This window comes from Rhipicephalus microplus, chromosome 8 (genome assembly GCF_043290135.1).
Source record: "Rhipicephalus microplus isolate Deutch F79 chromosome 8, USDA_Rmic, whole genome shotgun sequence".
Taxonomy (NCBI): domain Eukaryota; kingdom Metazoa; phylum Arthropoda; class Arachnida; order Ixodida; family Ixodidae; genus Rhipicephalus; species Rhipicephalus microplus.
In genome coordinates, this window is record NC_134707.1 from 115,361,776 (window position 1) to 115,433,864 (window position 72,089).

Genomic DNA, 72,089 nt, shown 5'->3' on the forward strand with positions numbered 1-72,089 from the left:
GTCTCCGCTCATAGTTCTCGTATTATATAAGGGAGGGGGTAATATAGAAAGTTATTCGTATGAGATACCCTAATGAAATCGAAAACTTCAAACACAGTTGGCCTTACCCCAACACGAGTCTCCGCTCATAGTTCTCATATTACAAAAGGAAGGGGGGTAACATAGAAAGTTATTCGTAGGAGATACCCTAATGAAATTGAAAACTTCAAACACAGGTGGCCTTACCCCAACACGAGTCTCCACTCATAGTTCTCATATTACAAAAGGGAGGGGGGTAACATAGAAAGTTATTCGTAGGAGATACGCTAATGAAATCGAAAACTTCAAACACAGTTGGCCTTACCCCAACACGAGTCTCCACTCATAGTTCTCATATTACAAAATGGAGGGGGGTAACATAGAAAGTTATTCGTACGAGATACCCTAAAGAAATCGAAAACATCAAACACAGTTGGCCTTACTCCAACACGAGTTTCCACCCCAACACGAGCTTCCACTCATAGTTCTCAAATTACAAAAGGAAGGGGGGTAACATAGAAAGTTATTGGTAGGAGATACCCTAATGGAATCGAAAACTTCAAACACAGTTGGCCTTACCCCAACACGAGTTTCCACCCCAACACGAGCTTCCACTCATAGTTCTCATATTACAAAAGGAAGGGGGGTAACATAGAAAGTTATTGGTAGGAGATACCCTAATGGAATCGAAAACTTCAAACACGGGTTGCCTTACCCCAACACGAGTCTCCACTCATAGTTCTCATATTACAAAAGGGAGGGGGGTAACATAGAAAGTTATTCGTAGGAGATACCCTAATAAAATCGAAAACTTCAAGCAGGGTTGGCCTTACCCCAACACGAGTTTCCACCCCAACACGAGTTTCCACTCATAGTTCTCATATTACAAAAGGAAGGGGGTTAACATAGAAAGTTATTCGTAGGAGATACCCTAATGAAATCAAAAACTTCAAACACAGGTGGCCTTACCCCAACACGAGTCTCCGCTCTTAGTTCTCGTATTACATAAGGGAGGGAGCAACGTAGAAAGTTATTCGTAGGAGATACCCTAATGAAATCGAAAACTTCAAACACAGTTGGCCTTACCCCAACACGAGTCTCCGCTCATAGTTCTCGTATTACATAAGGGAGGGGGTAACATAGAAAGTTATTCGTAGGAGATACCCTAATTAAATCGAAAACTTCAAACACAGGTGGCCTTACCCCATCACGAGTTTCCACCCCAACACGAGTTTCCACTCATAGTTCCCATATTACGAATGGAAGGGGGGTAACATAGAAAGTTATTCGTAGGAGATACGCTAATGAAATCGAAAACTTCAAACATAGTTGGCCTTACCCCAACACGAGTTTCCACCCCAACACGAGTTTCCACTCATAGTTCTCATATTACAAAAGGGAGGGGGGTAATATAGAAAGTTATTCGTAGGAGATACCCTAATGAAATCGAAAACTTCAAACACAGGTGGCCTTAACCGAACACGAGTCCCGACTCATAGTTCTCATATTACAAATGGGAGGGGGGTAACATAGAAAGTAATTTGTAGGAGATACCCTAATGAAATCGAAAACTTCAAACAAAGATGGCCTTACCCCAACACGAGTTTCCACCCCAACACGAGTTTCCACTTATAGTTCTCATATTACAAAAGGAAGGGGGGTAACATAGAAAGTCATTCGTAGGAGATACCCTAATGAAATCGAAAACTTCAAACACAGATGGCCTTACCCCAACACGAGTCTCCACTCATAGATCTCATATTACAAAAGGGAGGGGGGTAACATAGAAAGTTATTTGTAGGAGATACTCTAATGAAATCGAAAACTTCAAACACAGTTGTGCTTACCCCAACACGAGTTTTCACTCATAGTTCTCATATTACAAAAGGAAGGGGGGTAACATAGAAAGTTATTCGTAGGAGATACCCTAATGAAATCGAAAACTTCAAACACAGGTGGCCTTACCCCAACACGAGTCTCCACTCATAGTTCTCGTATTACATAAGGGAGGGGGTAACATAGAAAGTTATTCGTAGGATATACCCTAATGAAATCGAAAACTTCAAACACAGTTGGCCTTACCCCAACACGAGTCTCCACTCATTGTTCTCATATTACAAAAGGGAGGGGGGTAACATAGAAAGTTATTCGTAGGAGATACCCTAATGAAATCGAAAACTTCAAACACAGTTGGCCTTACCCCAACACGAGTTTCTACTCATAGTTCTCATATTACAAATGGAAGGGGGGTAACATAGAATGTTATTCATAGGAGATACCCTAATGAAATCGAAAACTTCAAACACAGTTGGCCTTACCCCAACAAGAGTTTCCACCCCAACACGAGTTTCCACTCATAGTTCTCATATTACAAAAGGAAGTGGGGTAACATAGAAAGTTATTCGTAGGAGATACCCTAATGAAATCGAAAACTTCAAACACAGGTGGCCTTACCCCAACACGAGTCTCCACTCATAGTTCTCATATTACAAATGGGAGGGGGGTAACATAGAAAGTTATTCGTAGTAGATACCCTAATGAAATCGAAAACTTCAAACACAGTTGGCCTTACCCCAACACGAGTTTCCACCCCAACACGAGTTTCTACTCATAGTTCTCATATTACAAATGGAAGGGGGGTAACATAGAAAGTTATTCGTAGGAGATACCCTAATGAAATCGAAAACTTCAAACACAGTTGGCCTTACCCAACACGAGTTTCCACTCATAGTTCTCATATTACAAAAGGAAGGGGGGTAACATAGAAAGTTATTCATAGGAGATACCCTAAAAAAATCAAAAACTTCAAACACAGGTGGCCTTACCCCAACACGAGTCTCCACTCATCGTTCTCATATTACAAATGGGAGGGGGGTAACATAGAAAGTTACTCGTATGAGATACCCTAATGAAATCAAAAACTTCAAACACAGGTGGCCTAACCCCAACACGAGTCTCCGCTCATAGTTCTCGTATTACAAAAGGGAGGGGGGTAACATAGAAAGTTATTCGTAGGAAATACCCTAATGAAATCGAAAACTTCAAACACAGTTGGCCTTACCCCAACAGGAGTTTCCACCCCAAGACAAGTTTCTACTCATAGTTCTCATATTACAAAAGGAAGGGGAGTAACATAGAAAGTTATTCGTAGGAGATACCCTAATGAAATCTAAAACTTCAAACACAGGTGGCTTTACCCCAACACGAGTCTCCAATCATAGTTCTCATATTACATAAGGGAGGGGGGTAACATAGAAAGTTATTCGTAGGAGATACCCTAATGTAATCGAAAACTTTAAACACAAGTGGCCTTACCCCAACACGAGTCTCCACTCATAGTTCTCATATTACAAAAGGGGAGGGGATAACATAGAAAGTTATTCATAGGGGATACCCTAATGAAATCGAAAACTTCAAACACAGTTGGCCTTACCCCAACACGAGTCTCCGCTCATAGTTCTCGTATTACATAAGGGAGGGGGTAACATAGAAAGTTATTTGTAGGAGATACCCTAATGAAATCGAAAACTTCAAACACAGTTGGCCTTACCCCAACACGAGTCTCCACTCATTGTTCTCATATTACAAAAGGGAGGGGGTAACATAGAAAGTTATTCGTAGGAGATACCCTAATGAAATCGAAAACTTCAAACACAGTTGGCCTTACCCCAACACGAGTTTCCACCCCAACACGAGTTTCTACTAATAGTTCTCATATTACAAATGGAAGGGGGGTAACATAGAAAGTTATTCGTGGGAGATACCCTAATGAAATCAAAAACTTCAAACACAGTTGGCCTTACCCCAACAAGAGTTTCCACCCCAACACGAGTTTCCACTCATACTTCTCATATTACAAAAGGAAGGGGGGTAACATAGAAAGTTATTCGTAGGAGATACACTAATGAAATCGAAAACTTCAAACACAGGTGGCCTTACCCCAACACGAGTCTCCACTCATAGTTCTCATAATACAAATGGGAGGGGGGTAACATAGAAAGTTATTCGTAGGAGATACCCTAATGAAATCGAAAACTTCAAACACAGTTGGCCTTACCCCAACACGAGTTTCCACCCCAACACGAGTTTCTACTCATAGTTCTCATATTACAAATGGAAGGGGGGTAACATAGAAAGTTATTCGTAGGAGATACCCTAATGAAATCGAAAACTTCAAACACAGTTGGCCTTACCCAACACGAGTTTCCACCCCAACACGAGTTTCCACTCATAGTTCTCATATTACAAAAGGAAGGGGGGTAACATAGAAAGTTATTCATAGGAGATACCCTAATGAAATCGAAAACTTCAAACACAGGTGGCCTTACCCCAACACGAGTCTCCACTCATAGTTCTCATATTACAAATGGGAGGGGGGTAACATAGAAAGTTATTCGTAGGAGATACCCTATTGAAATCAAAAACTTCAAACACAGGTGTCCTTACCCCAACACGAGTCTCCGCTCATAGTTCTGGTATTATATAAGGGAGGGGGTAATATAGAAAGTTATTCGTATGAGATACCCTAATGAAATCGAAAACTTCAAACACAGTTGTGCTTACCCCAACACGAGTTTTCACTCATAGTTCTCATATTACAAAAGGAAGGGGGGTAACATAGAAAGTTATTCATAGGAGATACCCTAATGAAATCGAAAACTTCAAACACAGGTGGCCTTACCCCAACACGAGTCTCCACTCATAGTTCCCTTATTACAAAAGGAAGGGGGTAACACAGAAAGTTATTCGTAGGAGATACCCTAATGAAATCAAAAACTTCAAACACAGGTGGCCTTACCCCAACACGAGTCTCCGCTCATAGTTCTCGTATTACATAAGGGAGGGGGTAACATAGAAAGTTATTCGTAGGAGATACCCTAATGAAATCGAAAACTTCAAACACAGGTGGCCTTACCCCAACACGAGTCTCCGCTCATAGTTCTCGTATTACATAAGGGAGGGGGTAACATAAAGTTTATTCGTAGGAGATACCCTAATGAAATCGAAAACTTCAAACACAGTTGGCCTTACCTCAACACGAGTCTCCACTCATTGTACTCATAACACAAAAGGGAGGGGGGTAACATAGAAAGTTATTCGTAGGAGATACCCTAATGAAATCGAAAATTTCAAACACAGTTGGCCTTACCCCAACACGAGTTTCCACCCCAACACGAGTTTCTACTCATAGTTCTCATATTACAAATGAAAGGGGGGTAACATAGAAAGTTATTCGTAGGAGATACCCTAATGAAATCGAAAACTTCAAACACAGTTGGCCTTACCCCAACACGAGTTTCCACCCCAACACGAGTTTCTACTCATAGTTCTCATATTACAAATGAAAGGGGGGTAACATAGAAAGTTATTCGTAGGAGATACCCTAATGAAATCGAAAACTTCAAACACAGTTGGCCTTACCCCAACAAGAGTTCCCACCCCAACACGAGTTTCCACTCATAGTTCTCATATTACAAAAGGAAGGGGGGTAACATAGAAAGTTATTCGTAGGAGATACCCTAATGATGTCGAAAACTTCAAACACAGTTGGCCTTACCCCAACACGAGTTTCCACCCCAACACGAGTTTCTACTCATACTTCTCATGTTACAAATGGAAGGGGGGTAACATAGAAAGTTATTCGTAAGAGATACCCTAATGAAATCGAAAACTTCAATTACAGTTGGCCTTACCCAACACGAGTTTCCACCCCAACACGAGTTTCCACTCATAGTTCTCATATTACAAAAGGAAGGGGGGTAACATAGAAAGTTATTCATAGGAGATACCCTAATGAAATCGAAAACTTCAAACACAGGTGGCCTTACCCCAACACGAGTCTCCACTCATAGTTCTCATATTACAAATGGGAGGGGGGTAACATAGAAAGTTATTCGTAGGAGATACCCTAATGAAATAAAAACTTCAAACACAGGTGGCCTTACCCCAACACGAGTCTCCGCTCATAGTTCTCGTATTATATAAGGGAGGTGGTAATATAGAAAGTTATTCGTATGAGATACCCTAATGAAATCGAAAACTTCAAACACAGTTGGCCTTACCCCAACACGAGTCTCCGCTCATAGTTCTCATATTACAAAAGGAAGGGGGGTAACATAGAAAGTTATTCGTAGGAGATACCCTAATGAAATTGAAAACTTCAAACACAGGTGGCCTTACCCCAACACGAGTCTCCACTCATAGTTCTCATATTACAAAAGGGAGGGGGGTAACATAGAAAGTTATTCGTAGAAGATACGCTAATGAAATCGAAAACTTCAAACACAGTTGGCCTTACCCCAACACGAGTCTCCACTCATAGTTCTCATATTACAAAATGGAGGGGGGTAACATAGAAAGTTATTCGTACGAGATACCCTAAAGAAATCGAAACATCAAACACAGTTGGCCTTACTCCAACACGAGTTTCCACCCCAACACGAGCTTCCTCTCATAGTTCTCCAATTACAAAAGGAAGGGGGGTAACATAGAAAGTTATTGGTAGGAGATACCCTAATGGAATCGAAAACTTCAAACACAGTTGGCCTTACCCCAACACGAGTTTCCACCCCAGCACGAGCTTCCACTCATAGTTCTCATATTACAAAAGGAAGAGGGGTAACATAGAAAGTTATTGGTAGGAGATATCCTAATGGAATCGAAAACTTCAAACACAGGTTGCCTTACCCCAACACGAGTCTCCACTCATAGTTCTCATATTACAAAAGGGAGGGGGGTAACATAGAAAGTTATTCGTAGGAGATACCCTAATAAAATCGAAAACTTCAAGCAGAGTTGGCCTTACCCCAACACGAGTTTCCACCCCAACACGAGTTTCCACTCATAGTTCTCATATTACAAAAGGAAGGGGGTTAACATAAAAAGTTATTCGTAGGAGATACCCTAATGAAATCAAAAACTTCAAACAAAGGTGGCCTTACCCCAACACGAGTCTCCGCTCATAGTTCTCGTATTACATAAGGAAGGGAGCAACGTAGAAAGTTATTCGTAGGAGATACCCTAATGAAATCGAAAACTTCAACCACAGTTGGCCTTACCCCAACACGAGTTCCCGCTCATAGTTCTCGTATTACATAAGGGAGGGGGTAACATAGAAAGTTATTCGTAGGAGATACCCTAATGAAATTGAAAACTTCAAACACAGGTGGCCTTACCCCATCACGAGTCTCCGCTCAAGTTCTCGTATTACATAAGGGAGGGGGTAACATAGAAAGTTATTCGTAGGAGATACCCTAATGAAATCGGAAACTTCAAACACAGGTGGCCTTACCCCATCACGAGTTTCCACCCCAACACGAGTTTCCACTCATAGTTCTCATATTACGAATGGAAGGGGGGTAACATAGAAAGTTATTCGTAGGAGATACGCTAATGAAATCGAAAACTTCAAACATAGTTGGCCTTACCCCAACACGAGTTTCCACCCCAACACGAGTTTCTACTCATAGATCTCATATTACAAAAGGGAAGAGGTAACATAGAAAGTTATTTGTAGGAGATACCCTAATGAAATCGAAAACTTCAAACACAGGTGGCCTTACCCCAACACGAGCCTCCGCTCATAGTTCTCGTATTACATAAGGGAGGGGGTAACATAGAAAGTTATTCGTAGGAGATACCCTAATGAAATCGAAAACTTCAAACACAGGTGGCCTTACCCCAACACGAGTCTCCGCTCATAGTTCTCGTATTACATAAAGGAGGGGGTAACATAAAATTTATTCGTAGGAGATACCCTAATGAAATCGAAAACTTCAAACACAGTTGGCCTTACCCCAACACGAGCCTCCACTCATTGTTCTCATAATACAAAAGAGAGGGGGGTAACATAGAAAGTTATTCGTAGGAGATACCCTAATGAAATCGAAAACTTCAAACACAGTTGGCCTTACCCCAACACGAGTTTCCACCCCAACACGAGTTTCTACTCATAGTTCTCATATTACAAATGAAAGGGTTGTAACATAGAAAGTTATTCGTAGGAGATACCCTAATGAAATCGAAAACTTCAAACACAGTTGGCCTTACCGCAACAAGAGTTTCCACCCCAACACGAGTTTCCACTCATAGTTCTCATATTACAAAAGGAAGGGGGGTAACATAGAAAGCTATTCGTAGGAGATACACAAATGAAATCGAAAACTTCAAACACAGGTGGCCTTACCCCAACACGAGTCTCCACTCATAGTTCTCATATTACAAATGGGAGGGGGGTAACATAGAAAGTTATTCGTAGGAGATACCCTAATGATGTCGAAAACTTCAAACACAGTTGGCCTTACCCCAACACGAGTTTCCACCCCAACAGGAGTTTCTACTCATAGTTCTCATATTACAAATGGAAGGGGGGTAACATAGAAAGTTATTCGTAAGAGATACCCTAATGAAATCGAAAACTTCAATTACAGTTGGCCTTACCCAACACGAGTTTCCACCCCAACACGAGTTTCCACTCATAGTTCTCATATTACAAAAGGAACGGGGGTAACATAGAAAGTTATTCATAGGAGATACCCTAATGAAATCGAAAACTTCAAACACAGGTGGCCTTACCCCAACACGAGTCTCCACTCATAGTTCTCATATTACAAATGGGAGGGGGGTAACATAGAAAGTTATTCGTAGGAGATACCCTAATGAAATTAAAACTTCAAACACAGGTGGCCTTACCCCAACACGAGTCTCCGCTCATAGTTCTCGTATTATATAAGGGAGGGGGTAATATAGAAAGTTATTCGTATGAGATACCCTAATGAAATCGAAAACTTCAAACACAGTTGGCCTTACCCCAACACGAGTCTCCGCTCATAGTTCTCATATTACAAAAGGAAGGGGGGTAACATAGAAAGTTATTCGTAGGAGATACCCTAATGAAATTGAAAACTTCAAACACAGGTGGCCTTACCCCAACACGAGTCTCCACTCATAGTTCTCATATTACAAAAGGGAGGGGGGTAACATAGAAAGTTATTCGTAGGAGATACGCTAATGAAATCGAAAACTTCAAACACAGTTGGCCTTACCCCAACACGAGTCTCCACTCATAGTTCTCATATTACAAAATGGAGGGGGGTAACATAGAAAGTTATTCGTACGAGATACCCTAAAGAAATCGAAAACATCAAACACAGTTGGCCTTACTCCAACACGAGTTTCCACCCCAACACGAGCTTCCACTCATAGTTCTCAAATTACAAAAGGAAGGGGGGTAACATAGAAAGTTATTGGTAGGAGATACCCTAATGGAATCGGAAACTTCAAACACAGTTGGCCTTACCCCAACACGAGTTTCCACCCCAACACGAGCTTCCACTCATAGTTCTCATATTACAAAAGGAAGGGGGGTAACATAGAAAGTTATTGGTAGGAGATACCCTAATGAAATCGAAAACTTCAAACACGGGTTGCCTTACCCCAACACGAGTCTCCACTCATAGTTCTCATATTACAAAAGGGAGGGGGGTAACATAGAAAGTTATTCGTAGGAGATACCCTAATAAAATCGAAAACTTCAAGCAGGGTTGGCCTTACCCCAACACGAGTTTCCACCCCAACACGAGTTTCCACTCATAGTTCTCATATTACAAAAGGAAGGGGGTTAACATAGAAAGTTATTCGTAGGAGATACCCTAATGAAATCAAAAACTTCAAACACAGGTGGCCTTACCCCAACACGAGTCTCCGCTCTTAGTTCTCGTATTACATAAGGGAGGGAGCAACGTAGAAAGTTATTCGTAGGAGATACCCTAATGAAATCGAAAACTTCAAACACAGTTGGCCTTACCCCAACACGAGTCTCCGCTCATAGTTCTCGTATTACATAAGGGAGGGGGTAACATAGAAAGTTATTCGTAGGAGATACCCTAATTAAATCGAAAACTTCAAACACAGGTGGCCTTACCCCATCACGAGTTTCCACCCCAACACGAGTTTCCACTCATAGTTCCCATATTACGAATGGAAGGGGGGTAACATAGAAAGTTATTCGTAGGAGATACGCTAATGAAATCGAAAACTTCAAACATAGTTGGCCTTACCCCAACACGAGTTTCCACCCCAACACGAGTTTCCACTCATAGTTCTCATATTACAAAAGGGAGGGGGGTAATATAGAAAGTTATTCGTAGGAGATACCCTAATGAAATCGAAAACTTCAAACACAGGTGGCCTTAACCGAACACGAGTCCCGACTCATAGTTCTCATATTACAAATGGGAGGGGGGTAACATAGAAAGTAATTTGTAGGAGATACCCTAATGAAATCGAAAACTTCAAACAAAGATGGCCTTACCCCAACACGAGTTTCCACCCCAACACGAGTTTCCACTTATAGTTCTCATATTACAAAAGGAAGGGGGGTAACATAGAAAGTCATTCGTAGGAGATACCCTAATGAAATCGAAAACTTCAAACACAGGTGGCCTTACCCCAACACGAGTCTCCACTCATAGATCTCATATTACAAAAGGGAGGGGGGTAACATAGAAAGTTATTTGTAGGAGATACTCTAATGAAATCGAAAACTTCAAACACAGTTGTGCTTACCCCAACACGAGTTTTCACTCATAGTTCTCATATTACAAAAGGAAGGGGGGTAACATAGAAAGTTATTCGTAGGAGATACCCTAATGAAATCGAAAACTTCAAACACAGGTGGCCTTACCCCAACACGAGTCTCCACTCATAGTTCTCGTATTACATAAGGGAGGGGGTAACATAGAAAGTTATTCGTAGGATATACCCTAATGAAATCGAAAACTTCAAACACAGTTGGCCTTACCCCAACACTTTTTTCCACCCCAACACGAGTTTCTACTCATAGTTCTCATATTACAAATGGAAGGGGGGTAACATAGAAAGTTATTCATAGGAGATACCCTAATGAAATCGAAAACTTCAAACACAGTTGGCCTTACCCCAACAAGAGTTTCCACCCCAACACGAGTTTCCACTCATAGTTCTCATATTACAAAAGGAAGTGGGGTAACATAGAAAGTTATTCGTAGGAGATACCCTAATGAAATCGAAAACTTCAAACACAGGTTGCCTTACCCCAACACGAGTCTCCACTCATAGTTCTCATATTACAAATGGGAGGGGGGTAACATAGAAAGTTATTCGTAGTAGATACCCTAATGAAATCGAAAACTTCAAACACAGTTGGCCTTACCCCAACACGAGTTTCCACCCCAACACGAGTTTCTACTCATAGTTCTCATATTACAAATGGAAGGGGGGTAACATAGAAAGTTATTCGTAGGAGATACCCTAATGAAATCGAAAACTTCAAACACAGTTGGCCTTACCCAACACGAGTTTCCACTCATAGTTCTCATATTACAAAAGGAAGGGGGGTAACATAGAAAGTTATTCATAGGAGATACCCTAATGAAATCAAAAACTTCAAACACAGGTGGCCTTACCCCAACACGAGTCTCCACTCATCGTTCTCATATTACAAATGGGAGGGGGGTAACATAGAAAGTTACTCGTATGAGATACCCTAATGAAATCAAAAACTTCAAACACAGGTGGCCTAACCCCAACACGAGTCTCCGCTCATAGTTCTCGTATTACAAAAGGGAGGGGGGTAACATAGAAAGTTATTCGTAGGAAATACCCTAATGAAATCGAAAACTTCAAACACAGTTGGCCTTACCCCAACAGGAGTTTCCACCCCAAGACAAGTTTCTACTCATAGTTCTCATATTACAAAAGGAAGGGGAGTAACATAGAAAGTTATTCGTAGGAGATACCCTAATGAAATCTAAAACTTCAAACACAGGTGGCTTTACCCCAACACGAGTCTCCAATCATAGTTCTCATATTACATAAGGGAGGGGGGTAACATAGAAAGTTATTCGTAGGAGATACCCTAATGTAATCGAAAACTTTAAACACAGGTGGCCTTACCCCAACACGAGTCTCCACTCATAGTTCTCATATTACAAAAGGGGAGGGGGGTAACATAGAAAGTTATTCATAGGGGATACCCTAATGAAATCGAAAACTTCAAACACAGTTGGCCTTACCCCAACACGAGTCTCCGCTCATAGTTCTCGTATTACATAAGGGAGGGGGTAACATAGAAAGTTATTCGTAGGAGATACCCTAATGAAATCGAAAACTTCAAACACAGTTGGCCTTACCCCAACACGAGTTTCTACTCATAGTTCTCATATTACAAATGGAAGGGGGGTAACATAGAAAGTTATTCGTAGGAGATACCCTAATGAAATCAAAAACTTCAAACACAGTTGGCCTTACCCCAACAAGAGTTTCCACCCCAACACGAGTTTCCACTCATACTTCTCATATTACAAAAGGAAGGGGGGTAACATAGAAAGTTATTCGTAGGAGATACACTAATGAAATCGAAAACTTCAAACACAGGTGGCCTTACCCCAACACGAGTCTCCACTCATAGTTCTCATATTACAAATGGGAGGGGGGTAACATAGAAAGTTATTCGTAGGAGATACCCTAATGAAATCGAAAACTTCAAACACAGTTGGCCTTACCCCAACACGAGTTTCCACCCCAACACGAGTTTCTACTCATAGTTCTCATATTACAAATGGAAGGGGGGTAACATAGAAAGTTATTCGTAGGAGATACCCTAATGAAATCGAAAACTTCAAACACAGTTGGCCTTACCCAACACGAGTTTCCACCCCAACACGAGTTTCCACTCATAGTTCTCATATTACAAAAGGAAGGGGGGTAACATAGAAAGTTATTCATAGGAGATACCCTAATGAAATCGAAAACTTCAAACACAGGTGGCCTTACCCCAACACGAGTCTCCACTCATAGTTCTCATATTACAAATGGGAGGGGGGTAACATAGAAAGTTATTCGTAGGAGATACCCTATTGAAATCAAAAACTTCAAACACAGGTGTCCTTACCCCAACACGAGTCTCCGCTCATAGTTCTGGTATTATATAAGGGAGGGGGTAATATAGAAAGTTATTCGTATGAGATACCCTAATGAAATCGAAAACTTCAAACACAGTTGTGCTTACCCCAACACGAGTTTTCACTCATAGTTCTCATATTACAAAAGGAAGGGGGGTAACATAGAAAGTTATTCATAGGAGATACCCTAATGAAATCGAAAACTTCAAACACAGGTGGCCTTACCCCAACACGAGTCTCCACTCATAGTTCCCTTATTACAAAAGGAAGGGGGTAACACAGAAAGTTATTCGTAGGAGATACCCTAATGAAATCAAAAACTTCAAACACAGGTGGCCTTACCCCAACACGAGTCTCCGCTCATAGTTCTCGTATTACATAAGGGAGGGGGTAACATAGAAAGTTATTCGTAGGAGATACCCTAATGAAATCGAAAACTTCAAACACAGGTGGCCTTACCCCAACACGAGTCTCCGCTCATAGTTCTCGTATTACATAAGGGAGGGGGTAACATAAAGTTTATTCGTAGGAGATACCCTAATGAAATCGAAAACTTCAAACACAGTTGGCCTTACCTCAACACGAGTCTCCACTCATTGTACTCATAACACAAAAGGGAGGGGGGTAACATAGAAAGTTATTCGTAGGAGATACCCTAATGAAATCGAAAATTTCAAACACAGTTGGCCTTACCCCAACACGAGTTTCCACCCCAACACGAGTTTCTACTCATAGTTCTCATATTACAATTGAAAGGGGGGTAACATAGAAAGTTATTCGTAGGAGATACCCTAATGAAATCGAAAACTTCAAACACAGTTGGCCTTACCCCAACACGAGTTTCCACCCCAACACGAGTTTCTACTCATAGTTCTCATATTACAAATGAAAGGGGGGTAACATAGAAAGTTATTCGTAGGAGATACCCTAATGAAATCGAAAACTTCAAACACAGTTGGCCTTACCCCAACAAGAGTTCCCACCCCAACACGAGTTTCCACTCATAGTTCTCATATTACAAAAGGAAGGGGGGTAACATAGAAAGTTATTCGTAGGAGATACCCTAATGATGTCGAAAACTTCAAACACAGTTGGCCTTACCCCAACACGAGTTTCCACCCCAACACGAGTTTCTACTCATACTTCTCATATTACAAATGGAAGGGGGGTAACATAGAAAGTTATTCGTAAGAGATACCCTAATGAAATCGAAAACTTCAATTACAGTTGGCCTTACCCAACACGAGTTTCCACCCCAACACGAGTTTCCACTCATAGTTCTCATATTACAAAAGGAAGGGGGGTAACATAGAAAGTTATTCATAGGAGATACCCTAATGAAATCGAAAACTTCAAACACAGGTGGCCTTACCCCAACACGAGTCTCCACTCATAGTTCTCATATTACAAATGGGAGGGGGGTAACATAGAAAGTTATTTGTAGGAGATACCCTAATGAAATAAAAACTTCAAACACAGGTGGCCTTACCCCAACACGAGTCTCCGCTCATAGTTCTCGTATTATATAAGGGAGGTGGTAATATAGAAAGTTATTCGTATGAAATACCCTAATGAAATCGAAAACTTCAAACACAGTTGGCCTTACCCCAATACGAGTCTCCGCTCATAGTTCTCATATTACAAAAGGAAGGGGGGTAACATAGAAAGTTATTCGTAGGAGATACCCTAATGAAATTGAAAACTTCAAACACAGGTGGCCTTACCCCAACACGAGTCTCCACTCATAGTTCTCATATTACAAAAGGGAGGGGGGTAACATAGAAAGTTATTCGTAGAAGATACGCTAATGAAATCGAAAACTTCAAACACAGTTGGCCTTACCCCAACACGAGTCTCCACTCATAGTTCTCATATTACAAAATGGAGGGGGGTAACATAGAAAGTTATTCGTACGAGATACCCTAAAGAAATCGAAAACATCAAACACAGTTGGCCTTACTCCAACACGAGTTTCCACCCCAACACGAGCTTCCTCTCATAGTTCTCAAATTACAAAAGGAAGGGGGGTAACATAGAAAGTTATTGGTAGGAGATACCCTAATGGAATCGAAAACTTCAAACACAGTTGGCCTTACCCCAACACGAGTTTCCACCCCAGCACGAGCTTCCACTCATAGTTCTCATATTACAAAAGGAAGAGGGGTAACATAGAAAGTTATTGGTAGGAGATATCCTAATGGAATCGAAAACTTCAAACACAGGTTGCCTTACCCCAACACGAGTCTCCACTCATAGTTCTCATATTACAAAAGGGAGGGGGGTAACATAGAAAGTTATTCGTAGGAGATACCCTAATAAAATCGAAAACTTCAAGCAGAGTTGGCCTTACCCCAACACGAGTTTCCACCCCAACACGAGTTTCCACTCATAGTTCTCATATTACAAAAGGAAGGGGGTTAACATAAAAAGTTATTCGTAGGAGATACCCTAATGAAATCAAAAACTTCAAACACAGGTGGCCTTACCCCAACACGAGTCTCCGCTCATAGTTCTCGTATTACATAAGGGAGGGAGCAACGTAGAAAGTTATTCGTAGGAGATACCCTAATGAAATCGAAAACTTCAACCACAGTTGGCCTTACCCCAACACGAGTTTCCGCTCATAGTTCTCGTATTACATAAGGGAGGGGGTAACATAGAAAGTTATTCGTAGGAGATACCCTAATGAAATTGAAAACTTCAAACACAGGTGGCCTTACCCCATCACGAGTCTCCGCTCAAGTTCTCGTATTACATAAGGGAGGGGGTAACATAGAAAGTTATTCGTAGGAGATACCCTAATGAAATCGGAAACTTCAAACACAGGTGGCCTTACCCCATCACGAGTTTCCACCCCAACACGAGTTTCCACTCATAGTTCTCATATTACGAATGGAAGGGGGGTAACATAGAAAGTTATTCGTAGGAGATACGCTAATGAAATCGAAAACTTCAAACACAGTTGGCCTTACCTCAACACGAGTCTCCACTCATTGTACTCATAACACAAAAGGGAGGGGGGTAACATAGAAAGTTATTCGTAGGAGATACCCTAATGAAATGGAAAATTTCAAACATAGTTTGCCTTACCCCAACACGAGTTTCCACCCCAACACGAGTTTCTACTCATAGATCTCATATTACAAAAGGGAAGAGGTAACATAGAAAGTTATTTGTAGGAGATACCCTAATGAAATCGAAAACTTCAAACACAGTTGTGCTTACCCCAACACGAGTTTTCACTCATAGTTCTCATATTACAAAAGGAAGGGGGGTAACATAGAAAGTTATTCGTAGGAGATACCCTAATGAAATCGAAAACTTCAAACACAGGTGGCCTTACCCCAACACGAGTCTCCACTCATAGTTCTCGTATTACATAAGGGAGGGGGTAACATAGAAAGTTATTCGTAGGATATACCCTAATGAAATCGAAAACTTTAAACACAGGTGGCCTTACCCCAACACGAGTCTCCGCTCATAGTTCTCGTATTACATAAGGGAGGGGGTAACATAAAATTTATTCGTAGGAGATACCCTAACGAAATCGAAAACTTCAAACACAGTTGGCCTTACCCCAACACGAGTCTCCACTCATTGTTCTCATATAACAAAAGGGAGGGGGTAACATAGAAAGTTATTCGTAGGAGATACCCTAATGAAATCGAAAACTTCAAACACAGTTGGCCTTACCCCAACACGAGTTTCCACCCCAACACGAGTTTCTACTCATAGTTCTCATATTACAAATGGAAGGGGGGTAACATAGAAAGTTATTCATAGGAGATACCCTAATGAAATCGAAAACTTCAAACACAGTTGGCCTTACCCCAACACGAGTTTCCACTCATAGTTCTCATATTACAAAAGGAAGTGGGGTAACATAGAAAGTTATTCGTAGGAGATACCCTAATGAAATCGAAAACTTCAAACACAGGTGGCCTTACCCCAACACGAGTCTCCATTCATAGTTCTCATATTACAAATGGGAGGGGGGTAACATAGAAAGTTATTCGTAGGAGATACCCTAATGAAATCGAAAACTTCAAACACAGTTGGCCTTACCCCAACACGAGTTTCCACCCCAACACGAGTTTCTACTCATAGTTCTCATATTACAAATGGAAGGGGGGTAACATAGAAAGTTATTCGTAGGAGATACCCTAATGAAATCGAAAACTTCAAACACAGTTGGCCTTACCCAACACGAGTTTCCACCCCAACACGAGTTTCCACTCATAGTTCTCATATTACAAAAGGAAGGGGGGTAACATAGAAAGTTATTCATAGGAGATACCCTAATGAAATCAAAAACTTCAAACACAGGTGGCCTTACCCCAACACGAGTCTCCACTCATAGTTCTCATATTACAAATGGGAGGGGGGTGACATAGAAAGTTATTCGTAGGAGATACCCTAATAAAATCAAAAACTTCAAACACAGGTGGCCTTACCCCAACACGAGTCTCCGCTCATAGTTCTCGTATTACAAAAGGGAGGGGGGTAACATAGAAAGTTATTCGTAGGAAATACCCTAATGAAATCGAAAACTTCAAACACAGTTGGCCTTACCCCAACAGGAGTTTCCACCCCAAGACGAGTTTCTACTCATAGTTCTCATATTACAAAAGGAAGGGGGGTAACTTAGAAAGTTATTCGTAGGAGATACCCTAATGAAATCTAAAACTTCAAACACAGGTGACTTTACCCCAACACGAGTCTCCACTCATAGTTCTCATATTACATAAGGGAGGGGGGTAACATAGAAAGTTATTCGTAGGAGATACCCTAATGAAATCGAAAACTTCAAACACAGTTGGCCTTACCCCAACACGAGTTTCCACCCCAACACGAGTTTCTACTCATAGTTCTCATATTACAAATGGAAGGGGGGTAACATAGAAAGTTATTCATAGGAGATACCCTAATGAAATCGAAAACTTCAAACACAGTTGGCCTTACCCCAACACGAGTTTCCACTCATAGTTCTCATATTACAAAAGGAAGTGGGGTAACATAGAAAGTTATTCGTAGGAGATACCCTAATGAAATCGAAAACTTCAAACACAGGTGGCCTTACCCCAACACGAGTCTCCATTCATAGTTCTCATATTACAAATGGGAGGGGGGTAACATAGAAAGTTATTCGTAGGAGATACCCTAATGAAATCGAAAACTTCAAACACAGGTGGCCTTACCCCAACACGAGTCTCCACTCATAGTTCTCGTATTACATAAGGGAGGGGGTAACATAGAAAGTTATTCGTAGGATATACCCTAATGAAATCGAAAACTTCAAACACAGTTGGCCTTACCCCAACACGAGTCTCCACTCATTGTTCTCATATTACAAAAGGGAGGGGGGTAACATAGAAAGTTATTCGTAGGAGATACCCTAATGAAATCGAAAACTTCAAACACAGTTGGCCTTACCCCAACACTTGTTTCCACCCCAACACGAGTTTCTACTCATAGTTCTCATATTACAAATGGAAGGGGGGTAACATAGAAAGTTATTCATAGGAGATACCCTAATGAAATCGAAAACTTCAAACACAGTTGGCCTTACCCCAACAAGAGTTTCCACCCCAACACGAGTTTCCACTCATAGTTCTCATATTACAAAAGGAAGTGGGGTAACATAGAAAGTTATTCGTAGGAGATACCCTAATGAAATCGAAAACTTCAAACACAGGTGGCCTTACCCCAACACGAGTCTCCACTCATAGTTCTCGTATTACAAAAGGGAGGGGGGTAACATAGAAAGTTATTCGTAGGAAATACCCTAATGAAATCGAAAACTTCAAACACAGTTGGCCTTACCCCAACAGGAGTTTCCACCCCAAGACGAGTTTCTACTCATAGTTCTCATATTACAAAAGGAAGGGGGGTAACTTAGAAAGTTATTCGTAGGAGATACCCTAATGAAATCTAAAACTTCAAACACAGGTGGCTTTACCCCAACACGAGTCTCCACTCATAGTTCTCATATTACATAAGGGAGGGGGGTAACATAGAAAGTTATTCGTAGGAGATACCCTAATGTAATCGAAAACTTTAAACACAGGTGGCCTTACCCCAACACGAGTCTCCACTCATAGTTCTCATATTACGAAAGGGGAGGGGGGTAACATAGAAAGTTATTCATAGGGGATACCCTAATGAAATCGAAAACTTCAAACACAGTTGGCCTTACCCCAACACGAGTCTCCGCTCATAGTTCTCGTATTACATAAGGGAGGGGGTAACATAGAAAGTTATTCGTAGGAGATACCCTAATCAAATTGAAAACTTCAAACACAGGTGGCCTTACCCCATCACGAGTCTCCGCTCAAGTTCTCGGATTACATGAGGGAGGGGGTAACATAGAAAGTTATTCGTAGGAGATACCCTAATGAAATCGAAAACTTCAAACACAGGTGGCCTTACCCCATCATGAGTTTCCACCCAACACGAGTTTCCACTCATAGTTCTCATATTACGAATGGAAGGGGGGTAACATAGAAAGGTATTCGTAGGAGATACGCTAATGAAATCGAAAACTTCAAACATAGTTGGCCTTACCCCAACACGAGTTTCCACCCCAACACGAGTTTCCACTCATAGTTCTCATATTACAAAAGGAAGTGGGGTAATATAGAAAGTTATTCGTAGGAGATACCCTAATGAAATCGAAAACTTCAAACACAGGTGGCCTTAACCCAACACGAGTCCCGACTCATAGTTCTCATATTACAAATGGGAGGGGGGTAACATAGAAAGTTATTCGTAGGAGATACCCTAATGAAATCGAAAACTTCAAACAAAGATGGCCTTACCCCAACACGAGTTTCCACCCCAACACGAGTTTCCACTTATAGTTCTCATATTACAAAAGGAAGGGGGGTAACATAGAAAGTCATTCGTAGGAGATACCCTAATGAAATCGAAAACTTCAAACACAGGTGGCCTTACCCCAACACGAGTCTCCACTCATAGATATCATATTACAAATGGGAGGGGGGTGACATAGAAAGTTATTCGTAGGAGATACCCTAATAAAATCAAAAACTTCAAACACAGGTGGCCTTACCCCAACACGAGTCTCCGCTCATAGTTCTCGTATTACAAAAGGGAGGGGGGTAACATAGAAAGTTATTCGTAGGAAATACCCTAATGAAATCGAAAACTTCAAACACAGTTGGCCTTACCCCAACAGGAGTTTCCACCCCAAGACGAGTTTCTACTCATAGTTCTCATATTACAAAAGGAAGGGGGGTAACTTAGAAAGTTATTCGTAGGAGATACCCTAATGAAATCTAAAACTTCAAACACAGGTGACTTTACCCCAACACGAGTCTCCACTCATAGTTCTCATATTACATAAGGGAGGGGGGTAACATAGAAAGTTATTCGTAGGAGATACCCTAATGTAATCGAAAACTTTAAACACAGGTGGCCTTACCCCAACACGAGTCTCCACTCATAGTTCTCATATTACGAAAGGGGAGGGGGGTAACATAGAAAGTTATTCATAGGGGATACCCTAATGAAATCGAAAACTTCAAACACAGTTGGCCTTACCCCAACACGAGTCTCCGCTCATAGTTCTCGAATTACATAAGGGAGGGGGTAACATAGAAAGTTATTCGTAGGAGATACCCTAATCAAATTGAAAACTTCAAACACAGGTGGCCTTACCCCATCACGAGTCTCCGCTCAAGTTCTCGTATTACATGAGGGAGGGGGTAACATAGAAAGTTATTCGTAGGAGAAACCCTAATGAAATCGAAAACTTCAAACACAGGTGGCCTTACCCCATCATGAGTTTCCACCCAACACGAGTTTCCACTCATAGTTCTCATATTACGAATGGAAGGGGGGTAACATAGAAAGGTATTCGTAGGAGATACGCTAATGAAATCGAAAACTTCAAACATAGTTGGCCTTACCCCAACACGAGTTTCCACCCCAACACGAGTTTCCACTCATAGTTCTCATATTACAAAAGGAAGGGGGGTAATATAGAATGTTATTCGTAGGAGATACCCTAATGAAATCGAAAACTTCAAACACAGGTGGCCTTAACCCAACACGAGTCCGACTCATAGTTCTCATATTACAAATGGGAGGGGGTAACATAGAAAGTTATTCGTAGGAGATACCCTAATGAAATCGAAAACTTCAAACAAAGATGGCCTTACCCCAACACGAGTTTCCACCCCAACACGAGTTTCCACTTATAGTTCTCATATTACAAAAGGAAGGGGGGTAACATAGAAAGTCATTCGTAGGAGATACCCTAATGAAATCGAAAACTTCAAACACAGGTGGCCTTACCCCAACACGAGTCTCCACTCAGAGATCTCATATTACAAAAGGGAGGGGGGTAACATAGAAAGTTATTTGTAGGAGATACCCTAATGAAATCGAAAACTTCAAACACAGTTGTGCTTACCCCAACACGAGTTTTCACTCATAGTTCTCATATTACAAAAGGAAGGGGGGTAACATAGAAAGTTATTCGTAGGAGATACCCTAATGAAATCGAAAACTTCAAACACAGGTGGCCTTACCCCAACACGAGTCTCCACTCATAGTTCTCGTATTACATAAGGGAGGGGGTAACATAGAAAGTTATTCGTAGGATATACCCTAATGAAATCGAAAACTTCAAACACAGTTGGCCTTACCCCAACACGAGTCTCCACTCATTGTTCTCATATTACAAAAGGGAGGGGGGTAACATAGAAAGTTATTCGTAGGAGATACCCTAATGAAATCGAAAACTTCAAACACAGTTGGCCTTACCCCAACACTTGTTTCCACCCCAACACGAGTTTCTACTCATAGTTCTCATATTACAAATGGAAGGGGGGTAACATAGAAAGTTATTCATAGGAGATACCCTAATGAAATCGAAAACTTCAAACACAGTTGGCCTTACCCCAACAAGAGTTTCCACCCCAACACGAGTTTCCACTCATAGTTCTCATATTACAAAAGGAAGTGGGGTAACATAGAAAGTTATTCGTAGGAGATACCCTAATGAAATCGAAAACTTCAAACACAGGTGGCCTTACCCCAACACGAGTCTCCACTCATAGTTCTCGTATTACAAAAGGGAGGGGGGTAACATAGAAAGTTATTCGTAGGAAATACCCTAATGAAATCGAAAACTTCAAACACAGTTGGCCTTACTCCAACAGGAGTTTCCACCCCAAGACGAGTTTCTACTCATAGTTCTCATATTACAAAAGGAAGGGGGGTAACTTAGAAAGTTATTCGTAGGAGATACCCTAATGAAATCTAAAACTTCAAACACAGGTGGCTTTACCCCAACACGAGTCTCCACTCATAGTTCTCATATTACATAAGGGAGGGGGGTAACATAGAAAGTTATTCGTAGGAGATACCCTAATGTAATCGAAAACTTTAAACACAGGTGGCCTTACCCCAACACGAGTCTCCACTCATAGTTCTCATATTACGAAAGGGGAGGGGGGTAACATAGAAAGTTATTCATAGGGGATACCCTAATGAAATCGAAAACTTCAAACACAGTTGGCCTTACCCCAACACGAGTCTCCGCTCATAGTTCTCGTATTACATAAGGGAGGGGGTAACATAGAAAGTTATTCGTAGGAGATACCCTAATCAAATTGAAAACTTCAAACACAGGTGGCCTTACCCCATCACGAGTCTCCGCTCAAGTTCTCGGATTACATGAGGGAGGGGGTAACATAGAAAGTTATTCGTAGGAGATACCCTAATGAAATCGAAATCTTCAAACACAGGTGGCCTTACCCCATCATGAGTTTCCACCCAACACGAGTTTCCACTCATAGTTCTCATATTACGAATGGAAGGGGGGTAACATAGAAAGGTATTCGTAGGAGATACGCTAATGAAATCGAAAACTTCAAACATAGTTGGCCTTACCCCAACACGAGTTTCCACCCCAACACGAGTTTCCACTCATAGTTCTCATATTACAAAAGGAAGTGGGGTAATATAGAAAGTTATTCGTAGGAGATACCCTAATGAAATCGAAAACTTCAAACACAGGTGGCCTTAACCCAACACGAGTCCCGACTCATAGTTCTCATATTACAAATGGGAGGGGGGTAACATAGAAAGTTATTCGTAGGAGATACCCTAATGAAATCGAAAACTTCAAACAAAGATGGCCTTACCCCAACACGAGTTTCCACCCCAACACGAGTTTCCACTTATAGTTCTCATATTACAAAAGGAAGGGGGGTAACATAGAAAGTCATTCGTAGGAGATACCCTAATGAAATCGAAAACTTCAAACACAGGTGGCCTTACCCCAACACGAGTCTCCACTCATAGATCTCATATTACAAAAGGGAGGGGGGTAACATAGAAAGTTATTCGTAGGAGATACCCTAATGAAATCAAAAACTTCAAACACAGGTGGCCTTACCCCAACACGAGTCTCCGCTCATAGTTCTCATATTACATAAGGGAGGGGGGTAACATAGAAAGTTATTCGTAGGAGATACCCTAATGTAATCGAAAACTTTAAACACAGGTTGCCTTACCCCAACACGAGTCTCCACTCATAGTTCTCATATTACGAAAGGGGAGGGGGGTAACATAGAAAGTTATTCATAGGGGATACCCTAATGAAATCGAAAACTTCAAACACAGTTGGCCTTACCCCAACACGAGTCTCCGCTCATAGTTCTCGAATTACATAAGGGAGGGGGTAACATAGAAAGTTATTCGTAGGAGATACCCTAATCAAATTGAAAACTTCAAACACAGGTGGCCTTACCCCATCACGAGTCTCCGCTCAAGTTCTCGTATTACATGAGGGAGGGGGTAACATAGAAAGTTATTCGTAGGAGAAACCCTAATGAAATCGAAAACTTCAAACACAGGTGGCCTTACCCCATCATGAGTTTCCACCCAACACGAGTTTCCACTCATAGTTCTCATATTACGAATGGAAGGGGGGTAACATAGAAAGGTATTCGTAGGAGATACGCTAATGAAATCGAAAACTTCAAACATAGTTGGCCTTACCCCAACACGAGTTTCCACCCCAACACGAGTTTCCACTCATAGTTCTCATATTACAAAAGGAAGGGGGGTAATATAGAATGTTATTCGTAGGAGATACCCTAATGAAATCGAAAACTTCAAACACAGGTGGCCTTAACCCAACACGAGTCCGACTCATAGTTCTCATATTACAAATGGGAGGGGGTAACAGAAAGTTATTCGTAGGAGATACCCTAATGAAATCGAAAACTTCAAACAAAGATGGCCTTACCCCAACACGAGTTTCCACCCCAACACGAGTTTCCACTTATAGTTCTCATATTACAAAAGGAAGGGGGGTAACATAGAAAGTCATTCGTAGGAGATACCCTAATGAAATCGAAAACTTCAAACACAGGTGGCCTTACCCCAACACGAGTCTCCACTCAGAGATCTCATATTACAAAAGGGAGGGGGGTAACATAGAAAGTTATTTGTAGGAGATACCCTAATGAAATCGAAAACTTCAAACACAGTTGTGCTTACCCCAACACGAGTTTTCACTCATAGTTCTCATATTACAAAAGGAAGGGGGGTAACATAGAAAGTTATTCGTAGGAGATACCCTAATGAAATCGAAAACTTCAAACACAGGTGGCCTTACCCCAACACGAGTCTCCACTCATAGTTCTCGTATTACATAAGGGAGGGGGTAACATAGAAAGTTATTCGTAGGATATACCCTAATGAAATCGAAAACTTCAAACACAGTTGGCCTTACCCCAACACGAGTCTCCACTCATTGTTCTCATATTACAAAAGGGAGGGGGGTAACATAGAAAGTTATTCGTAGGAGATACCCTAATGAAATCGAAAACTTCAAACACAGTTGGCCTTACCCCAACACTTGTTTCCACCCCAACACGAGTTTCTACTCATAGTTCTCATATTACAAATGGAAGGGGGGTAACATAGAAAGTTATTCATAGGAGATACCCTAATGAAATCGAAAACTTCAAACACAGTTGGCCTTACCCCAACAAGAGTTTCCACCCCAACACGAGTTTCCACTCATAGTTCTCATATTACAAAAGGAAGTGGGGTAACATAGAAAGTTATTCGTAGGAGATACCCTAATGAAATCGAAAACTTCAAACACAGGTGGCCTTACCCCAACACGAGTCTCCACTCATAGTTCTCGTATTACAAAAGGGAGGGGGGTAACATAGAAAGTTATTCGTAGGAAATACCCTAATGAAATCGAAAACTTCAAACACAGTTGGCCTTACCCCAACAGGAGTTTCCACCCCAAGACGAGTTTCTACTCATAGTTCTCATATTACAAAAGGAAGGGGGGTAACTTAGAAAGTTATTCGTAGGAGATACCCTAATGAAATCTAAAACTTCAAACACAGGTGGCTTTACCCCAACACGAGTCTCCACTCATAGTTCTCATATTACATAAGGGAGGGGGGTAACATAGAAAGTTATTCGTAGGAGATACCCTAATGTAATCGAAAACTTTAAACACAGGTGGCCTTACCCCAACACGAGTCTCCACTCATAGTTCTCATATTACGAAAGGGGAGGGGGGTAACATAGAAAGTTATTCATAGGGGATACCCTAATGAAATCGAAAACTTCAAACACAGTTGGCCTTACCCCAACACGAGTCTCCGCTCATAGTTCTCGTATTACATAAGGGAGGGGGTAACATAGAAAGTTATTCGTAGGAGATACCCTAATCAAATTGAAAACTTCAAACACAGGTGGCCTTACCCCATAACGAGTCTCCGCTCAAGTTCTCGGATTACATGAGGGAGGGGGTAACATAGAAAGTTATTCGTAGGAGATACCCTAATGAAATCGAAAACTTCAAACACAGGTGGCCTTACCCCATCATGAGTTTCCACCCAACACGAGTTTCCACTCATAGTTCTCATATTACGAATGGAAGGGGGGTAACATAGAAAGGTATTCGTAGGAGATACGCTAATGAAATCGAAAACTTCAAACATAGTTGGCCTTACCCCAACACGAGTTTCCACCCCAACACGAGTTTCCACTCATAGTTCTCATATTACAAAAGGAAGTGGGGTAATATAGAAAGTTATTCGTAGGAGATACCCTAATGAAATCGAAAACTTCAAACACAGGTGGCCTTAACCCAACACGAGTCCCGACTCATAGTTCTCATATTACAAATGGGAGGGGGGTAACATAGAAAGATATTCGTAGGAGATACCCTAATGAAATCGAAAACTTCAAACAAAGATGGCCTTACCCCAACACGAGTTTCCACCCCAACACGAGTTTCCACTTATAGTTCTCATATTACAAAAGGAAGGGGGGTAACATAGAAAGTCATTCGTAGGAGATACCCTAATGAAATCGAAAACTTCAAACACAGGTGGCCTTACCCCAACACGAGTCTCCACTCATAGATCTCATATTACAAAAGGGAGGGGGGTAACATAGAAAGTTATTCGTAGGAGATACCCTAATGAAATCAAAAACTTCAAACACAGGTGGCCTTACCCCAACACGAGTCTCCGCTCTTAGTTCTCGTATTACATAAGGGAGGGAGCAACATAGAAAGTTATTCGTAGGAGATACCCTAATGAAATCGAAAACTTCAAACACAGTTGGCCTTACCCCAACACGAGTCTCCGCTCATAGTTCTCGTATTACATAAGGGAGGGGGTAACATAGAAAGTTATTCGTAGGAGATACCCTAATTAAATCGAAAACTTCAAACACAGGTGGCCTTACCCCATCACGAGTTTCCACTCATAGTTCTCATATTACGAATGGAAGGGGGGTAACATAGAAAGTTATTCGTAGGAGATACGCTAATGAAATCGAAAACTTCAAACATAGTTGGCCTTACCCCAACACGAGTTTCCACCCCAACACGAGTTTCCACTCATAGTTCTCATATTACAAAAGGAAGGGGGGTAATATAGAAAGTTATTCGTAGGAGATACCCTAATGAAATCGAAAACTTCAAACACAGGTGGCCTTAACCCAACACGAGTCCCGACTCATAGTTCTCATATTACAAATGGGAGGGGGGTAACATAGAAAGTAATTTGTAGGAGATACCCTAATGAAATCGAAAACTTCAAACAAAGATGGCCTTACCCCAACACGAGTTTCCACCCCAACACGAGTTTCCAATTATAGTTCTCATATTACAAAAGGAAGGGGGGTAACATAGAAAGTCATTCGTAGGAGATACCCTAATGAAATCGAAAACTTCAAACACAGGTGGCCTTACCCCAACACGAGTCTCCACTCATAGATCTCATATTACAAAAGGGAGGGGGGTAACATAGAAAGTTATTTGTAGGAGATACCCTAATGAAATCGAAAACTTCAAACACAGTTGTGCTTACCCCAACACGAGTTTTCACTCATAGTTCTCATATTACAAAAGGAAGGGGGGTAACATAGAAAGTTATTCGTAGGAGATACCCTAATGAAATCGAAAACTTCAAACACAGGTGGCCTTACCCCAACACGAGTCTCCACTCATAGTTCTCGTATTACATAAGGGAGGGGGTAACATAGAAAGTTATTCGTAGGATATACCCTAATGAAATCGAAAACTTCAAACACAGTTGGCCTTACCCCAACACGAGTCTCCACTCATTGTTCTCATATTACAAAAGGGAGGGGGGTAACATAGAATGTTATTCGTAGGAGATACCCTAATGAAATCGAAAACTTCAAACACAGTTGGCCTTACCCCAACACTTGTTTCCACCCCAACACGAGTTTCTACTCATAGTTCTCATATTACAAATGGAAGGGGGTAACATAGAAAGTTATTCATAGGAGATACCCTAATGAAATCGAAAACTTCAAACACAGTTGGCCTTACCCCAACAAGAGTTTCCACCCCAACACGAGTTTCCACTCATAGTTCTCATATTACAAAAGGAAGTGGAATAACATAGAAAGTTATTCGTAGGAGATACCCTAATGAAATCGAAAACTTCAAACACAGGTGGCCTTACCCCAACACGAGTCTCCACTCATAGTTCTCATATTACAAATGGGAGGGGGGTAACATAGAAAGTTATTCGTAGGAGATACCCTAATGAAATCGAAAACTTCAAACACAGTTGCCCTTACCCCAACACGAGTTTCCACCCCAACACGAGTTTCTACTCATAGTTCTCATATTACAAATGGAAGGGGGGTAACATAGAAAGTTATTCGTAGGAGATACCCTAATGAAATCGAAAACTTCAAACACAGTTGGCCTTACCCAACACGAGTTTCCACTCATAGTTCTCATATTACAAAAGGAAGTGGGGTAACATAGAAAGTTATTCATAGGAGATACCCTAATGAAATCAAAAACTTCAAACACAGGTGGCCTTACCCCAACACGAGTCTCCACTCATAGTTCTCATATTACAAATGGGAGGGGGGTAACATAGAAAGTTACTCGTAGGAGATACCCTAATGAAATCAAAAACTTCAAACACAGGTGGCCTAACCCCAACACGAGTCTCCGCTCATAGTTCTCGTATTACAAAAGGGAGGGGGGTAACATAGAAAGTTATTCGTAGGAAATACCCTAATGAAATCGAAAACTTCAAACACAGTTGGCCTTACCCCAACAGGAGTTTCCACCCCAAGACGAGTTTCTACTCATAGTTCTCATATTACAAAAGGAAGGGGGGTAACATAGAAAGTTATTCGTAGGAGATACCCTAATGAAATCTAAAACTTCAAACACAGTTGGCCTTATCCCAACACGAGTCTCCGCTCATAGTTCTCGTATTACATAAGGGAGGGGGTAACATAGAAAGTTATTTGTAGGAGATACCCTAATGAAATCGAAAACTTCAAACACAGTTGGCCTTACCCCAACACGAGTCTCCACTCATTGTTCTCATATTACAAAAGGGAGGGGGTAACATAGAAAGTTATTCGTAGGAGATACCCTAATGAAATCGAAAACTTCAAACACAGTTGGCCTTACCCCAACACGAGTTTCCACCCCAACACGAGTTTCTACTCATAGTTCTCATATTACAAATGGAAGGGGGGTAACATAGAAAGTTATTCGTAGGAGATACCCTAATGAAATCAAAAACTTCAAACACAGTTGGCCTTACCCCAACAAGAGTTTCCACCCCAACACGAGTTTCCACTCATACTTCTCATATTACAAAAGGAAGGGGGGTAACATAGAAAGTTATTCGTAGGAGATACACTAATGAAATCGAAAACTTCAAACACAGGTGGCCTTACCCCAACACGAGTCTCCACTCATAGTTCTCATATTACAAATGGGAGGGGGGTAACATAGAAAGTTATTCGTAGGAGATACCCTAATGAAATCGAAAACTTCAAACACAGTTGGCCTTACCCCAACACGAGTTTCCACCCCAACACGAGTTTCTACTCATAGTTCTCATATTACAAATGGAAGGGGGGTAACATAGAAAGTTATTCGTAGGAGATACCCTAATGAAATCGAAAACTTCAAACACAGTTGGCCTTACCCAACACGAGTTTCCACCCCAACACGAGTTTCCACTCATAGTTCTCATATTACAAAAGGAAGGGGGGTAACATAGAAAGTTATTCATAGGAGATACCCTAATGAAATCGAAAACTTCAAACACAGGTGGCCTTACCCCAACACGAGTCTCCACTCATAGTTCTCATATTACAAATGGGAGGGGGGTAACATAGAAAGTTATTCGTAGGAGATACCCTAATGAAATCAAAAACTTCAAACACAGGTGGCCTTACCCCAACACGAGTCTCCGCTCATAGTTCTGGTATTATATAAGGGAGGGGGTAATATAGAAAGTTATTCGTATGAGATACCCTAATGAAATCGAAAACTTCAAACACAGTTGTGCTTACCCCAACACGAGTTTTCACTCATAGTTCTCATATTACAAAAGGAAGGGGGGTAACATAGAAAGTTATTCATAGGAGATACCCTAATGAAATCGAAAACTTCAAACACAGGTGGCCTTACCCCAACACGAGTCTCCACTCATAGTTCTCTTATTACAAAAGGAAGGGGGTAACACAGAAAGTTATTCGTAGGAGATACCCTAATGAAATCAAAAACTTCAAACACAGGTGGCCTTACCCCAACACGAGTCTCCGCTCATAGTTCTCGTATTACATAAGGGAGGGGGTAACATAGAAAGTTATTCGTAGGAGATACCCTAATGAAATCGAAAACTTCAAACACAGGTGGCCTTACCCCAACACGAGTCTCCGCTCATAGTTCTCGTATTACATAAGGGAGGGGGTAACATAAAGTTTATTCGTAGGAGATACCCTAATGAAATCGAAAACTTCAAACACAGTTGGCCTTACCTCAACACGAGTCTCCACTCATTGTTCCCATAATACAAAAGGGAGGGGGGTAACATAGAAAGTTATTCGTAGAAGATACCCTAATGAAATCGAAAATTTCAAACACAGTTGGCCTTACCCCAACACGAGTTTCCACCCCAACACGAGTTTCTACTCATAGTTCTCATATTACAAATGAAAGGGGGGTAACATAGAAAGTTATTCGTAGGAGATACCCTAATGAAATCGAAAACTTCAAACACAGTTGGCCTTACCCCAACAAGAGTTTCCACCCCAACACGAGTTTCCACTCATAGTTCTCATATTACAAAAGGAAGGGGGGTAACATAGAAAGTTATTCGTAGGAGATACACTAATGAAATCGAAAACTTCAAACACAGGTGGCCTTACCCCAACACGAGTCTCCACTCATAGTTTTCATATTACAAATGGGAGGGGGGTAACATAGAAAGTTATTCGTAGGAGATACCCTAATGATGTCGAAAACTTCAAACACAGTTGGCCTTACCCCAACACGAGTTTCCACCCCAACACGAGTTTCTACTCATAGTTCTCATATTACAAATGGAAGGGGGGGTAACATAGAAAGTTATTCGTAAGAGATACCCTAATGAAATCGAAAACTTCAATTACAGTTGGCCTTACCCAACACGAGTTTCCACCCCAACACGAGTTTCCACTCATAGTTCTCATATTACAAAAGGAAGGGGGGTAACATAGAAAGTTATTCATAGGAGATACCCTAATGAAATCGAAAACTTCAAACACAGGTGGCCTTACCCCAACACGAGTCTCCACTCATAGTTCTCATATTACAAATGGGAGGGGGGTAACATAGAAAGTTATTCGTAGGAGATACCCTAATGAAATAAAAACTTCAAACACAGGTGGCCTTACCCCAACACGAGTCTCCGCTCATAGTTCTCGTATTATATAAGGGAGGTGGTAATATAGAAAGTTATTCGTATGAGATACCCTAATGAAATCGAAAACTTCAAACACAGTTGGCCTTACCCCAACACGAGTCTCCGCTCATAGTTCTCATATTACAAAAGGAAGGGGGGTAACATAGAAAGTTATTCGTAGGAGATACCCTAATGAAATTGAAAACTTCAAACACAGGTGGCCTTACCCCAACACGAGTCTCCACTCATAGTTCTCATATTACAAAAGGGAGGGGGGTAACATAGAAAGTTATTCGTAGAAGATACGCTAATGAAATCGAAAACTTCAAACACAGTTGGCCTTACCCCAACACGAGTCTCCACTCATAGTTCTCATATTACAAAATGGAGGGGGGTAACATAGAAAGTTATTCGTACGAGATACCCTAAAGAAATCGAAAACATCAAACACAGTTGGCCTTACTCCAACACGAGTTTCCACCCCAACACGAGCTTCCACTCATAGTTCTCAAATTACAAAAGGAAGGGGGGTAACATAGAAAGTTATTGGTAGGAGATACCCTAATGGAATCGAAAACTTCAAACACAGTTGGCCTTACCCCAACACGAGTTTCCACCCCAGCACGAGCTTCCACTCATAGTTCTCATATTACAAAAGGAAGAGGGGTAACATAGAAAGTTATTGGTAGGAGATACCCTAATGGAATCGAAAACTTCAAACACAGGTTGCCTTACCCCAACACGAGTCTCCACTCATAGTTCTCATATTACAAAAGGGAGGGGGGTAACATAGAAAGTTATTCGTAGGAGATACCCTAATAAAATCGAAAACTTCAAGCAGAGTTGGCCTTACCCCAACACGAGTTTCCACCCCAACACGAGTTTCCACTCATAGTTCTCATATTACAAAAGGAAGGGGGTTAACATAGAAAGTTATTCGTAGGAGATACCCTAATGAAATCAAAAACTTCAAACACAGGTGGCCTTACCCCAACACGAGTCTCCGCTCATAGTTCTCGTATTACATAAGGGAGGGAGCAACGTAGAAAGTTATTCGTAGGAGATACCCTAATGAAATCGAAAATTTCAACCACAGTTGGCCTTACCCCAACACGAGTCTCCGCTCATAGTTCTCGTATTACATAAGGGAGGGGGTAACATAGAAAGTTATTCGTAGGAGATACCCTAATGAAATTGAAAACATCAAACACAGGTGGCCTTACCCCATCACGAGTCTCCGCTCAAGTTCTCGTATTACATAAGGGAGGGGGTAACATAGAAAGTTATTCGTAGGAGATACCCTAATGAAATCGGAAACTTCAAACACAGGTGGCCTTAACCCATCACGAGTTTCCCCCCCAACACGAGTTTCCACTCATAGTTCTCATATTACGAATGGAAGGGGGGTAACATAGAAAGTTATTCGTAGGAGATACGCTAATGAAATCGAAAACTTCAAACATAGTTGGCCTTACCCCAACACGAGTTCCCACCCCAACACAAGTTTCTACTCATAGTTCTCATATTACAAAAGGAAGGGGGGTAATATAGAAAGTTATTCGTAGGAGATACCCTAATGAAATCGAAAACTTCAAACACAGGTGGCCTTAACCCAACACGAGTCCCGACTCATAGTTCTCATATTACAAATGGGAGGGGGGTAACATAGAAAGTTATTCGTAGGAGATACCCTAATGAAATCGAAAACTTCAAACAAAGATGGCCCTACCCCAACACGAGTTTCCACCCCAACACGAGTTTCCACTTATAGTTCTCATATTACAAAAGGAAGGGGGGTAACATAGAAAGTCATTCGTAGGAGATACCCTAATGAAATCGAAAACTTCAAACACAGGTGGCCTTACCCCAACACGAGTCTCCACTCATAGATCTCATATTACAAAAGGGAAGAGGTAACATAGAAAGTTATTTGTAGGAGATACCCTAATGAATTCGAAAACTTCAAACACAGTTGTGCTTACCCCAACACGAGTTTTCACTCATAGTTCTCATATTACAAAAGGAAGGGGGGTAACATAGAAAGTTATTCGTAGGAGATACCCTAATGAAATCGAAAACTTCAAACACAGGTGGCCTTACCCCAACACGAGTCTCCACTCATAGTTCTCGTATTACATAAGGGAGGGGGTAACATAGAAAGTTATTCGTAGGATATACCCTAATGAAATCGAAAACTTTAAACACAGGTGGCCTTACCCCAACACGAGTCTCCGCTCATAGTTCTCGTATTACATAAGGGAGGGGGTAACATAAAATTTATTCGTAGGAGATACCCTAACGAAATCGAAAACTTCAAACACAGTTGGCCTTACGCCAACACGAGTCTCCACTCATTGTTCTCATATTACAAAAGGGAGGGGGGTAACATAGAAAGTTATTCGTAGGAGATACCCTAATAAAATCGAAAACTTCAAACACAGTTGGCCTTACCCCAACACGAGTTTCCACCCCAACACGAGTTTCTACTCATAGTTCTCATATTACAAATGGAAGGGGGGTAACATAGAAAGTTATTCATAGGAGATACCCTAATGAAATCGAAAACTTCAAACACAGTTGGCCTTACCCCAACAAGAGTTTCCACCCCAACACGAGTTTCCACTCATAGTTCTCATATTACAAAAGGAAGTGGGGTAACATAGAAAGTTATTCGTAGGAGATACCCTAATGAAATCGAAAACTTCAAACACAGGTGGCCTTACCCCAACACGAGTCTCCACTCATAGTTCTCATATTACAAATGGGAGGGGGGTAACATAGAAAGTTATTCGTAAGAGATACCCTAATGAAATCGAAAACTTCAAACACAGTTGGCCTTACCCCAACACGAGTTTCCACCCCAACACGAGTTTCTACTCATAGTTCTCATATTACAAATGGAAGGGGGGTAACATAGAAAGTTATTCGTAGGAGATACCCTAATGAAATCGAAAACTTCAAACACAGTTGGCCTTACCCAACACGAGTTTCCACCCCAACACGAGTTTCCACTCATAGTTCTCATATTACAAAAGGAAGGGGGGTAACATAGAAAGTTATTCATAGGAGATACCCTAATGAAATCAAAAACTTCAAACACAGGTGGCCTTACCCCAACACGAGTCTCCACTCATAGTTCTCATATTACAAATGGTCAAAAACTTCAAACACAGGTGGCCTTACCCCAACACGAGTCTCCGCTCATAGTTCTCGTATTACAAAAGGAAGGGGGGTAACATAGAAATTTATTCGTAGGAAATACCCTAATGAAATCGAAAACTTCAAACACAGTTGGCCTTACCCCAACAGGAGTTTCCACCCCAAGACGAGTTTCTACTCATAGTTCTCATATTACAAAAGGAAGGGGGGTAACATAGAAAGTTATTCGTAGGAGATACCCTAATGAAATCTAAAACTTCAAACACAGGTGGCTTTACCCCAATACGAGTCTCCACTCATAGTTCTCATATTACATAAGGGAGGGGGGTAACATAGAAAGTTATTCGTAGGAGATACCCTAATGTAATCGAAAACTTTAAACACAGGTGGCCTTACCCCAACACGAGTCTCCACTCATAGTTCTCATATTACAAAAGGGGAGGGGGGTAACATAGAAAGTTATTCATAGGGGATACCCTAATGAAATCGCAAACTTCAAACACAGTTGGCCTTACCCCAACACGAGTCTCCGCTCATAGTTCTCGTATTACATAAGGGAGGGGGTAACATAGAAAGTTATTCGTAGGAGATACCCTAATCAAATTGAAAACTTCAAACACAGGTGGCCTTACCCCATCACGAGTCTCCGCTCAAGTTCTCGCACTACATAAGGGAGGGGGTAACATAGAAAGTTATTCGTAGGAGATACCCTAATGAAATCGAAAACTTCAAACACAGGTGGCCTTACCCCATCATGAGTTTCCACCCAACACGAGTTTCCACTCATAGTTCTCATATTACGAATGGAAGGGGGGTAACATAGAAAGGTATTCGTAGGAGATACGCTAATGAAATCGAAAACTTCAAACATAGTTGGCCTTACCCCAACACGAGTTTCCACCCCAACACGAGTTTCCACTCATAGTTCTCATATTACAAAAGGAAGGGGGGTAATATAGAAAGTTATTCGTAGGAGATACCCTAATGAAATCGAAAACTTCAAACACATGTGGCCTTAACCCAACACGAGTCCCGACTCATAGTTCTCATATTACAAATGGGAGGGGGGTAACATAGAAAGTTATTCGTAGGAGATACCCTAATGAAATCGAAAACTTCAAACAAAGATGGCCTTACCCCAACACGAGTTTCCACCCCAACACGAGTTTCCACTTATAGTTCTCATATTACAAAAGGAAGGGGGGTAACATAGAAAGTCATTCGTAGGAGATACCCTAATGAAATCGAAAACTTCAAACACAGGTGGCCTTACCCCAACACGAGTCTCCACTCATAGATCTCATATTACAAAAGGGAGGGGGGTAACATAGAAAGTTATTCGTAGGAGATACCCTAATGAAATCGAAAACTTCAAACACAGTTGTGCTTACCCCAACACGAGTCTCCACTCATAGTTCTCATATTACTTAAGGGAGGGGGGTAACATACAAAGTTATTCGTAGGAGATACCCTAATGTAATCGAAAACTTTAAACACAGGTGGCCTTACCCCAACACGAGTCTCCACTCATAGTTCTCATATTACAAAAGGGGAGGGGGGTAACATAGAAAGTTATTCGTAGGAGATACCCTAATGAAATCGAAAACTTCAAACACAGTTGGCCTTACCCCAACACGAGTCTCCGCTCATAGTTCTCGTATTGCATAAGGAAGGGGGTAACATAGAAAGTTATTCGTAGGAGATACCCTAATGAAATCGAAAACTTCAAACACAGGTGGCCTTACCCCATCACAAGTTTCCACCCCAACACGAGTTTCCACTCATAGTTCTCATATTACGAATGGAAGGGGGGTAACATAGAAAGTTATTCGTAGGAGATACGCTAATGAAATCGAAAACTTCAAACATAGTTGGCCTTACCCCAACACGAGTTTCCACTCATAGTTCTCATATTACAAAAGGAAGGGGGGTAATATAGAAAGTTATTCGTAGGAGATACCCTAATGAAATCGAAAACTTCAAACACAGGTGGCCTTAACCCAACACGAGTCCCGACTCATAGTTCTCATATTACAAATGGGAGGGGGGTAACATAGAAAGTTATTCGTAGGAGATACCCTAATGAAATCGAAAACTTCAAACAAAGATGGCCTTACCCCAACACGAGTTTCCACTTATAGTTCTCATATTACAAAAGGAAGGGGGGTAACATAGAAAGTCATTCGTAGGAGATACCCTAATGAAATCGAAAACTTCAAACACAGGTGGCCTTACCCCAACGCGAGTCTCCACTCATAGTTCTCATATTACAAATGGGAGGGGGGTAACCTAGAAAGTTATTCGTAGGAGATACCCTAATGAAATCGAGAACTTCAAACACAGTTGGCCTTACCCCAACACGAGTTTCCACCCCAACACGAGTTTCTACTCATAGTTCTCATATTACAAATGGAAGGGGGGTAACATAGAAAGTTATTCGTAAGAGATACCCTAATGAAATCGAAAACTTCAATTACAGTTGGCCTTACCCAACACGAGTTTCCACCCCAACACGAGTTTCCACTCATAGTTCTCATATTACAAAAGGAAGGGGGGTAACATAGAAAGTTATTCATAGGAGATACCCTAATGAAATCGAAAACTTCAAACACAGGTGGCCTTACCCCAACACGAGTCTCCACTCATAGTTCTCATATTACAAATGGGAGGGGGGTAACATAGAAAGTTATTCGTAGGAGATACCCTAATGAAATAAAAACTTCAAACACAGGTGGCCTTACCCCAACACGAGTCTCCGCTCATAGTTCTCGTATTATATAAGGGAGGTGGTAATATAGAAAGTTATTCGTATGAGATACCCTAATGAAATCGAAAACTTCAAACACAGTTGGCCTTACCCCAACACGAGTCTCCGCTCATAGTTCTCATATTACAAAAGGAAGGGGGGTAACATAGAAAGTTATTCGTAGGAGATACCCTAATGAAATTGAAAACTTCAAACACAGGTGGCCTTACCCCAACACGAGTCTCCACTCATAGTTCTCATATTACAAAAGGGAGGGGGGTAACATAGAAAGTTATTCGTAGAAGATACGCTAATGAAATCGAAAACTTCAAACACAGTTGGCCTTACCCCAACACGAGTCTCCACTCATAGTTCTCATATTACAAAATGGAGGGGGGTAACATAGAAAGTTATTCGTACGAGATACCCTAAAGAAATCGAAAACATCAAACACAGTTGGCCTTACTCCAACACGAGTTTCCACCCCAACACGAGCTTCCACTCATAGTTCTCAAATTACAAAAGGAAGGGGGGTAACATAGAAAGTTATTGGTAGGAGATACCCTAATGGAATCGAAAACTTCAAACACAGTTGGCCTTACCCCAACACGAGTTTCCACCCCAGCACGAGCTTCCACTCATAGTTCTCATATTACAAAAGGAAGAGGGGTAACATAGAAAGTTATTGGTAGGAGATACCCTAATGGAATCGAAAACTTCAAACACAGGTTGCCTTACCCCAACACGAGTCTCCACTCATAGTTCTCATATTACAAAAGGGAGGGGGGTAACATAGAAAGTTATTCGTAGGAGATACCCTAATAAAATCGAAAACTTCAAGCAGAGTTGGCCTTACCCCAACACGAGTTTCCACCCCAACACGAGTTTCCACTCATAGTTCTCATATTACAAAAGGAAGGGGGTTAACATAGAAAGTTATTCGTAGGAGATACCCTAATGAAATCAAAAACTTCAAACACAGGTGGCCTTACCCCAACACGAGTCTCCGCTCATAGTTCTCGTATTACATAAGGGAGGGAGCAACGTAGAAAGTTATTCGTAGGAGATACCCTAATGAAATCGAAAATTTCAACCACAGTTGGCCTTACCCCAACACGAGTCTCCGCTCATAGTTCTCGTATTACATAAGGGAGGGGGTAACATAGAAAGTTATTCGTAGGAGATACCCTAATGAAATTGAAAACATCAAACACAGGTGGCCTTACCCCATCACGAGTCTCCGCTCAAGTTCTCGTATTACATAAGGGAGGGGGTAACATAGAAAGTTATTCGTAGGAGATACCCTAATGAAATCGGAAACTTCAAACACAGGTGGCCTTAACCCATCACGAGTTTCCCCCCCAACACGAGTTTCCACTCATAGTTCTCATATTACGAATGGAAGGGGGGTAACATAGAAAGTTATTCGTAGGAGATACGCTAATGAAATCGAAAACTTCAAACATAGTTGGCCTTACCCCAACACGAGTTCCCACCCCAACACAAGTTTCTACTCATAGTTCTCATATTACAAAAGGAAGGGGGGTAATATAGAAAGTTATTCGTAGGAGATACCCTAATGAAATCGAAAACTTCAAACACAGGTGGCCTTAACCCAACACGAGTCCCGACTCATAGTTCTCATATTACAAATGGGAGGGGGGTAACATAGAAAGTTATTCGTAGGAGATACCCTAATGAAATCGAAAACTTCAAACAAAGATGGCCCTACCCCAACACGAGTTTCCACCCCAACACGAGTTTCCACTTATAGTTCTCATATTACAAAAGGAAGGGGGGTAACATAGAAAGTCATTCGTAGGAGATACCCTAATGAAATCGAAAACTTCAAACACAGGTGGCCTTACCCCAACACGAGTCTCCACTCATAGATCTCATATTACAAAAGGGAAGAGGTAACATAGAAAGTTATTTGTAGGAGATACCCTAATGAATTCGAAAACTTCAAACACAGTTGTGCTTACCCCAACACGAGTTTTCACTCATAGTTCTCATATTACAAAAGGAAGGGGGGTAACATAGAAAGTTATTCGTAGGAGATACCCTAATGAAATCGAAAACTTCAAACACAGGTGGCCTTACCCCAACACGAGTCTCCACTCATAGTTCTCGTATTACATAAGGGAGGGGGTAACATAGAAAGTTATTCGTAGGATATACCCTAATGAAATCGAAAACTTTAAACACAGGTGGCCTTACCCCAACACGAGTCTCCGCTCATAGTTCTCGTATTACATAAGGGAGGGGGTAACATAAAATTTATTCGTAGGAGATACCCTAACGAAATCGAAAACTTCAAACACAGTTGGCCTTACGCCAACACGAGTCTCCACTCATTGTTCTCATATTACAAAAGGGAGGGGGGTAACATAGAAAGTTATTCGTAGGAGATACCCTAATAAAATCGAAAACTTCAAACACAGTTGGCCTTACCCCAACACGAGTTTCCACCCCAACACGAGTTTCTACTCATAGTTCTCATATTACAAATGGAAGGGGGGTAACATAGAAAGTTATTCATAGGAGATACCCTAATGAAATCGAAAACTTCAAACACAGTTGGCCTTACCCCAACAAGAGTTTCCACCCCAACACGAGTTTCCACTCATAGTTCTCATATTACAAAAGGAAGTGGGGTAACATAGAAAGTTATTCGTAGGAGATACCCTAATGAAATCGAAAACTTCAAACACAGGTGGCCTTACCCCAACACGAGTCTCCACTCATAGTTCTCATATTACAAATGGGAGGGGGGTAACATAGAAAGTTATTCGTAAGAGATACCCTAATGAAATCGAAAACTTCAAACACAGTTGGCCTTACCCCAACACGAGTTTCCACCCCAACACGAGTTTCTACTCATAGTTCTCATATTACAAATGGAAGGGGGGTAACATAGAAAGTTATTCGTAGGAGATACCCTAATGAAATCGAAAACTTCAAACACAGTTGGCCTTACCCAACACGAGTTTCCACCCCAACACGAGTTTCCACTCATAGTTCTCATATTACAAAAGGAAGGGGGGTAACATAGAAAGTTATTCATAGGAGATACCCTAATGAAATCAAAAACTTCAAACACAGGTGGCCTTACCCCAACACGAGTCTCCACTCATAGTTCTCATATTACAAATGGTCAAAAACTTCAAACACAGGTGGCCTTACCCCAACACGAGTCTCCGCTCATAGTTCTCGTATTACAAAAGGAAGGGGGGTAACATAGAAATTTATTCGTAGGAAATACCCTAATGAAATCGAAAACTTCAAACACAGTTGGCCTTACCCCAACAGGAGTTTCCACCCCAAGACGAGTTTCTACTCATAGTTCTCATATTACAAAAGGAAGGGGGGTAACATAGAAAGTTATTCGTAGGAGATACCCTAATGAAATCTAAAACTTCAAACACAGGTGGCTTTACCCCAATACGAGTCTCCACTCATAGTTCTCATATTACATAAGGGAGGGGGGTAACATAGAAAGTTATTCGTAGGAGATACCCTAATGTAATCGAAAACTTTAAACACAGGTGGCCTTACCCCAACACGAGTCTCCACTCATAGTTCTCATATTACAAAAGGGGAGGGGGGTAACATAGAAAGTTATTCATAGGGGATACCCTAATGAAATCGCAAACTTCAAACACAGTTGGCCTTACCCCAACACGAGTCTCCGCTCATAGTTCTCGTATTACATAAGGGAGGGGGTAACATAGAAAGTTATTCGTAGGAGATACCCTAATCAAATTGAAAACTTCAAACACAGGTGGCCTTACCCCATCACGAGTCTCCGCTCAAGTTCTCGCACTACATAAGGGAGGGGGTAACATAGAAAGTTATTCGTAGGAGATACCCTAATGAAATCGAAAACTTCAAACACAGGTGGCCTTACCCCATCATGAGTTTCCACCCAACACGAGTTTCCACTCATAGTTCTCATATTACGAATGGAAGGGGGGTAACATAGAAAGGTATTCGTAGGAGATACGCTAATGAAATCGAAAACTTCAAACATAGTTGGCCTTACCCCAACACGAGTTTCCACCCCAACACGAGTTTCCACTCATAGTTCTCATATTACAAAAGGAAGGGGGGTAATATAGAAAGTTATTCGTAGGAGATACCCTAATGAAATCGAAAACTTCAAACACATGTGGCCTTAACCCAACACGAGTCCCGACTCATAGTTCTCATATTACAAATGGGAGGGGGGTAACATAGAAAGTTATTCGTAGGAGATACCCTAATGAAATCGAAAACTTCAAACAAAGATGGCCTTACCCCAACACGAGTTTCCACCCCAACACGAGTTTCCACTTATAGTTCTCATATTACAAAAGGAAGGGGGGTAACATAGAAAGTCATTCGTAGGAGATACCCTAATGAAATCGAAAACTTCAAACACAGGTGGCCTTACCCCAACACGAGTCTCCACTCATAGATCTCATATTACAAAAGGGAGGGGGGTAACATAGAAAGTTATTCGTAGGAGATACCCTAATGAAATCGAAAACTTCAAACACAGTTGTGCTTACCCCAACACGAGTCTCCACTCATAGTTCTCATATTACTTAAGGGAGGGGGGTAACATACAAAGTTATTCGTAGGAGATACCCTAATGTAATCGAAAACTTTAAACACAGGTGGCCTTACCCCAACACGAGTCTCCACTCATAGTTCTCATATTACAAAAGGGGAGGGGGGTAACATAGAAAGTTATTCGTAGGAGATACCCTAATGAAATCGAAAACTTCAAACACAGTTGGCCTTACCCCAACACGAGTCTCCGCTCATAGTTCTCGTATTGCATAAGGAAGGGGGTAACATAGAAAGTTATTCGTAGGAGATACCCTAATGAAATCGAAAACTTCAAACACAGGTGGCCTTACCCCATCACAAGTTTCCACCCCAACACGAGTTTCCACTCATAGTTCTCATATTACGAATGGAAGGGGGGTAACATAGAAAGTTATTCGTAGGAGATACGCTAATGAAATCGAAAACTTCAAACATAGTTGGCCTTACCCCAACACGAGTTTCCACTCATAGTTCTCATATTACAAAAGGAAGGGGGGTAATATAGAAAGTTATTCGTAGGAGATACCCTAATGAAATCGAAAACTTCAAACACAGGTGGCCTTAACCCAACACGAGTCCCGACTCATAGTTCTCATATTACAAATGGGAGGGGGGTAACATAGAAAGTTATTCGTAGGAGATACCCTAATGAAATCGAAAACTTCAAACAAAGATGGCCTTACCCCAACACGAGTTTCCACTTATAGTTCTCATATTACAAAAGGAAGGGGGGTAACATAGAAAGTCATTCGTAGGAGATACCCTAATGAAATCGAAAACTTCAAACACAGGTGGCCTTACCCCAACGCGAGTCTCCACTCATAGTTCTCATATTACAAATGGGAGGGGGGTAACCTAGAAAGTTATTCGTAGGAGATACCCTAATGAAATCGAGAACTTCAAACACAGTTGGCCTTACCCCAACACGAGTTTCCACCCCAACACGAGTTTCTACTCATAGTTCTCATATTACAAATGGAAGGGGGTAACATAGAAAGTTATTCGTAGGAGATACCCTAATGAAATCGAAAACTTCAAACACAGGTGGCCTTACCTCAACACGATTCTCCACTCATAGTTCTCATATTACAAATGGGAGGGGGGTAACCTAGAAAGTTATTCATAGGAGGTACCCTAATGAAATCGAAAACTTCAAACACAGGTGGCCTTACCCCAACACGAGTCTCCACTCATAGTTCTCATATTACAAATGGGAGGGGGGTAACATAGAAAGTTATTCGTAGGAGATACCCTAATGAAATCAAAAACTTCAAACACAGGTGGCCTTACCCCAACACGAGTCTCCGCTCATAGTTCTCGTATTATATAAAGGAGGGGGTAATATAGAAAGTTATTCGTATGAGATACCCTAATGAAATCGAAAACTTCAAACACAGTTGGCCTTACCCCAACACGAGTCTTCGCTCATAGTTCTCATATTACAAAAGGGAGGGGGGTAACATAGAAAGTTATTCGTAGGAAATGCCCTATTGAAATCGAAAACTTCAAACACAGTTGGCCTTACCCCAACTGGAGTTTCCACCCCAAGACGAGTTTCTACTCATAGTTCTCATATTACAAAAGGAAGGGGGGTAACATAGAAAGTTATTCGTAGGAGATACCCTAATGAAATCTAAAACTTCAAACACAGGTGGCTTTACCCCAACACGAGTCTCCACTCATAGTTCTCATATTACTTAAGGGAGGGGGGTAACATAGAAAGTTATTCGTAGGAGATACCCTAATGTAATCGAAAACTTTAAACACAGGTGGCCTTACCCCAACACGAGTCTCCACTCATAGGTCTCATATTACAAAAGGGGAGGGGGGTAACATAGAAAGTTATTCGTAGGAGATACCCTAATGAAATCGAAAACTTCAAACACAGTTGGCCTTACCCCAACACGAGTCTCCGCTCATTGTTCTCGTATTGCATAAGGGAGGGGGTAACATAGAAAGTTATTCGTAGGAGATACCCTAATGAAATTGAAAACTTCAAACACAGGTGGCCTTACCCCATCACGAGTCTCCGCTCAAGTTCTCGTATTACATAAGGGAGGGGGTAACATAGAAAGTTATTCGTAGGAGATACCCTAATGAAATCGAAAACTTCAAACACAGGTGGCCTTACCCCATCACATGTTTCCACCCCAACACGAGTTTCCACTCATAGTTCTCATATTACGAATGGAAGGGGGGTAACATAGAAAGTTATTCGTAGGAGATACGCTAATGAAATCGAAAACTTCAAACATAGTTGGCCTTACCCCAACACGAGTTTCCACTCATAGTTCTCATATTACAAAAGGAAGGGGGGGGGTAATATAGAAAGTTACTCGTAGGAGATACCCTAATGAAATCGAAAACTTCAAACACAGGTGGCCTTAACCCAACACGAGTCCCGACTCATAGTTCTCATATTACAAATGGGAGGGGGGTAACATAGAAAGTTATTCGTAGGAGATACCCTAATGAAATCGAAAACTTCAAACAAAGATGGCCTTACCCCAACACGAGTTTCCACCCCAACACGAGTTTCCACTTATAGTTCTCATATTACAAAAGGAAGGGGGGTAACATAGAAAGTCATTCGTAGGAGATACCCTAATGAAATCGAAAACTTCAAACACAGGTGGCCTTACCCCAACACGAGTCTCCACTCATAGATCTCATATTACAAAAGGGAGGGGGTAACATAGAAAGTTATTCGTAGGAGATTCCCTAATGAAATCGAAAACTTCAAACACAGTTGTGCTTACCCCAACACGAGTTTTCACTCATAGTTCTCATATTACAAAAGGAAGGGGGGTAACATAGAAAGTTATTCGTAGGAGATACCCTAATGAAATCGAAAACTTCAAACACAGGTGGCCTTACCCCAACAAGAGTCTCCACTCATAGTTCTCGTATTACATAAGGGAGGGGGTAACATAGAAAGTTATTCGTAGGATATACCCTAATGAAATCGAAAACTTCAAACACAGGTGGCCTTACCCCAACACGAGTCTCTGCTCATAGTTCTCGTATTACATAAGGGAGGGGGTAACATAAAATTTATTCGTAGGAGATACCCTAATGAAATCGAAAACTTCAAACACAGTTGGCCTTACCCCAACACGAGTTTCCACCCCAACACGAGTTTCTACTCATAGTTCTCATATTACAAATGGAAGGGGGGTAACATAGAAAGTAATTCATAGGAGATACCCTAATGAAATCGAAAACTTCAAACACAGTTGTCCTTACCCCAACAAGAGTTTCCACCCCAACACGAGTTTCCACTCATTGTTCTCATATTACAAAAGGAAGTGGGGTAACATAGAAAGTCTTTCGTAGGAGATACCCTAATGAAATCGAAAACTTCAAACACAGGGTGCCTTACCCCAACACGAGTCTCCACTCATAGTTCTCATATTACAAATGGGAGGGGGGTAACCTAGAAAGTTATTCGTAGGAGATACCCTAATGAAATCGAGAACTTCCAACACAGTTGGCCTTACCCCAACACGAGTTTCTACTCATAGTTCTCATATTACAAATGGAAGGGGGGTAACATAGAAAGTTATTCGTAGGAGATACCCTAATGAAATCGAAAACTTCAAACACAGTTGGCCTTACCCAACACGAGTTTCCACCCCAACACGAGTTTCCACTCATAGTTCTCATATTACAAAAGGAAGGGGGGTAACATAGAAAGTTATTCATAGGAGATACCCTAATGAAATCGAAAACTTCAAACACAGGTGGCCTTACCCCAACACGAGTCTCCACTCATAGTTCTCATATTACAAATGGGAGGGGGGTAACATAGAAAGTTATTCGTAGGAGATACCCTAATGAAATCAAAAACTTCAAACACAGGTGGCCTTACCCCAACACGAGTCTCCGCTCATAGTTCTCGTAATATATAAGGGAGGGGGTAATATAGAAAGTTATTCGTATGAGATACCCTAATGAAATCGAAAACTTCAAACACAGTTGGCCTTACCCCAACACGAGTTTCCGCTCATAGTTCTCATATTACAAAAGGGAGGGGGGTAACATAGAAAGTTATTCGTAGGAAATACCCTAATGAAATCGAAAACTTCAAACACAGTTGGTCTTACCCCAACAGGAGTTTCCACCCCTAGACGAGTTTCTACTCATAGTTCTCATATTACAAAAGGAAGGGGGGTAACATAGACAGTTATTCGTAGGAGATACCCTAATGAAATCTAAAACTTCAAACACAGGTGGCTTTACCCCAACACGAGTCTCCACTCATAGTTCTCATATTACATAAGGGAGGGGGGTAACATAGAAAGTTATTCGTAGGAGATACCCTAATGTAATCGAAAACTTTAAACACAGGTGGCCTTACCCCAACACGAGTCTCCACTCATAGTTCTCATATTACAAAAGGGGAGGGGGGTAACATAGAAAGTTATTCATAGGGGATACCCTAATGAAATCGAAAACTTCAAACACAGTTGGCCTTATCCCAACACGAGTCTCCGCTCATAGTTCTCGTATTACAAAAGGAAGGGGGGTCATAGAAAGTTATTCGTAGGAGATACCCTAATGAAATTGAAAACTTCAAACACAGGTGGCTTTACCCCAACACGAGTCTCCACTCATAGTTCTCATATTACATAGGGGAGGGGGGTAACATAGAAAGTTATTCGTAGGAGATACCCTAATGAAATTGAAAACTTGAAACACAGGTGGCCTTACCCCAACACGAGTCTCCACTCATAGTTTTCATATTACAAAAAGGGGGGGGTTAACATAGAAAGTTATTCGTACGAGATACCCTAAAGAAATCGAAAACATCAAACACAGTTGGCCTTACTCCCACACGAGTTTCCACCCCAACACGAGCTTCCACTCATAGTTCTCATATTACAAAAGGAAGGGGGGTAACATAGAAAGTTATTGGTAGGAGATACCCTAATGGAATCGAAAACTTCAAACACAGGTTGCCTTACCCCAACACGAGTCTCCACTCATAGTTCTCATAGTACCAAAGGGAGGGGGGTAACATAGAAAGTTATTCGTAGGAGATACCCTAATAAAATCGAAAACTTCAAACACAGTTGGCCTTACCCCAACACGAGTTTCCACCACAACACGAGTTTCCACTCATAGTTCTCATATTACAAAAGGAAGGGGGTTAACATAGAAAGTTATTCGTAGGAGATACCCTAATGAAATCAAAAACTTCAAACACAGGTGGCCTTACCCCAACACGAGTCTCCGCTCATAGTTCTCGTATTACATAAGGGAGGGACTAACGTAGAAAGTTATTCGTAGGAGATACCCTAATGAAATCGAAAACTTCAAACACAGTTGGCCTTACCCCAACACGAGTCTCCGCTCATAGTTCTCGTATTACATAAGGGAGGGGGTAACATAGAAAGTTATTCGTAGGAGATACCCTAATGAAATTGAAAACTTCAAACACAGGTGGTTTTACCCCAACACGAGTCTCCACTCATAGTTCTCATATAACGAAAGGGAGGGGGTAACATAGAAAGTTATTCGTAGGAGATACCCTAATGAAATCGAAAACTTCAAACACAGTTGGCCTTACCCTCAACACAAGTCTCCACTCATAGTTCTCATATTACAAATGGCAGGGGGGTAACATAGAAAGTTATTCGTAGGAGATACCCTAATGAAATCGAAAACTTCAAACACAGTTGGCCTTACCCCAACACGAGTTTCCACCCCAACACGAGTTTCCACTCATAGTTCTCATATTACAAAAGGAAGGGGGGTAACATAGAAAGTTATTCATAGGAGATACCCTAATGAAATCGAAAACTTCAAACACAGGTGGCCTTACCCCATCACGAGTCTCCACTCATAGTTCTCATATTACAAATGGGAGGGGGGTAACATAGAAAGTTATTCGTAGGAGATACCCTAATGAAATCAAAAACTTCAAACACAGGTGGCCTTACCCCAACACGAGTCTCCGCTCATAGTTCTCGTATTATATAAGAGAGGGGGTAATATAGAAAGTTATTCGTATGAGATACCCTAATGAAATCGAAAACTTCAAACACAGTTGGCCTTACCCCAACACGAGTCTCCGCTCATAGTTCTCATATTACAAAAGGGAGGGGGGTAACATAGAAAGTTATTCGTAGGAAATACCCTAAAGAAATCGAAAACTTCAAACACAGTTGGCCTTACCCCAACAGGAGTTTCCACCCCAAGACGAGTTTCCACTCATAGTTCTCATATTACAAAAGGAAGGGGGGTAATATAGAAAGTTATTCGTAGGAGATACCCTAATGAAATCGAAAACTTCAAACACAGGTGGCCCTAACCCAACACGAGTCCCGACTCATAGTTCTCATATTACAAATGGGAGGGGGGTAACATAGAAAGTTATTCGTAGGAGATACCCTAATGAAATCGAAAACTTTAAACAAAGATGGCCTTACCCCAACACGAGTTTCCACCCCAACACGAGTTTCCACTTATAGTTCTCATATTACAAAAGGAAGGGGGTAACATAGAAAGTCATTCGTAGGAGATACCCTAATGAAATCGAAAACTTCAAACACAGGTGGCCTTACCCCAACACGAGTCTCCACTCATAGATCTCATATTACAAAAGGGAGGGGGGTAACATAGAAAGTTATTCGTAGGAGATACCCTAATGAAATCGAAAACTTCAAACACAGTTGTGCTTACCCCAACACGAGTTTTCACTCATAGTTCTCATATTACAAAAGGAAGGGGGGTAACATAGAAAGTTATTCGTAGGAGATACCCTATTGAAATCGAAAACTTCAAACACAGGTGGCCTTACCCCAACACGAGTCTCCACTCATAGTTCTCGTATTACATAAGGGAGGGGGTAACATAGAAAGTTATTCATAGGAGATACCCTAATGAAATCGAAAACTTCAAACACAGGTGGCCTTACCCCATCACGAGTCTCCACTCATAGTTCTCATATTACAAAAGGGGAGGGGGGTAACATAGTAAGTTATTCATAGGAGATACCCTAATTAAATCAAAAACTTCAAACACAGGTGGCCTTACCCCAACACGAGTCTCCGCTCATGGTTCTCGTAATATATAAGGGAGGGGGTAATATAGAAAGTTATTCGTATGAGATACCCTAATGAAATCGAAAACTTCAAACACAGTTGGCCTTACCCCAACACGAGTCTCCGCTCATAGTTATCATATTACAAAAGGGAGGGGGGTAACATAGAAAGTTATTCGTAGGAAATACCCTAATGAAATCGAAAACTTCAAACACAGTTGGTCTTACCCCAACAGGAGTTTCCACCCCAAGACGAGTTTCTACTCATAGTTCTCATATTACAAAAGGAAGGGGGGTAACATAGAAAGTTATTCGTAGGAGATACCCTAATGAAATCTAAAACTTCAAACACAGGTGGCTTTACCCCAACACGAGTCTCCATTTATAGTTCTCATATTACATAAGGGAGGGGGGTAACATAGAAAGTTATTCGTAGGAGATACCCTAATGTAATCGAAAACTTTAAACACAGGTGGCCTTACCCCAACACGAGTCTCCACTCATAGTTCTCATATTACAAAAGGGGAGGGGGGTAACATAGAAAGTTATTCATAGGGGATACCCTAATGAAATCGAAAACTTCAAACACAGTTGGCCTTATGCCAACACGAGTCTCCGCTCATAGTTCTCGTATTACATAAGGGAGGGGGTAACATAGAAAGTTATTCGTAGGAGATACCCCAATGAAATCGAAAACTTCAAACACAGGTGGCTTTACCCCAACACGAGTCTCCGCTCATAGTTCTCGTATTACATAAGGAAGGCAGTACCATAGAAAGTTATTCGTAGAAGATACCCTCATGAAATTGAAAACTTCAAACACAGTTGGCCTTAACCCAACACGAGTCTCCACTCATAGTTCTCATATTACAAAAGGAAGGGGGGTAACATAGAAAGTTATTCGTAGGAGATACCCTAATGAAATTGAAAACTTCAAACACAGGTGGCTTTACCCCAACACGAGTCTCCACTCATAGTTCTCATAATACATAGGGGAGGGGGGTAACATAGAAAGTTATTCGTAGGAGATACCCTAATGAAATTGAAAACTTGAAACACAGGTGGCCTTACCCCAACACGAGTCTCCACTCATAGTTCTCATATTACAAAAAGGGGGGGGGGGTTAACATAGAAAGTTATTTGTACGAGATACCCTAAAGAAATCGAAAACATCAAACACAGTTGGCCTTACTCCAACACGAGTTTCCACCCCAACACGAGCTTCCACTCATAGTTCTCATATTACAAAAGGAAGGGGGGTAACATAGAAAGTTATTGGTAGGAGATACCCTAATGGAATCGAAAACTTCAAACACAGGTTGCCTTACCCCAACACGAGTCTCCACTCATAGTTCTCATAGTACAAAAGGGAGGTCGGTAACATAGAAAGTTATTCGTAGGAGATACCCTAATAAAATCGAAAACTTCAAACACAGTTGGCCTTACCCCAACACGAGTTTCCACCACAACACGAGTTTCCACTCATAGTTCTCATATTACAAAAGGAAGGGGGTTAACATAGAAAGTTACTCGTAGGAGATACCCTAATGAAATCGAAAACTTCAAACACAGGTGGCCTTAACCCAACACGAGTCCCGACTCATAGTTCTCATATTACAAATGGGAGGGGGGTAACATAGAAAGTTATTCGTAGGAGATACCCTAATGAAATCGAAAACTTCAAACAAAGATGGCCTTACCCCAACACGAGTTTCCACCCCAACACGAGTTTCCACTTATAGTTCTCATATTACAAAAGGAAGGGGGGTAACATAGAAAGTCATTCGTAGGAGATACCCTAATGAAATCGAAAACTTCAAACACAGTTGTGCTTACCCCAACACGAGTTTTCACTCATAGTTCTCATATTACAAAAGGAAGGGGGGTAACATAGAAAGTTATTCGTAGGAGATACCCTAATGAAATCGAAAACTTCAAACACAGGTGGCCTTACCCCAACAAGAGTCTCCACTCATAGTTCTCGTATTACATAAGGGAGGGGGTAACATAGAAAGTTATTCGTAGGATATACCCTAATGAAATCGAAAACTTCAAACACAGGTGGCCTTACCCCAACACGAGTCTCTGCTCATAGTTCTCGTATTACATAAGGGAGGGGGTAACATAAAATTTATTCGTAGGAGATACCCTAATGAAATCGAAAACTTCAAACACAGTTGGCCTTACCCCAACACGAGTCTCCACTCATTGTTCTCATATTACAAAAGGGAGGGGGGTAACATAGAAAGTTATTCGTAGGAGATACCCTAATGAAATCGAAAACTTCAAACACAGTTGGCCTTACCCCAACACGAGTTTCCACCCCAACACGAGTTTCTACTCATAGTTCTCATATTACAAATGGAAGGGGGGTAACATAGAAAGTAATTCATAGGAGATACCCTAATGAAATCGAAAACTTCAAACACAGTTGTCCTTACCCCAACAAGAGTTTCCACCCCAACACGAGTTTCCACTCATTGTTCTCATATTACAAAAGGAAGTGGGGTAACATAGAAAGTCTTTCGTAGGAGATACCCTAATGAAATCGAAAACTTCAAACACAGGGTGCCTTACCCCAACACGAGTCTCCACTCATAGTTCTCATATTACAAATGGGAGGGGGGTAACCTAGAAAGTTATTCGTAGGAGATACCCTAATGAAATCGAGAACTTCCAACACAGTTGGCCTTACCCCAACACGAGTTTCTACTCATAGTTCTCATATTACAAATGGAAGGGGGGTAACATAGAAAGTTATTCGTAGGAGATACCCTAATGAAATCGAAAACTTCAAACACAGGTGGCCTTACCCCAACACGAGTCTCCACTCATAGTTCTCATATTACAAATGGGAGGGGGTAACATAGAAAGTTATTCGTAGGAGATACCCTAATGAAATCAAAAACTTCAAACACAGGTGGCCTTACCCCAACACGAGTCTCCGCTCATAGTTCTCGTAATATATAAGGGAGGGGGTAATATAGAAAGTTATTCGTATGAGATACCCTAATGAAATCGAAAACTTCAAACACAGTTGGCCTTACCCCAACACGAGTTTCCGCTCATAGTTCTCATATTACAAAAGGGAGGGGGGTAACATAGAAAGTTATTCGTAGGAAATACCCTAATGAAATCGAAAACTTCAAACACAGTTGGTCTTACCCCAACAGGAGTTTCCACCCCTAGACGAGTTTCTACTCATAGTTCTCATATTACAAAAGGAAGGGGGGTAACATAGACAGTTATTCGTAGGAGATACCCTAATGAAATCTAAAACTTCAAACACAGGTGGCTTTACCCCAACACGAGTCTCCACTCATAGTTCTCATATTACATAAGGGAGGGGGGTAACATAGAAAGTTATTCGTAGGAGATACCCTAATGTAATCGAAAACTTTAAACACAGGTGGCCTTACCCCAACACGAGTCTCCACTCATAGTTCTCATATTACAAAAGGGGAGGGGGGTAACATAGAAAGTTATTCATAGGGGATACCCTAATGAAATCGAAAACTTCAAACACAGTTGGCCTTATCCCAACACGAGTCTCCGCTCATAGTTCTCGTATTACAAAAGGAAGGGGGGTCATAGAAAGTTATTCGTAGGAGATACCCTAATGAAATTGAAAACTTCAAACACAGGTGGCTTTACCCCAACACGAGTCTCCACTCATAGTTCTCATATTACATAGGGGAGGGGGGTAACATAGAAAGTTATTCGTAGGAGATACCCTAATGAAATTGAAAACTTGAAACACAGGTGGCCTTACCCCAACACGAGTCTCCACTCATAGTTTTCATATTACAAAAAGGGGGGGGTTAACATAGAAAGTTATTCGTACGAGATACCCTAAAGAAATCGAAAACATCAAACACAGTTGGCCTTACTCCCACACGAGTTTCCACCCCAACACGAGCTTCCACTCATAGTTCTCATATTACAAAAGGAAGGGGGGTAACATAGAAAGTTATTGGTAGGAGATACCCTAATGGAATCGAAAACTTCAAACACAGGTTGCCTTACCCCAACACGAGTCTCCACTCATAGTTCTCATAGTACCAAAGGGAGGGGGGTAACATAGAAAGTTATTCGTAGGAGATACCCTAATAAAATCGAAAACTTCAAACACAGTTGGCCTTACCCCAACACGAGTTTCCACCACAACACGAGTTTCCACTCATAGTTCTCATATTACAAAAGGAAGGGGGTTAACATAGAAAGTTATTCGTAGGAGATACCCTAATGAAATCAAAAACTTCAAACGCAGGTGGCCTTACCCCAACACGAGTCTCCGCTCATAGTTCTCGTATTACATAAGGGAGGGACTAACGTAGAAAGTTATTCGTAGGAGATACCCTAATGAAATCGAAAACTTCAAACACAGTTGGCCTTACCCCAACACGAGTCTCCGCTCATAGTTCTCGTATTACATAAGGGAGGGGGTAACATAGAAAGTTATTCGTAGGAGATACCCTAATGAAATTGAAAACTTCAAACACAGGTGGCCTTACCCCAACACGAGTCTCCACTCATAGTTCTCATATAACGAAAGGGAGGGGGTAACATAGAAAGTTATTCGTAGGAGATACCCTAATGAAATCGAAAACTTCAAACACAGTTGGCCTTACCCTCAACACAAGTCTCCACTCATAGTTCTCATATTACAAATGGCAGGGGGGTAACATAGAAAGTTATTCGTAGGAGATACCCTAATGAAATCGAAAACTTCAAACACAGTTGGCCTTACCCCAACACGAGTTTCCACCCCAACACGAGTTTCCACTCATAGTTCTCATATTACAAAAGGAAGGGGGGTAACATAGAAAGTTATTCATAGGAGATACCCTAATGAAATCGAAAACTTCAAACACAGGTGGCCTTACCCCATCACGAGTCTCCACTCATAGTTCTCATATTACAAATGGGAGGGGGGTAACATAGAAAGTTATTCGTAGGAGATACCCTAATGAAATCAAAAACTTCAAACACAGGTGGCCTTACCCCAACACGAGTCTCCGCTCATAGTTCTCGTATTATATAAGAGAGGGGGTAATATAGAAAGTTATTCGTATGAGATACCCTAATGAAATCGAAAACTTCAAACACAGTTGGCCTTACCCCAACACGAGTCTCCGCTCATAGTTCTCATATTACAAAAGGGAGGGGGGTAACATAGAAAGTTATTCGTAGGAAATACCCTAAAGAAATCAAAAACTTCAAACACAGTTGGCCTTACCCCAACAGGAGTTTCCACCCCAAGACGAGTTTCCACTCATAGTTCTCATATTACAAAAGGAAGGGGGGTAATATAGAAAGTTATTCGTAGGAGATACCCTAATGAAATCGAAAACTTCAAACACAGGTGGCCCTAACCCAACACGAGTCCCGACTCATAGTTCTCATATTACAAATGGGAGGGGGGTAACATAGAAAGTTATTCGTAGGAGATACCCTAATGAAATCGAAAACTTTAAACAAAGATGGCCTTACCCCAACACGAGTTTCCACCCCAACACGAGTTTCCACTTATAGTTCTCATATTACAAAAGGAAGGGGGTAACATAGAAAGTCATTCGTAGGAGATACCCTAATGAAATCGAAAACTTCAAACACAGGTGGCCTTACCCCAACACGAGTCTCCACTCATAGATCTCATATTACAAAAGGGAGGGGGGTAACATAGAAAGTTATTCGTAGGAGATACCCTAATGAAATCGAAAACTTCAAACACAGTTGTGCTTACCCCAACACGAGTTTTCACTCATAGTTCTCATATTACAAAAGGAAGGGGGGTAACATAGAAAGTTATTCGTAGGAGATACCCTATTGAAATCGAAAACTTCAAACACAGGTGGCCTTACCCCAACACGAGTCTCCACTCATAGTTCTCGTATTACATAAGGGAGGGGGTAACATAGAAAGTTATTCATAGGAGATACCCTAATGAAATCGAAAACTTCAAACACAGGTGGCCTTACCCCATCACGAGTCTCCACTCATAGTTCTCATATTACAAAAGGGGAGGGGGGTAACATAGTAAGTTATTCATAGGAGATACCCTAATTAAATCAAAAACTTCAAACACAGGTGGCCTTACCCCAACACGAGTCTCCGCTCATAGTTCTCGTAATATATAAGGGAGGGGGTAATATAGAAAGTTATTCGTATGAGATACCCTAATGAAATCGAAAACTTCAAACACAGTTGGCCTTACCCCAACACGAGTCTCCGCTCATAGTTATCATATTACAAAAGGGAGGGGGGTAACATAGAAAGTTATTCGTAGGAAATACCCTAATGAAATCGAAAACTTCAAACACAGTTGGTCTTACCCCAACAGGAGTTTCCACCCCAAGACGAGTTTCTACTCATAGTTCTCATATTACAAAAGGAAGGGGGGTAACATAGAAAGTTATTCGTAGGAGATACCCTAATGAAATCTAAAAATTCAAACACAGGTGGCTTTACCCCAACACGAGTCTCCATTTATAGTTCTCATATTACATAAGGGAGGGGGGTAACATAGAAAGTTATTCGTAGGAGATACCCTAATGAAATCGAAAACTTCAAACACAGGTGGCTTTACCCCAACACGAGTCTCCGCTCATAGTTCTCGTATTACATAAGGAAGGCAGTACCATAGAAAGTTATTCGTAGAAGATACCCTCATGAAATTGAAAACTTCAAACACAGTTGGCCTTACCCCAACACGAGTCTCCACTCATAGTTCTCATATTACAAAATGGAGGGGGGTAACATAGAAAGTTATTCGTAGGAGATACCCTAATGAAATTGAAAACTTCAAACACAGGTGGCTTTACCCCAACACGAGTCTCCACTCATAGTTCTCATAATACATAGGGGAGGGGGATAACATAGAAAGTTATTCGTAGGAGATACCCTAATGAAATTGAAAACTTGAAACACAGGTGGCCTTACCCCAACACGAGTCTCCACTCATAGTTCTCATATTACAAAAAGGGGGGGGGTTAACATAGAAAGTTATTTGTACGAGATACCCTAAAGAAATCGAAAACATCAAACACAGTTGGCCTTACTCCAACACGAGTTTCCACCCCAACACGAGCTTCCACTCATAGTTCTCATATTACAAAAGGAAGGGGGGTAACATAGAAAGTTATTGGTAGGAGATACCCTAATGGAATCGAAAACTTCAAACACAGGTTGCCTTACCCCAACACGAGTCTCCACTCATAGTTCTCATAGTACAAAAGGGAGGGGGGTAACATAGAAAGTTATTCGTAGGAGATACCCTAATAAAATCGAAAACTTCAAACACAGTTGGCCTTACCCCAACACGAGTTTCCACTCATAGTTCTCATATTACAAAAGGAAGGGGGTTAACATAGAAAGTTATTCGTAGGAGATACCCTAATGAAATCAAAAACTTCAAACAGAGGTGGCCTTACCCCAACACGAGTCTCCGCTCATAGTTCTCGTATTACATAAGGGAGGGAGTAACGTAGAAAGTTATTCGTAGGAGATACCCTAATGAAATCGAAAAATTCAAACACAGTTGGCCTTACCCCAACACGAGTCTCCGCTCATAGTTCTCGTATTACATAAGGGAGGGGGTAACATAGAAAGTTATTCGTAGGAGATACCCTAATGAAATCGAAAACTTCAAACACAGTTGGCCTTACCCCAACAAGAGTTTCCACCCCAACACGAGTTTCCACTCATAGTTCTCATATTACAAAAGGAAGTGGGGTAACATAGAAAGTTATTCGTAGGAGATACCCTAATGAAATCGAAAACTTCAAACACAGGTGGCCTTACCCCAACACGAGTCTCCACTCATAGTTTTCATAATACAAATGGGAGGGGGGTAACCTAGAAAGTTATTCGTAGGAGATACCCTATTGAAATCGAGAACTTCAAACACAGTTGGCCTTACCCCAACACGAGTTTCCACCCCAACACGAGTTTCTACTCATAGTTCTCATATTACAAATGGAAGGGGGGTAACATAGAAAGTTATTCGTAGGAGATACCCTAATGAAATTGAAAACTTCAAACACAGTTGGCCTTACCCAACACGAGTTTCCACCCCAACACGAGTTTCCACTCATAGTTCTCATATTACAAAAGGAAGGGGGGTAACATAGAAAGTTATTCATAGGAGATACCCTAATGAAATCGAAAACTTCAAACACAGGTGGCCTTACCCCAACACGAGTCACCACTCATAGTTCTCATATTACAAATGGGAGGGGGGTAACATAGTAAGTTATTCATAGGAGATACCCTAATGAAATCAAAAACTTCAAACACAGGTGGCCTTACCCCAACACGAGTCTCCGCTCATAGTTCTCGTAATATATAAGGGAGGGGGTAATATAGAAAGTTATTCGTATGAGATACCCTAATGAAATCGAAAACTTCAAACACAGTTGGCCTTACCCCAACACGAGTCTCCGCTCATAGTTATCATATTACAAAAGGAAGGGGGGTAACATAGAAAGTTATTCGTAGGAAATACCCTAATGAAATCGAAAACTTCAAACACAGTTGGTCTTACCCCAACAGGAGTTTCCACCCCAAGACGAGTTTCTACTCATAGTTCTCATATTACAAAAGGAAGGGGGGTAACATAGAAAGTTATTCGTAGGAGATACCCTAATGAAATCTAAAACTTCAAACACAGGTGGCTTTACCCCAACACGAGTCTCCACTCATAGTTCTCATATTACATAAGGGAGGGGGGTAACATAGAAAGTTATTCGTAGGAGATCCCTAATGTAATCGAAAACTTTAAACACAGGTGGCCTTACCCCAACACGAGTCTCCACTCATAGTTCTCATATTACAAAAGGGGAGGGGGGTAACATAGAAAGTTATTCATAGGGGATACCCTAATGAAATCGAAAACTTCAAACACAGTTGGCCTTATCCCAACACGAGTCTCCGCTCATAGTTCTCGTATTACATAAGGGAGGGGGTAACATAGAAAGTTATTCGTAGGAGATACCGTAATGAAATCGAAAACTTCAAACACAGGTGGCTTTACCCCAACACGAGTCTCCGCTCATAGTTCTCATATTACAAAAGGAAGGGGGGTAACATAGAAAGTTATTGGTAGGAGATACCCTAATGGAATCGAAAACTTCAAACACAGGTTGCCTTACCCCAACACGAGTCTCCACTCATAGTTCTCATAGTACAAAAGGGAGGGGGGTAACATAGAAAGTTATTCGTAGGAGATACCCTAATAAAATCGAAAACTTCAAACACAGTTGGCCTTACCCCAACACGAGTTTCCACCACAACACGAGTTTCCACTCATAGTTCTCATATTACAAAAGGAAGGGGGTTAACATAGAAAGTTATTCGTAGGAGATACCCTATGGAAATCAAAAACTTCAAACACAGGTGGCCTTACCCCAACACGAGTCTCCGCTCATAGTTCTCGTATTACATAAGGGAGGGAGTAACGTAGAAAGTTATTCGTAGGAGATACCCTAATGAATTCGAAAACTTCAAACACAGTTGGCCTTACCCCAACACGAGTCTCCGCTCATAGTTCTCGTATTACATAAGGGAGGGGGTAACATAGAAAGTTATTCGTAGGAGATACCCTAATGAAATTGAAAACTTCAAACACAGGTGGCCTTACCCCAACACGAGTCTCCACTCATAGTTCTCATATAACGAAAGGGAGGGGGTAACATAGAAAGTTATTCGTAGGAGATACCCTAATGAAATCGAAAACTTCAAACACAGTTGGCCTTACCCTCAACACAAGTCTCCACTCATAGTTCTCATATTACAAATGGGAGGGGGGTAACATAGAAAGTTATTCGTAGGAGATACCCTAATGAAATCGAAAACTTCAAACACAGTTGGCCTTACCCCAACACGAGTTTCCACCCCAACACGAGTTTCTACTCATAGTTCTCATATTACAAATGGAAGGGGGGTAACATAGAAAGTTATTCGTAGGAGATACCCTAATGAAATCGAAAACTTCAAACACAGTTGGCCTTACTCAACACGAGTTTCCACCCCAACACGAGTTTCCACTCATAGTTCTCATATTACAAAAGGAAGGGGGGTAACATAGAAAGTTATTCATAGGAGATACCTTAATGAAATCGAAAACTTCAAACACAGGTGGCCTTACCCCATCACGAGTCTCCACTCATAGTTCTCATATTACAAATGGGAGGGGGGTAACATAGAAAGTTATTCGTAGGAGATACCCTAATGAAATCAAAAACTTCAAACACAGGTGGCCTTACCCCAACACGAGTCTCCGCTCATAGTTCTCGTATTATATAAGGGAGGGGGTAATATAGAAAGTTATTCGTATGAGATACCCTAATGAAGTCGAAAACTTCAAACACAGTTGGCCTTACCCCAACACGAGTCTCCGCTCATAGTTCTCATATTACAAAAGGGAGGGGGTTAACATAGAAAGTTATTCGTAGGAAATACCCTAATGAATTCGAAAACTTCAAACACAGTTGGCCTTACCCCAACAGGAGTTTCCACCCCAAGACGAGTTTCTACTCATAGTTCTCATATTACAAAACGAAGGGGGGTAACATAGAAAGTTATTCGTAGGAGATACCCTAATGAAATCTAAAACTTCAGACACAGGTGGCTTTACTCCAACACGAGTCTCCACTCATAGTTCTCATATTACAAAAAGAAGGGGGGTAACATAGAAAGTTATTCGTAGGAGATACCCTAATGAAATCGAAAACTTTAAACACAGGTGGCCTTACCCCAACACGAGTCTCCACTCATAGTTCTCATATTACAAAAGGGGAGGGAGATAACATAGAAAGTTATTCGTAGGAGATACGCTAATGAAATCAAAAACTTCAAACACAGGTGGCCTTACCCCAACACGAGTCTCCGCTCATAGTTCTCGTATTACATAAGGGAGGGGGTAACATAGAAAGTTATTCGTAGGAGATACCCTAATGAAATCGAAAACTTCAAACCCAGTTGGCCTTACCCCAACACGAGTTTCCACCCCAACACGAGTCTTTACTCATAGTTCTCATATTACAAAAGGGAGGGGGGTAACATAGAAAGTTATTCGTAGAAGATACTCTAATAAAATCGAAAACTTCAAACACAGTTGGCCTTACCCCAACACGAGTTTCCACCCCAAAACGAGTTTCCACTCATAGTTCTCATATTACAAAAGGAAGGGGGTTAACATAGAAAGTTATTCGTAGGAGATACCCTAATGAAATCAAAAACTTCAAACACAGGTGGCCTTACCCCAACACGAGTCTCCGCTCATAGTTCTCGTATTACATAAGGGAGGGAGTAACGTAGAAAGTTATTTGTAGGAGATACCCTAATGAAATCGAAAACTTCAAACACAGTTGGCCTTACCCCAACACGAGTCTCCGCTCATAGTTCTCGTATTACATAAGAGAGGGGGTAACATAGAAAGTTATTCGTAGGAGATACCCTAATGAAATCGAAAACTTCAAACACAGGTGGCCTTACCCCATCACGAGTTTCCACCCCAACACGAGTTTCCACTCATAGTTCTCATATTACAAATGGAAGGGGGGTAACATAGAAAGTTATTCGTAGGAGATACCCTAATGAAATCGAAAACTTCAAACACAGTTGGCCTTACCCCAACACGAGTCTCCGCTCATAGTTCTCGTATTACATAAGGGAGGGGGTAACATAGAAAGTTATTCGTAGGAGATACCCTAATGAAATTGAAAACTTCAAACACAGGTGGCCTTACCCCAACACGAGTCTCCACTCATAGTTCTCATATAACGAAAGGGAGGGGGTAACATAGAAAGTTATTCGTAGGAGATACCCTAATGAAATCGAAAACTTCAAACACAGTTGGCCTTACCCTCAACACAAGTCTCCACTCATAGTTCTCATATTACAAATGGGAGGGGGGTAACATAGAAAGTTATTCGTAGGAGATACCCTAATGAAATCGAAAACTTCAAACACAGTTGGCCTTACCCCAACACGAGTTTCCACCCGAACACGAGTTTCTACTCATAGTTCTCATATTACAAATGGAAGGGGGGTAACATAGAAAGTTATTCGTAGGAGATACCCTAATGAAATCGAAAACTTCAAACACAGTTGGCCTTACCCAACACGAGTTTCCACCCCAACACGAGTTTCCACTCATAGTTCTCATATTACAAAAGGAAGGGGGGTAACATAGAAAGTTATTCATAGGAGATACCCTAATGAAATCGAAAACTTCAAACACAGGTGGCCTTACCCCATCACGAGTCTCCACTCATAGTTCTCATATTACAAATGGGAGGGGGGTAACATAGAAAGTTATTCGTAGGAGATACCCTAATGAAATCAAAAACTTCAAACACAGGTGGCCTTACCCCAACACGAGTCTCCGCTCATAGTTCTCGTATTATATAAGGGAGGGGGTAATATAGAAAGTTATTCGTATGAGATACCCTAATGAAATCGAAAACTTCAAACACAGTTGGCCTTACCCCAACACGAGTCTCCGCTCATAGTTCTCATATTACAAAAGGGAGGGGGGTAACATAGAAAGTTATTCGTAGGAAATACCCTAGTGAATTCGAAAACTTCAAACACAGTTGGCCTTACCCCAACAGGAGTTTCCACCCCAAGACGAGTTTCTACTCATAGTTCTCATATTACAAAAGGAAGGGGGGTAACATAGAAAGTTATTCGTAGGAGATACCCTAATGAAATCTAAAACTTCAAACACAGGTGGCTTTACTCCAACACGAGTCTCCACTCATAGTTCTCATATTACAAAAGGAAGGGGGGTAACATAGAAAGTTATTCGTAGGAGATACCCTAAAGAAATCGAAAACTTTAAACACAGGTGGCCTTACCCCAACACGAGTCTCCACTCATAGTTCTCATATTACAAAAGTGGAGGGAGATAACATAGAAAGTTATTCGTAGGAGATACCCTAATGAAATCAAAAACTTCAAACACAGGTGGCCTTACCCCAACACGAGTCGCCGCTCATAGTTCTCGTATTACATAAGGGAGGGGGTAACATAGAAAGTTATTCGTAGGAGATACCCTAATGAAATCGAAAACTTCAAACCCAGTTGGCCTTACCCCAACACGAGTTTCCACCCCAACACGAGTCTTTACTCATAGTTCTCATATTACAAAAGGGAGGAAGGTAACATAGAAAGTTATTCGTAGAAGATACTCTAATAAAATCGAAAACTTCAAACACAGTTGGCCTTACCCCAACACGAGTTTCCACCCCAAAACGAGTTTCCACTCATAGTTCTCATATTACAAAAGGAAGGGGGTTAACATAGAAAGTTATTCGTAGGAGATACCCTAATGAAATCAAAAACTTCAAACACAGGTGGCCTTACCCCAACACGAGTCTCCGCTCATAGTTCTCGTATTACATAAGGGAGGGAGTAACGTAGAAAGTTATTTGTAGGAGATACCCTAATGAAATCGAAAACTTCAAACACAGTTGGCCTTACCCCAACACGAGTCTCCGCTCATAGTTCTCGTATTACATAAGAGAGGGGGTAACATAGAAAGTTATTCGTAGGAGATACCCTAATGAAATCGAAAACTTCAAACACAGGTGGCCTTACCCCATCACGAGTTTCCACCCCAACACGAGTTTCCACTCATAGTTCTCATATTACAAATGGAAGGGGGGTAACATAGAAAGTTATTCGTAGGAGATACCCTAATGAAATCGAAAACTTCAAACACAGTTGGCCTTACCCCAACACGAGTCTCCGCTCATAGTTCTCGTATTACATAAGGGAGGGGGTAACATAGAAAGTTATTCGTAGGAGATACCCTAATGAAATTGAAAACTTCAAACACAGGTGGCCTTACCCCAACACGAGTCTCCACTCATAGTTCTCATATAACGAAAGGGAGGGGGTAACATAGAAAGTTATTCGTAGGAGATACCCTAATGAAATCGAAAACTTCAAACACAGTTGGCCTTACCCTCAACACAAGTCTCCACTCATAGTTCTCATATTACAAATGGGAGGGGGGTAACATAGAAAGTTATTCGTAGGAGATACCCTAATGAAATCGAAAACTTCAAACACAGTTGGCCTTACCCCAACACGAGTTTCCACCCGAACACGAGTTTCTACTCATAGTTCTCATATTACAAATGGAAGGGGGGTAACATAGAAAGTTATTCGTAGGAGATACCCTAATGAAATCGAAAACTTCAAACACAGTTGGCCTTACCCAACACGAGTTTCCACCCCAACACGAGTTTCCACTGATAGTTCTCATATTACAAAAGGAAGGGGGGTAACATAGAAAGTTATTCATAGGAGATACCCTAATGAAATCGAAAACTTCAAACACAGGTGGCCTTACCCCATCACGAGTCTCCACTCATAGTTCTCATATTACAAATGGGAGGGGGGTAACATAGAAAGTTATTCGTAGGAGATACCCTAATGAAATCAAAAACTTCAAACACAGGTGGCCTTACCCCAACACGAGTCTCCGCTCATAGTTCTCGTATTATATAAGGGAGGGGGTAATATAGAAAGTTATTCGTATGAGATACCCTAATGAAATCGAAAACTTCAAACACAGTTGGCCTTACCCCAACACGAGTCTCCGCTCATAGTTCTCATATTACAAAAGGGAGGGGGGTAACATAGAAAGTTATTCGTAGGAAATACCCTAGTGAATTCGAAAACTTCAAACACAGTTGGCCTTACCCCAACAGGAGTTTCCACCCCAAGACGAGTTTCTACTCATAGTTCTCATATTACAAAAGGAAGGGGGGTAACATAGAAAGTTATTCGTAGGAGATACCCTAATGAAATCTAAAACTTCAAACACAGGTGGCTTTACTCCAACACGAGTCTCCACTCATAGTTCTCATATTACAAAAGGAAGGGGGGTAACATAGAAAGTTATTCGTAGGAGATACCCTAAAGAAATCGAAAACTTTAAACACAGGTGGCCTTACCCCAACACGAGTCTTTACTCATAGTTCTCATATTACAAAAGGGAGGAAGGTAACATAGAAAGTTATTCGTAGAAGATACTCTAATAAAATCGAAAACTTCAAACACAGTTGGCCTTACCCCAACACGAGTTTCCACCCCAAAACGAGTTTCCACTCATATTTCTCATATTACAAAAGGAAGGAGGTTAACATAGAAAGTTATTCGTAGGAGATACCCTAATGAAATCGAAAACTTCAAACACAGGTGGCCTTACCCCAACACGAGTCTCCACTCATAGTTCTCATATTACAAAAGGGAGGGGGTAACATAGAAAGTTATTCGTAGGAGATACCCTAATGAAATCGAAAACTTCAAACACAGTGGTGCTTACCCCAACACGAGTTTCCACCCCAACACGAGTTTTCACTCATAGTTCTCATATTACAAAAGGAAGGCGGGTAACATAGAAAGTTATTCGTAGGAGATACCCTAATGAAATCGAAAACTTCAAACACAGGTGGCCTTACCCCAACACGAGTCTCCACTCATAATTCTCTTATTACAAAAGGGAGGGGGTAACATAGAAAGTTATTCGTAGGAGATACCCTAATGAAATCAAAAACTTCAAACACAGGTGGCCTTACCCCAACACGAGTCTCTGCTCATAGTTCTCGTATTACATAAGGGAGGGGGTAACATAGAAAGTTATTCGTAGGAGATACCCTAATGAAATCGAAAACATCAAACACAGGTGGCCTTACCCCAACACGAGTCTCCGCTCATAGTTCTCGTATCACATAAGGGAGGGGGTAACATAAAATTTATTCGTAGGAGATACCCTAATGAAATCGAAAACTTCAAACACAGTTGGCCTTACCCCAACACGAGTCTCCACTCATTGTTCTCATATTACAAAAGGGAGGGGGGTAACATGGAAAGTTATTCGTAGGAGATACCCTAATGAAATCGAAAACTTCAAACACAGTTGGCCTTACCCCAACACGAGTTTCTACTCATGGTTCTCATATTACAAATGGAAGGGGGGTAACATAGAAAGTTATTCGTAGGAGATACCCTAATGAAATCGAAAACTTCAAACACAGTTGGCCTTACCCCAACACGAGTTTCAACCTCAACACGAGTTTTATTTATTTATTTATTTATTGTACCCTCAGGGCATACAGCATTTAAGAGGGGAGTGGGTTTAGAAGAAAAAATACAATTGAAACGAGAAGAACAAATCACATTCAGTACATGCGTACAACACTCGAGAACAACGTGTAAATGAAGCACCGCGACAACAGGAAGCACCGCGACAAATCAAACAAGGAATCGAAAAATCAAAATCAAACAAGGAAGCACCGCGAAAAAAAAGAAAAAAATGAAAAAAAAATTACAACATGGCACAGCGTATTTGCGATACACAAATGAACGGTAACCGAACAGCAGCAAACAAAACCAGGGAAAAAGAAAATGCGTTGAGCACATCAATGCATAAAATTTTCTAGTGCCGCCCGAAAGCGTTCATGATTAGTAATCGTGACTAGTGACGCAGGCAGGTTGTTCCAATCATGGCATGTTTTTTGTGAAAAAGAATGGGAGTATGTTACGGTGTTTTGGCGCGGAATATGAACCATGTAATGATCGTCGAGGCGTTCAGATAGGAAAAAAGGACGATTGAGCCAACGTGATTTAAATATGGGGTTATGGTGATACGCTTTATGCAGCACACAAAGGCGAGCAAGTTTCCGGCGAGTAGCAAGAGGAGCAAGGTCAAGGCTGGTCCATTCATAGTTCTCATATTACAAAAGGAAGGGGGGTAACATAGAAAGTTATTCGTAGGAGATACCCTAATGAAATCGAAAACTTCAAACACAGGTGGCCTTACCCCAACACGAGTCTCCACTCATAGTTCTCATATTACAAAAGGGAGGGGGTAACATAGAAAGTTATTCGTAGGAGATATCCTAATGAAATCGAAAACTTCAAACACAGGTGGCCTTAACCCAACACGAGTCCCGACTCATAGTTCTCATATTACAAATGGGAGGGGGGTAACATAGAAAGTTATTCGTAGGAGATACCCTAATGAAATCGAAAACTTCAAACAAAGATGGCCTTACCCCAACACGAGTTTCCACCCCAACACGAGTTTCCACTTATACTTCTCATATTACAAAAGGAAGGGGGTAACATAGAAAGTCATTCGTAGGAGATACCCTAATGAAATCGAAAACTTCAAACACAGGTGGCCTTACCCCAACACGAGTCTCCACTCATAGTTCTCATATAACGAAAGGGAGGGGGTAACATAGAAAGTTATTCGTAGGAGATACCCTAATGAAATCGAAAACTTCAAACACAGTTGGCCTTACCCTCAACACAAGTCTCCACTCATAGTTCTCATATTACAAATGGGAGCGGGTTAACATAGAAAGTTATTCGTAGGAGATACCCTAATGAAATCGAAAACTTCAAACACAGTTGGCCTTACCCCAACACGAGTTTCCACCCCAACACGAGTTTCTACTCATAGTTCTCATATTACAAATGGAAGGGGGGTAACATAGAAAGTTATTCGTAGGAGATACCCTAATGAAATCGAAAACTTCAAACACAGTTGGCCTTACTCAACACGAGTTTCCACCCCAACACGAGTTTCCACTCATAGTTCTCATATTACAAAAGGAAGGGGGGTAACATAGAAAGTTATTCATAGGAGATACCTTAATGAAATCGAAAACTTCAAACACAGGTGGCCTTACCCCATCACGAGTCTCCACTCATAGTTCTCATATTACAAATGGGAGGGGGGTAACATAGAAAGTTATTCGTAGGAGATACCCTAATGAAATCAAAAACTTCAAACACAGGTGGCCTTACCCCAACACGAGTCTCCGCTCATAGTTCTCGTATTATATAAGGGAGGGGGTAATATAGAAAGTTATTCGTATGAGATACCCTAATGAAATCGAAAACTTCAAACACAGTTGGCCTTACCCCAACACGAGTCTCCGCTCATAGTTCTCATATTACAAAAGGGAGGGGGGTAACATAGAAAGTTATTCGTAGGAAATACCCTAATGAATTCGAAAACTTCAAACACAGTTGGCCTTACCCCAACAGGAGTTTCCACCCCAAGACGAGTTTCTACTCATAGTTCTCATATTACAAAAGGAAGGGGGGTAACATAGAAAGTTATTCGTAGGAGATACCCTAATGAAATCTAAAACTTCAAACACAGGTGGCTTTACTCCAACACGAGTCTCCACTCATAGTTCTCATATTACAAAAGGAAGGGGGGTAACATAGAAAGTTATTCGTAGGAGATACCCTAATGAAATCGAAAACTTTAAACACAGGTGGCCTTACCCCAACACGAGTCTCCACTCATAGTTCTCATATTACAAAAGGGGAGGGAGATAACATAGAAAGTTATTCGTAGGAGATACGCTAATGAAATCAAAAACTTCAAACACAGGTGGCCTTACCCCAACACGAGTCTCCGCTCATAGTTCTCGTATTACACAAGGGAGGGGGTAACATAGAAAGTTATTCGTAGGAGATACCCTAATGAAATCGAAAACTTCAAACCCAGTTGGCCTTACCCCAACACGAGTTTCCACCCCAACACGAGTCTTTACTCATAGTTCTCATATTACAAAAGGGAGGGGGGTAACATAGAAAGTTATTCGTAGAAGATACTCTAATAAAATCGAAAACTTCAAACACAGTTGGCCTTACCCCAACACGAGTTTCCACCCCAAAACGAGTTTCCACTCATAGTTCTCATATTACAAAAGGAAGGGGGTTAACATAGAAAGTTATTCGTAGGAGATACCCTAATGAAATCAAAAACTTCAAACACAGGTGGCCTTACCCCAACACGAGTCTCCGCTCATAGTTCTCGTATTACTTAAGGGAGGGAGTAACGTAGAAAGTTATTTGTAGGAGATACCCTAATGAAATCGAAAACTTCAAACACAGTTGGCCTTACCCCAACACGAGTCTCCGCTCATAGTTCTCGTATTACATAAGAGAGGGGGTAACATAGAAAGTTATTCGTAGGAGACACCCTAATGAAATCGAAAACTTCAAACACAGGTGGCCTTACCCCATCACGAGTTTCCACCCCAACACGAGTTTCCACTCATAGTTCTCATATTACAAATGGAAGGGGGGTAACATAGAAAGTTATTCGTAGGAGATACCCTAATGAAATTGAAAACTTCAAACACAGGTGGCCTTACCCCAACATGAGTCTCCACTCATAGTTCTCATATAACGAAAGGGAGGGGGTAACATAGAAAGTTATTCGTAGGAGATACCCTAATGAAATCGAAAACTTCAAACACAGTTGGCCTTACCCTCAACACAAGTCTCCACTCATAGTTCTCATATTACAAATGGGAGGGGGGTAACATAGAAAGTTATTCGTAGGAGATACCCTAATGAAATCGAAAACTTCAAACACAGTTGGCCTTACCCCAACACGAGTTTCCACCCGAACACGAGTTTCTACTCATAGTTCTCATATTACAAATGGAAGGGGGGTAACATAGAAAGTTATTCGTAGGAGATACCCTAATGAAATCGAAAACTTCAAACACAGTTGGCCTTACCCAACACGAGTTTCCACCCCAACACGAGTTTCCACTCATAGTTCTCATATTACAAAAGGAAGGGGGGTAACATAGAAAGTTATTCATAGGAGATACCCTAATGAAATCGAAAACTTCAAACACAGGTGGCCTTACCCCATCACGAGTCTCCACTCATAGTTCTCATATTACAAATGGGAGGGGGGTAACATAGAAAGTTATTCGTAGGAGATACCCTAATGAAATCAAAAACTTCAAACACAGGTGGCCTTACCCCAACACGAGTCTCCGCTCATAGTTCTCGTATTATATAAGGGAGGGGGTAATATAGAAAGTTATTCGTATGAGATACCCTAATGAAATCGAAAACTTCCTCCACAGTTGGCCTTACCCCAACACGAGTCTCCGCTCATAGTTCTCATATTACAAAAGGGAGGGGGGTAACATAGAAAGTTATTCGTAGGAAATACCCTAGTGAATTCGAAAACTTCAAACACAGTTGGCCTTACCCCAACAGGAGTTTCCACCCCAAGACGAGTTTCTACTCATAGTTCTCATATTACAAAAGGAAGGGGGGTAACATAGAAAGTTATTCGTAGGAGATACCCTAATGAAATCTAAAACTTCAAACACAGGTGGCTTTACTCCAACACGAGTCTCCACTCATAGTTCTCATATTACAAAAGGAAGGGGGGTAACATAGAAAGTTATTCGTAGGAGATACCCTAAAGAAATCGAAAACTTTAAACACAGGTGGCCTTACCCCAACACGAGTCTCCACTCATAGTTCTCATATTACAAAAGTGAAGGGAGATAACATAGAAAGTTATTCGTAGGAGATACCCTAATGAAATCGAAAACTTCAAACCCAGTTGGCCTTACCCCAACACGAGTTTCCACCCCAACACGAGTCTTTACTCATAGTTCTCATATTACAAAAGGGAGGGGGGTAACATAGAAAGTTATTCGTAGAAGATACTCTAATAAAATCGAAAACTTCAAACACAGTTGGCCTTACCCCAACACGAGTTTCCACCCCAAAACGAGTTTCCACTCATAGTTCTCATATTACAAAAGGAAGGAGGTTAACATAGAAAGTTATTCGTAGGAGATACCCTAATGAAATCGAAAACTTCAAACACAGGTGGCCTTACCCCAACACGAGTCTCCACTCATAGTTCTCATATTACAAAAGGGAGGGGGTAACATAGAAAGTTATTCGTAGGAGATACCCTAATGAAATCGAAAACTTCAAACACAGTGGTGCTTACCCCAACACGAGTTTCCACCCCAACACGAGTTTTCACTCATAGTTCTCATATTACAAAAGGAAGGCGGGTAACATAGAAAGTTATTCGTAGGAGATACCCTAATGAAATCGAAAACTTCAAACACAGGTGGCCTTACCCCAACACGAGTCTCCACTCATAATTCTCTTATTACAAAAGGGAGGGGGTAACATAGAAAGTTATTCGTAGGAGATACCCTAATGAAATCAAAAACTTCAAACACAGGTGGCCTTACCCCAACACGAGTCTCTGCTCATAGTTCTCGTATTACATAAGGGAGGGGGTAACATAGAAAGTTATTCGTAGGAGATACCCTAATGAAATCGAAAACATCAAACACAGGTGGCCTTACCCCAACACGAGTCTCCGCTCATAGTTCTCGTATCACATAAGGGAGGGGGTAACATAAAATTTATTCGTAGGAGATACCCTAATGAAATCGAAAACTTCAAACACAGTTGGCCTTACCCCAACACGAGTCTCCACTCATTGTTCTCATATTACAAAAGGGAGGGGGGTAACATGGAAAGTTATTCGTAGGAGATACCCTAATGAAATCGAAAACTTCAAACACAGTTGGCCTTACCCCAACACGAGTTTCTACTCATGGTTCTCATATTACAAATGGAAGGGGGGTAACATAGAAAGTTATTCGTAGGAGATACCTTAATGAAATCGAAAACTTCAAACACAGTTGGCCTTACCCCAACACGAGTTTCAACCTCAACACGAGTTTTATTTATTTATTTATTTATTGTACCCTCAGGGCATACAGCATTTAAGAGGGGAGTGGGTTTAGAAGAAAAAATACAATTGAAACGAGAAGAACAAATCACATTCAGTACATGCGTACAACACTCGAGAACAACGTGTAAATGAAGCACCGCGACAACAGGAAGCACCGCGACAAATCAAACAAGGAATCGAAAAATCAAAATCAAACAAGGAAGCACCGCGAAAAAAAAGAAAAAAATGAAAAAAAAGTACAACATGGCACAGCGTATTTGCGATACACAAATGAACGGTAACCGAACAGCAGCAAACAAAACCAGGGAAAAAGAAAATGCGTTGAGCACATCAATGCATAAAATTTTCTAGTGCCGCCCGAAAGCGTTCATGATTAGTAATCGTGACTAGTGACGCAGGCAGGTTGTTCCAATCATGGCATGTTTTTTGTGAAAAAGAATGGGAGTATGTTACGGTGTTTTGGCGCGGAATATGAACCATGTAATGATCGTCGAGGCGTTCAGATAGGAAAAAAGGACGATTGAGCCAACGTGATTTAAATATGGGGTTATGGTGATACGCTTTATGCAGCACACAAAGGCGAGCAAGTTTCCGGCGAGTAGCAAGAGGAGCAAGGTCAAGGCTGGTCCATTCATAGTTCTCATATTACAAAAGGAAGGGGGGTAACATAGAAAGTTATTCGTAGGAGATACCCTAATGAAATCGAAAACTTCAAACAAAGATGGCCTTACCCCAACACGAGTTTCCACCCCAACACGACTTTCCACTTATACTTCTCATATTACAAAAGGAAGGGGGTAACATAGAAAGTCATTCGTAGGAGATACCCTAATGAAATCGAAAACTTCAAACACAGTTGGCCTTACCCTCAACACAAGTCTCCACTCATAGTTCTCATATTACAAATGGGAGGGGGGTAACATAGAAAGTTATTCGTAGGAGATACCCTAATGAAATCGAAAACTTCAAACACAGTTGGCCTTACCCCAACACGAGTTTCCACCCCAACACGAGTTTCTACTCATAGTTCTCATATTACAAATGGAAGGGGGGTAACATAGAAAGTTATTCGTAGGAGATACCCTAATGAAATCGAAAACTTCAAACACAGTTGGCCTTACTCAACACGAGTTTCCACCCCAACACGAGTTTCCACTCATAGTTCTCATATTACAAAAGGAAGGGGGGTAACATAGAAAGTTATTCATAGGAGATACCTTAATGAAATCGAAAACTTCAAACACAGGTGGCCTTACCCCATCACGAGTCTCCACTCATAGTTCTCATATTACAAATGGGAGGGGGGTAACATAGAAAGTTATTCGTAGGAGATACCCTAATGAAATCAAAAACTTCAAACACAGGTGGCCTTACCCCAACACGAGTCTCCGCTCATAGTTCTCGTATTATATAAGGGAGGGGGTAATATAGAAAGTTATTCGTATGAGATACCCTAATGAAATCGAAAACTTCAAACACAGTTGGCCTTACCCCAACACGAGTCTCCGCTCATAGTTCTCATATTACAAAAGGGAGGGGGGTAACATAGAAAGTTATTCGTAGGAAATACCCTAATGAATTCGAAAACTTCAAACACAGTTGGCCTTACCCCATCACGAGTTTCCACCCCAACACGAGTTTCCACTCATAGTTCTCATATTAGAAATGGAAGGGGGGTAACATAGAAAGTTATTCGTAGGAGATACCCTAATGAAATCTAAAACTTCAAACA